Source organism: Nicotiana tomentosiformis, chromosome 8 (genome assembly GCF_000390325.3).
Source record: "Nicotiana tomentosiformis chromosome 8, ASM39032v3, whole genome shotgun sequence".
In the NCBI taxonomy this organism is placed as follows: Eukaryota; Viridiplantae; Streptophyta; class Magnoliopsida; order Solanales; family Solanaceae; genus Nicotiana; species Nicotiana tomentosiformis.
Genome location: NC_090819.1, coordinates 20,194,304 through 20,266,392, shown reverse-complemented (window position 1 = coordinate 20,266,392; position 72,089 = coordinate 20,194,304). Strand labels below are relative to the sequence as shown.

Genomic DNA, 72,089 nt, shown 5'->3' with positions numbered 1-72,089 from the left:
TAGGATAGGGTGGTTTTATACTAGGGTCTCTTGTGTGGTGATTTTTGGTTGAGGATCGTGGTATTATGGCGAGGAGAACTATCAATTTTGAAGGCAATTCAGAAAGAACTCGGAGAGTTAGGACAACTTGGTAGTAGGTTGGATCAGCACAGTAATGGATATAATCGGTTCTTTGGGTACTTATGATGTGGCTAGTCTCTATAGGTGTTTCGTGGCAATGCTCTTTGGTTTGGAGACTTGCGTGGCTGGGTTGAGTTAGAGAGATTCGGTTCTTATAGCTTGGTTATCTTCAAATGGACTTCAAAGAGTTCTCAATGATTTCTACCACGGTTCGAGGAGTATATTTCCTACTGGCGTGAGGAGCATGTGGTGTATAATGATTTTCTCCTGGATGAAATCAAATGGGAGGTCCTTGGCTAATTGAGTATGTAGTTGCTTGTGACTCGGAGTGGACTATGAAGATCTCATATTTTTCATATGATGGCATGGTATATGCGGTGTGTTGTGTGCGATTGAGATTTACATTAGGGAGATCACTGTTCAGTTTTGAAGGGAAGGTCATAAAATTCTTAGGCAGCATGGACGGTTTCAGATGACTGGGTAAATGATGTTACTATTTGGTATGGCTTGATGAGAGTACACATTTCAGAAGGGGCAATGTGTTTTGATTTATGGATACTTCACTGGTACGACGGCAATCTCCTTGTTGATCCACTGCTGATGATCAAATTTTTCTAGATGGCACAGAAGAATTTTAGAAGTATTCCTCGTGGGATGATCGTGTATGAGAGATGTGTTAGACATTGGGCGGTGGAGATAGAATCAGAAATGGTGATTCGTGTGTTTTATGGATTTGGAAACCGGGAGTTTTCAAGAGTAGCTTGTTTCGTGGTTGTGGGCTGTGAAGTTATGGCCAGAGCTAGCCAAATGATAGTAAGAGTTATGATTTAGTCATTATGGACCTTCAGGGGGTTATTTATCTATTGTGGGTGGTCAGAGTTGATTTGGGGTTCATTAATAAGCCCAATAAGTATGTGTATTCTACACCGGGTCAGACTCGTTGGCTCCATAATGCTATTGTTGAGGGATCTTCCATTCAGTTGTTGCTGATCTTATTTGTGTTATGAAATTATCTCTGAGTTACTCTTCTATGCTACGAGGAGTTATGGTTTGTTGGTTTTAGGCACACATGGTACGGTTCTATTGGGGACTTATAGCGGAATCTGAGCGAGATGAGTATTTGGGTATTGCATGATTGGTTATGTCTTTTCGATTTTTGGGTGGCATTGTGTCATTGGCTGCTCCATGGTTATGGTAATGCACTTTGGGTACTTGATGTCTAATTGCGCGTGGTTATTGATTTTGAGCATGGTGGCTGAGCTATTTCATATGGACCAGTGTTTGGATGGGGTCATACATTGCAGCAGAGTTATGTTGAGATACGATCCCTTGTGTTAGATTCGTGTGTTTTGGTTCTACGGTGTGTGATAGGTTCTTAACATCGCGTTGTGGTGGTACTTGAGGAGCTTGCGGGGCAGTTCTCTCGTCTGAGTCATTTTTCATGATTGAGTACATTTGGAATATTGCTTATTGGTGCACGGGTTGCACGAGTTGTGGCTTTAGATTGTATTGATGTGTCATGTCACTAGAGTGGTCGTGTTGGATGAGATGAGGTCATTAAACCTAGAATAGATACTATCGGAATTGATTACAGCATGGTTGGAAGGATAATATCGAAAGTCGCCTTAGAAATTTGCTATAGTTCTTGTCGAAGGAGAGGGAGCTCCACGACTGGTGGATTTGATGAATGGTTACGAGTTTCTACGTGTTTCTTTCGTCATCGGTAGTGTACGAAGGTTTTAGAATGGAGTCTTGTTTGATATGATGTTTATTATCGGCATTGGGTTGTTTTGAGCAACTACTGTGATTAGAAATCATTGCAACGGGTATCTGTGTTATGTGATATATTATGCGATTGTATCTTGGGTTATGGTTGCGGCTTGGTACAACTTGTTTAGACTTATATATGGTGTAGGTTGCGAGATTCAGATCTTATAAGAAATTCTGGATGTTAGAAATTGTATTCTAAGGCTTAAGGGCGAGGTTGAATAGAGAATTTCAGTTATGTTGTGTTATCGGACCAGTATGGGATAGGGTGATGTGGGATCACCCCCGGGTATGTGTATGGTAAGGTTACACGATGGTTTGATGACTTTGTGAACAACTCTGGACACTCTCCAGTGCTTCTCCGCAGAAGTGTGTTTTTGGTCGCAAAAGCAACGCCGCAGAAGCGGCTAATGTGCCGCAGGTGCGAAAGTGCTGGGCAGAATGATAAATACAAGGGTTCGCGATTTTGGATTCATTTTAACATTTCCAAGCTCGGATTGAGGCGACTTTTGGAGAAATTTTCATCACAAGGATTGGGGTAAGTATTCTACACTTGGTTTTGATCTTATACCATGAATCTATCTTCATTTTTGGCTATTGGTTGATGAATTTTAAAGAGAAATTGGAGGTTTTAGCCTAAAGTTTCATAATGTGAATTTTTGAGTGTTGAATATCGATTAGGAGTCGGATTTGAGTTAAACTAGTATGGTTGGACTCGTAATTGAATGGGTTGTTGGATTTTGTAAATTTTGTCGGGTTCCGATGTGCGGGTCCGGGTTGGGCATTTGGCCGATTTTTCGCTTTTGATTCAAGAATTGATCTTTTTCGATCGGGATTGGTTCCTTTAGCATTGTTTGATGTACTTGAGTTATTTTGGTTAGTTTCGAGCCATTCGGAAGTAGGAACGCACGGGATGGCATTTTTGGAGCATAGCTTGGCTTGCTCGGTATTTGGATTCGTCTTGTTCGAGGTAAGTAACACTTCTAAACTTTGTGCTGAGGGTATGAAACCCTGAATTACGTGTTATATGATTGGTGTTGAGGTGACGCACACTACTAGGTGACGGGCGTGTGGGCGTGCACCGTGTAAGTTGTAATTTCGTTATTTATGTGGTACTGTGTAGCTACTTGATCATATTTGTAACCATGAAATTTACGTACTAGAGCTATTGAGTTGTGATTCATATTAGAAACCATGTCCAGGCTACATGCTTAGTCTGTTGGGATCCATTGAGGCTGTTACTGCTGTTGAGTTATTTGCTTATATTGCAATTTCATAATCAGTCATGTTCATTCATTTCATATCATACCTAAATATTTGTTGCTACATATTGATACATCACATCATTATTTTAGGCTGATATTTCATGACATTGAGAGCCCGAGAGACTGGAGAGATCGATGACTGAGTGAGGCCGAGGGCCTAATTGTGAGATATTATATTATAGCACGTGAGTTGTCCGTGCAGATCCAGAAGTTATACTATATCACGTGAGTTGTCCCTGCAGCACGTGAGTTATCCGTGCGAATCCATATATTGATACTATAGCACATGAGTTGTCTGTGCGGATTATAGTGCTTGGGCTGTAGGAGCCCCTCCGGAGTCTGTACACACCCCTAGTGAGAGCAGGTACCTACTGAGTGCGAGTGCCGAGTGATTGGGAGGACTGAGTGACTGTGTGGGCCGAGTGATTGGGAGGACTGAGTGACTGTGTGGACTGAGTGATTGGGAGGACTAAGTGACTGGGAGGACTAAGTGAATTGGTACCCTGAGAGTATGCATACGGTCTTTATCAGTGATTTGCATCGCATTTGGCATGCGCACTTGACATATACATGCATAGAGATGCATTTTTCCTCATGCTGTATAGTATCACGTCATTTTTGACTTCTCATACATTTTTACATATGGGCATAGAGAGACATCTTATACTTGCTATCTGAAAGGAAAATAAAACATCTTATTGATTGTTGAAAGGATTTTTGGGAAAAATCACAGTTTTTAAACTTACTCATATTTTTGGAAATTTCGGTAAAAAATTTGGGTTTTCATTGAGATACTTGAAAAGCATGCCTATTTTCTGGAACTGTGAATGAGCTGAGCATTTTATTTCTGAGATACTCCTTTTATTACTTGTACTATGCTGTTATGAATTTTTGTGGGATATTGGTATTGGACCCGACCTTTGTTCTAGCTCGTCAATACTTTCAACCTAAGATTAGGTTTGTTACTTATTGAGTGTATGGGGTCAGTTGTACTCATACTAAACTTCTGCACCTTGCGTGCAGATATTGACTGCTGATATTTCTGTGATTGACGGGAGCCGGAATTGAAGATGTACCTGCGTTCTGGTTGTAGATTCCTCTTGTTCATGGTCGCCTTAGATCTATAAAACTCTATTTATGTACTCTTCAAACAAACGATGTGTTTACTTTATTTCAGATTTGTAAACTCTATTCTTAGAAGCTCATGATTTGTACTACCAGTCCTTGAAAAATGTATACGATTCAGTAACTTTTCTATTTAATTGTACTATAAACTTCTCTGGAATTGGATAATTGTTAATTGTCTTACCTAGAAAGTTGGGTTAGGTGTCATCACGACTATATGGATTTTGGGTCGTGACATATGTAGATGACATACTTATAGCTGGAAATGATCATGAGTTTATAACCGAGATAAAGTCATGGTTGTCATCTCAATTTGAGATGAAAGATATGGGTGAAACTGCATATATTCTTGGAGTTTAGATTTCAAGAGATCGTCCAAAGAAACTATTATATCTCTCACAAGAGAATGCCATTAGAAAAGTTCTTGAACGATTCAATATATAAAATAGTAGCCCAGTTGAAACTTCTATCAGTAAAGGCCATACATTGGGAAGTCAGATGTGTCCTAAGACTCCTGAAGAGACAGAAAGAATGAGCCGAGTACCTTATTGGAGTACAGTCGGAAGTCTAATGTATGCTACGGTGTGCACTAGACCTGATACCTGTTAAGCAACTGGCTTGGTAAGTAGATATCAAACCGACCCATATTTAGCACATTGGCAAGCAGTAAAGAGGATCATGAGATATATGAAGGGAACTGCTGATTAAGCCCTTTGTTACTAAGGCGCAAGGTAGTGAATGTGAAGTATATGTCTACAAAAGATATGTTAGCAGATCCATTGACCAAGACCTTGTCTAGAGATGCATTTATTAGACACACTAGGTCTCAAAACTTGCGTAGACTCTGAGATACTTTATTTTGTTATCTATTATCCCGTATTCACAAAATTGATGTTATTTGATTATCAGTTAAGTTGATTTACATACATACATATTTTTATTGTTGAGTGTTATGTGCATTCTTTATTCTTTTTGATAAGTATGTCGGGTAGACAAGAGGTTGGCCTTCTCATACAGGTAATTGCCTCCTTATCTTAGTGATGTGAGGAGATGAGACATGATTTTAAGCAAAATTATCATACGTATAGTTTGAGAGCTATTCGCTTAAAATCAGCATGTCGCTTAAAAAATGACATAAGGTCATTAGGGTGAAAAACATTCACCTCGTCTATTTTGTGAGCCAGATATGAGTCAAATATGATTTTGTAGATCAAGAAACTCAAATTTAGATACTTATGGTGTCTAAATATCATATGTACATCATTCTTTATGAGATAAAGACATACGCTCCTTGAAAAATATGAGAAAATGCTGTAGCACGTGTTTATACCATATGTGCTAATGTGTCGACCAATTATGTTTACATAAGTCCATTCTCAACTTATTGTTGTGTGAGACCCAGGGCTTTTATGATGGCTCAGGATTTTGTACCCTTAAAGACTCCGATCAGATACTTGAGACTTAGTGTGATATTAGCTATCTTAGTGTGTTTCCAAAAGACCATGTACACAGATTTGGTCTAGCGGAGCATATCTAAAAAAGAAGTCAAACTAATATTAAGGGGATCATGATAAGAGGAAGATCATTGATGCAATCTCATTTATATGTGTTCATTGGTGCACTAGTTATAACTTATGAGTTATGATTGTGAATACAAGAAATAATGATATATGAGATTTTGAGACTAAATCAACTGTGATTTATATGATCTAGGGTACTGCATAGTTTATGAATGATTGAGGAGATGATATGTCACAACCCAACTGGAGGGTCATGACTAGCACCCGGGCCATACTTGCCGAGCACCAACGTACATTTTATCTAACCTTCCTTATTATCTGTAAGGGCCGACAAGATCAATATAAATAGTAGACATGGATCATGAACATCCAACAATGAAAGATAATGTCATGAACATACATAACATGGGATGACAAGACTGTCAAGAAACTATATATAAGGTACGAGCTATCATGATGCCATGAAAGACTATACAACAAAAATCAGCCGAAAAGGCATTCTAAACCATACATAAGTCGACACCTGTCTATGAGCCTCTAAAAGAACATAAGTGCTACAACATTGCCGGAACAGGGCACCGACATACCCATAATGTCTATAACAAAAATGCATACCAAGACCACGGCAAGTCCGGAGAAGGGATCTCGCCAATAACCGCTGAACTGGACAGCCTACTGTGGTGGGGGAGCTACGTCTACCTGTCTATCAGGACCTGCAGCATGACATGCAGCGTCCACAAATAAAAAGGACGTCAGTACGAATAAAGTACTGAGTATGTGAGGCAAGAAAGCATAAGTAAGAACAGTAATGTAAACATGGATAGAGAATATACAACCTGTGACATCTGGGTACCTCTGAGGGCTACTGACATGAAATACATGATACATACATATATATACATAAACTTTTAAAACATACGCCTTTGTGGGCATCACCATCATCATATCGTACCCGGCCATAATAGGCTCGGTAAAACATACCCGGCCATCATAGGGCTCGGTAGAATCGTACCCGACCACGTGGAGCTCGGTAAAACCTAACTGATCAGTGGTTGCACAATAGGTGCCATACCCGGCCAACTATAGCGCGGCTCGGTAGAGTAAAATAGATACATATATATGATGCATGCTGGACTCATTGGAATCACATTTTGAACCTTTCGGAGTGACGTAAGGTCGGTATCCTTCGTACACGTTATTAGGATTAACTCTTCATCAAGAAACTTATAAGAATCAGGAACTACCAACAACATTGATAATATAAGAATAAGAGAAGTAACATCAATACCAATCGTTTCATAAGAAGGGCAGCAATGTAAGTACTGCTAGCTTCTAAGAGTAGAGTATCTTTGGGAGCTCATTCATTACATTATGTACAATCGGAGTCGTGCAAAAGAATGAAGGGGATAGCCTCACATACCTTGTATATACTTCCCAACCTCAAGCTATGCAAATATCACGACTCCTTAGTCTACAATAAGACAAATGACACTATCATTATCGTTTAAGCGTCGTAACTATTATGTATCGACCACAACCTATTTTACGATGAAACGGACAGCACCTCCCCTATTTATATGACTTCCCACAAGTCAATACAATCACCAAACAGCCCAAACAACATCATTAATAATCATATTGAGCCTCCAAAACAGTCCACCAACCAACAACATTACTACCAAGCCTTTCGATATATATTTCACAAGTTCTAGCTTCAACGACTTAGCTACAACTTGGATAATCTTAAATATATATAGAGTAAGAGGTTACTTACCTTTAAACAGAAAGAACAACTCCAATTTGACCTTAATTTTCCACGAAATATCCCTTCAATTCTGCCACAAGAACAAGGAAGCGAAACTAGCAATTAATTCGGGTTTTTCGGCACTAGAATTACTTTAGAAGACTTGAAATCACCTAGGGTTGATATTAAAAACTTGAAGGTGTATTTACAGGACATAAAACACTTAAAAAAACCTCCCACACGAGCTGGAACAACACAAAAATCAGCAACAACAAGAAGAACAAGAAACTTACTAGCGCCACGGGATTCCCGACATTTGATTTGTGTTGTTTGCCCTTTGTTTGGGTCTTGGATCATGAGAGAACCTTGAGAGACTGTTTTTAGGGTTATAAGGTCTGAATATACTGAAAAATAATGACTTAAAACGGGGTTGAGGTATCTTATATATGTCCATATGTCTTAAACCGCCTTTGTGGGCCCCATAGAGAGCAGCTTGGTGCACTCTCGCGAAAATGTGAATATCTCTCTATTCCGAGATCGTATCGACGAATGGTTTAATGCGTTGGAAACTAGACTCATAGATCTTCAATTTTATAGGTAGATCACCCCATAATTCCAAGCACATTGGGAGAAAAATGCAGTAACATTTGACCTAAAGTTTAAGTAAAATTATAAACCTAAGTTGCGACAACTTTTATCGACTTTTGTTTCATAACTCGCTTGACTTCAAGACTTATGATGCGGATATTATATGATTCAAATACATTAAAACAAGACCTCTTGGGACAGTTAATCACCTCTAGTGTTACCCGAAAATACGGGTTACAACATCCTTGATTCGTTTAACTTCTAATATTTTTTAACCACTCTTATACACCCTTGTATCGTTTAAGACCAATAGGATTAACTTCTTATCATCTCAAAGATAATATCTTCTTGGATTTACATCGACTAACTTACGACGTGATCTATGGTATGCGAATTTGGGTTGTAACACCCTCTCCCCCTTAGGAACATTCGTCCTCGAATGTAAGGGTTTATGGGGTGTCTAACTCATCGTGGATTCCGACGGAGATTTCCGGCTGAGTTTCCCCCATAAAATGGACACTAGCCAAACTTGCAAGCAGTTAAACCCAACCTATGGCCTTACAAGACTATACAAAGCATTATGGATATGTACATTATCTGCATATCACCATTTTGTATTAAAAAAAGAGTATTCACAAGCTATTGCTTACCTCATAGAGCCGTTTCACCTTATAATGCGTCCTTCTTTCCCCCGGCATCCTCGTTATCTTCACTCTGGAATAGGTAAGGGTATTTAGACTTCATCTCCTCTTCTGCTTCCCATGTCATTTCTTCTATATTCTTGTTCCTCCATAATACTTTCACGGAAGCTACATCCTTTGTTCTCAGCTTGCGGACTTGTCGATCTAATATAGCCACTGGCACTTCATCATATGATAGATCCTTTGTAACTTGTACATCTTTGATAGGGACGACCCGAGAAGGGTCTCCAATACATTTCCTCAACATAGATACATGGAATACCGGGTGGACAAATTCCAATTCAGATGGCAATTCTAACTCGTAAGCAACCTGTCCAATTCGTCGAAGAATTTTGTACGGCCCAATATACCGCGGACTCAACTTACCCTTCTTCCCAAAACGCATAACACCCTTCATCGGCGAGATCTTCAGGAAAACCCAATCACCAACCTCAAATTCCAGATCACGACGTCGGACGTCGGAATAAGACTTTTGCCTGCTTTGTGCCGTCCTCAGTCGCTCTTGTATCACTTTCACCTTCTCAATGGCTTGGTGAATCAAATCTGGCCCATATAATTCTGTCTCACCGACTTCGAACCATCCAACTGGTGATCTACATCTCCTCCCGTACAGTGCCTCATACGGGGCCATTTTAATACTGGAATGGTAGCTATTATTGTAGGCAAATTCTATAAGTGCCAGATGGTCATCCCAATTCCCCTTGAAATCTAGAACACATGCTCGTAGCATATCTTCAAGCGTCTGGATGGTACGTTCAGCCTGTCCGTCAGTCTGCGGATGGAATGCAGTGCTGAGATTTACTTGTGTGCCTAAACCCTTCTGAAAAGACCTCCAAAAGTTAGCCGTAAATTGAGCTCCTCGGTCTGATATAATAGATACCGGCACACCATGAAGCCTAACAATCTCCTTGATATACAACTTCGCATAATCTTCAGCCGTGTAAGTTGTCTTAACTGGCAGAAAATGGGCAGATTTTGTAAGTCGATCAACTATCACCCAGATGGAGTCAAACTTATGATAAGAGCGAGGTAATCCAATAATGAAGTCCATATTAATCACCTCCCATTTCCAGGTCGGAATCTCTATATTCTGAATCAATCCACTAGGTTTCTGATGCTCGATCTTTACTTGTTGACAATTAGGACACTGGGCTACAAATTCTGCAATAGACTTCTTCATGTTATCCCACCAATACTGCTCCTTAACGTCATGATACATCTTTGTCGAGCCAGGATGGATAGAATATCGGGACTGGTGAATCTCAATCATAATCTTCTCTCGCAACCCTGCCACACTAGGTACATATAATCGGCCCTGGTATCTCAGTGTCCCATCTCCTCCGATCTTGAAAGCTGTAATCTTACACTGCTGAATTCCCTCTCTCAATCTTACTAAGGTAGGATCTTCATATTGCCGTGCTTTTACCTCGGCTACCAAAGATGATTCTGCTGTATTCTGTACAGTAACACCTCCGTCATCAGAGTCCAACAATCTGATTCTCATATTGGCCAGCTGGTGAAGCTCTTTGGTCAACCCTTGTCTACCTGCCTCAATATGTATTAAGCTTCCCATTGACTTACGGCTGAGAGCATCTGCCACAACATTAGCTTTACCGGGATGGTACAATATCTCGACATCGTAGTCTTTCAGTAATTCAAGCCACCTACGCTGCCTCAAATTCAACTCCTTCTGCTTGAAGATGTATTGTAAACTCTTGTGATCTGTGTAGATGTCAACATGGACGCCATATAAGTAGTGCCGCCATATCTTCAAAGCATATATTACTGCAGCCAATTCCAAATCATGAGTCGGGTAATTCTTTTCATGCTTCTTCAATTGTCTTGATGCATAAGCAATCACCTTCCCACATTGCATCAATACGCACCCCAAACCTATACCTGAGGCATCACAATATACCACATAACCTTCTGTTCCTTCTGGGAGAGTGAGCACTGGCGCGGATGTCAATCGATTCTTTAGCTCCTGAAAACTATGTTCACAAGCATCAGACCACTGGAACTTGGTAGCTTTCTGTGTTAACTTAGTCAATGGTGCTGATATAGAGGAAAACCCTTCTACAAACCGCCTATAATATCCTGCTAGCCCCAGGAAGCTGCGGACTTCTGACGGTGTTGTAGGTCTCGGCCAATTCTTCACTGCATCGATCTTCTGAGTGTCGACACTAATACCCTCATCAGATATCACATGGCCAAGGAATGCTACTGAGTTCAGCCAGAATTCACATTTAGAGAGCTTAGCATATAACTTATGATCCTGAAGGGTCTGTAATACTATCCGCAAGTGGCCCGCATGTTCCGCCTTCGAACGAGAATACACCAGAATGTCATCAATGAATACGATCACAAACACATCAAGATAGGGCCTGAATACACTATTCATGAGATCCATAAAAGCTGCTGGGGCATTTGTTAGCCCGAACGACATCACCAAGAACTCAAAATGCCCATATCTTGTCCGGAAGGCTGTCTTTGGAATATCCTTCTCCTTAACCCTCACTTGATGATACCCTGAACGCAAGTCAATCTTGGAGAAATACTTGGCACCCTGGAGTTGGTCAAACAGGTCATCAATTCTTGGAAGTGGATACTTGTTCTTTATTGTAAACTTATTCAACTGTCGATAATCGATACACATCCTTAACGACCCATCTTTCTTCCGCACGAACAAGACTGGCGCACCCCAAGGTGAAGTGCTAGGCCTAATGAAACCCTTATCCAGCAAGTCCTTCAACTGTGCCTTCAACTCTCGCAACTCTGCTGGGGCCATCCTGTATGGAGGGATAGAGATCGGTTGAGTGTCAGGCAATGCATCAATGCTAAACTCAATCTCCCTTTCAGGAGGAAGGCCTGGGAGTTCATCTGGGAAAACATCTGGAAATTCATTGACCACGGGGATTAATTGTAGAGTAGGCGGCTTCGCCTCCGCATCCCTAACGCGAACAAGATGATAAATGTAACCTTTTGAGATCATCTTCCTTGCCTTAAGATAGGAAATAAACCTACCTTTCGGCGTAGCAATGTTCCCCTTCCATTCAATGGCGGGTTCACAAGGAAACTGAAACCTAACCATCTTCGTACGACAGTCAACATTTGCATAGCATGAGGCCAACCAGTCCATTCCCATTATCACATCGAAATCAACCATTTCTAACTCAAATAAATTTGTCGAGGTTTGACGACTACAAATCATCACAGTGCAACCTTTATAAACCCTTCTAGCAATCACAGAATCTCCTATCGGAGTGGATACCGCAAGTGGTTTACTTATCAATTCAGGTTCAATGCCAAACTTATTAGCCACAAAGGGTGTAACATATGATAAGGTAGATCCTGGATCAATTAGCGCATATACATCATAAGAAAACACAGACAATATACCTGTAACAACATCCGGAGATGACTCGAGATCTTGTCGACCTATTAGAGCATAGGTTCGATTTTGAGCACCACTCGAACTCGGCACTGAACCTCTACCTCTACCACGACCTGTCGACTGTTGAAAACCTTGTGCTGGAGGTCGAACTGATGAGGAAGAACCAGACACAGATCCAGTCGGTTGAGCCATACCACCACCTCCTCTGTTAGGACAATCCCGCATCATATGGCCACGCTGTCCGCAAGAATAGCACGCATCGGAACCTCGACGGCACAGTCCAAAGTGGGCCTTGCCACACTGATCACAACGAGGTGTTGGGGGTCTCGTCTGACTAGTATCTCTATGAAATTGTGAGCCTGATGCCCTCGAACTCTGACCTGAACCAGAATAGGTAAATCGATCATACCGAGGCCTCTGAAACTGTGGAGGAGCACTAGCTACAGGTGGCGCCGAACTCCTCGAAGATTGGGGCCTGATACTGCCTCTGAACTCATCAGAATACCCTGCAAATCTTGCCCTCTTATGCTGGCCCCTATCCTGCTCCCTATCTGCCCTTTGCTGGCGCTTACGATCCTCTAGGGTCTGGGCATAAGCCTGAATACGGGAAATATCCATGCCCTCTACCAAGGAGGCTGTTGTGCACTCATTTATCAGATGTGGTCCCAACCCGTTCACGAACAGATGCACCCTATCACTCATCTCTGACACCATATGGGGAGCATACCTTGCTAAAGAATCAAACTGTATATTATACTCTCGTACACTCATATTACCCTGTCGAAGGTTCAAGAACTTATCAGCTTTAGCTCGTCGTATCTCAACTGGCAAGTAGTGACGAAGAAAGGCCTCAGAAAATTCCTTCCACACGGCTGGAGGAGCGTTCGGACCCCTAGATCTCTCCCAACTATCATACCAGAAAACTGCTAAATCCCGTAACCGATAAGAAGCCAACTCTACTGCCTCCGTATCACTAGCATGCATAACCCGCAATGTACGATGAATCTGATCAATAAATATTTGTGGGTCCTCCTTGGGGTCTGATCCGGTAAACACTGGAGGGTCTAGATTAATAAAATCACGAACTCTCGCACTAACCGGTTTATCAGCAGCACCGGTATTCTGCCTCTGAGCCTGAGCAGCTACCAAGCTAGTCAACAATTGCACCGCACTGCGCATATCATGGTCTGTAGTGCCAGACGGAGGAACTGGATGTACTGGGTACCTCCTAATATCCTCGGGAGGAGACAGAGAGGTATGAGACGGCATCTCACTCTGAGCCTCACTTTGGCCTGCTCTGGCTGGAGGCACCTGAATGTTACCCTCTCCCACAGCTGTATCAAGCCGTTTACTAATCGCTTGCTTCCTAGTCGAAGGCATCGCTGAAAGAAAACAAGGTGAATATTAGATATGAACACTTACTACTCAACTCTACGCACGATCTAGATTCAGGAAGAAGGTAACAACCCTAGATGTCACGTAGCCTCCTGATTATAAATGTGGCGCGCTACACATCCATAATCAAAACTCTACTAGACACGGCTCATAGACAACCCCTAGGACAGACTTGCTCTGATACCAAGTTTGTCACGACCCAACTGGAGGGTCATGACTAGCACCCGGGCCATACTTGCCGAGCACCAACGTACATTTTATCTAACCTTCCTTATTATCTGTAAGGGCCGACAAGATCAATATAAATAGTAGACATGGATCATGAACATCCAACAATGAAAGATAATGTCATGAACATACATAACATGGGATGACAAGACTGTCAAGAAACTATATATAAGGTACGAGCTATCATGATGCTATGAAAGACTATACAACAAAAATCAGCCGAAAAGGCATTCTAAACCATACATAAGTCGACACCTGTCTATGAGCCTCTAAAAGAACATAAGTGCTACAACATTGCCGGAACAGGGCACCGACATACCCATAATGTCTATAACAAAAATGCATACCAAGACCACGGCAAGTCCGGAGAAGGGATCTCGCCAATAACCGCTGAACTGGACAGCCTACTATGGTGGGGGAGCTACGTCTACCTGTCTATCAGGACCTGCAGCATGACATGCAGCGTCCACAAATAAAAAGGACGTCAGTACGAATAAAGTACTGAGTATGTGAGGTAAGAAAGCATAAGTAAGAACAGTAATGTAAACATGGATAGAGAATATACAACCTGTGACATCTGGGTACCTCTGAGGGCTACTGACATGAAATACATGATACATACATATATATACATAAACTTTTAAAACATACGCCTTTGTGGGCATCACCATCATCATATCGTACCCGGCCATAATAGGCTCGGTAAAACATACCCGGCCATCATAGGGCTCGGTAGAATCGTACCCGGCCACGTGGAGCTCGGTAAAACCCAACTGATCAGTGGTTGCACAATAGGTGCCATACCCGGCCAACTATAGCGCGGCTCGGTAGAGTAAAATAGATACATATATATGATGCATGCTGGACTCATTGGAATCACATTTTGAACCTTTCGGAGTGACGTAAGGTCGGTATCCTTCGTACACGTTATTAGGATTAACTCTTCATCAAGAAACTTATAAGAATCAGGAACTACCAACAACATTGATAATATAAGAATAAGAGAAGTAACATCAATACCAATCGTTTCATAAGAAGGGCAGCAATGTAAGTACTGCTAGCTTCTAAGAGTAGAGTATCTTTGGGAGCTCATTCATTACATTATGTACAATCGGAGTCGTGCAAAAGAATGAAGGGGATAGCCTCACATACCTTGTATATACTTCCCAACCTCAAGCTATGCAAATATCACGACTCCTTAGTCTACAATAAGACAAATGACACTATCATTATCGTTTAAGCGTCGTAACTATTATGTATCGACCACAACCTATTTTACGATGAAACGGACAGCACCTCCCCTATTTATATGACTTCCCACAAGTCAATACAATCACCAAACAGCCCAAACAACATCATTAATAATCATATTGAGCCTCCAAAACAGTCCACCAACCAACAACATTACTACCAAGCCTTTCGATATATATTTCACAAGTTCTAGCTTCAACGACTTAGCTACAACTTGGATAATCTTAAATATATATAGAGTAAGAGGTTACTTACCTTTAAACAGAAAGAACAACTCCAATTTGACCTTAATTTTCCACGAAATATCCCTTCAATTCTGCCACAAGAACAAGGAAGCGAAACTAGCAATTAATTCGGGTTTTTCGGCACTAGAATTACTTTAGAAGACTTGAAATCACCTAGGGTTGATATTAAAAACTTGAAGGTGTATTTACAGGACATAAAACACTTAAAAAAACCTCCCACACGAGCTGGAACAACACAAAAATCAGCAACAACAAGAAGAACAAGAAACTTACTAGCGCCACGGGATTCCCGACATTTGATTTGTGTTGTTTGCCCTTTGTTTGGGTCTTGGATCATGAGAGAACCTTGAGAGACTGTTTTTAGGGTTATAAGGTCTGAATATACTGAAAAATAATGACTTAAAACGGGGTTGAGGTATCTTATATATGTCCATATGTCTTAAACCGCCTTTGTGGGCCCCATAGAGAGCAGCTTGGTGCACTCTCGCAAAAACGTGAATATCTCTCTATTCCGAGATTGTATCGATGAATGGTTTAATGCGTTGGAAACTAGACTCATAGATCTTCAATTTGATAGGTAGATCACCCCATAATTCCAAGCACATTGGGAGAAAAATGCAGTAACATTTGACCTAAAGTTTAAGTAAAATTATAAACCTAAGTTGCGACAACTTTTATCGACTTTTGTTTCATAACTCGCTTGACTTCAAGACTTATGATGCGGATATTATATGATTCAAATACATTAAAACAAGACCTCTTGGGACAATTAATCACCTCTAGTGTTACCCGAAAATACGGGTTACAACATCCTTGATTCGTTTAACTTCTAATATTTTTTAACCACTCTTATACACCCTTGTATCGTTTAAGACCAATAGGATTAACTTCTTATCATCTCAAAGATAATCTCTTCTTGGATTTACATCGACTAACTTACGACGTGATCTATGGTATGCGAATTTGGGTTGTAACATGATATGAGAGGCTATATACTCCTAATAGATGTATAACACTTAATTGTCATAGTATGCTGGTCGCACGGTCGACTTCCCTGTATGAATGATTGAGGAGATGAGATGAGAATATGTTTCTCAGACTAGATGAGCACTCCCATTATGTGTGAGTGGGAAATGTAAAAAATTTTGGATCTACCCATAAGGGGTGCTTTAAGACCCAACATGGTTATTAGTTAACCTTGGTATTTCCTGTATAAGTACACATAAATGTACAACTAAACATATAGAATATATAGTATTTTTCTACGCCTAGTCTTCTCCTAAAATCAGACTAGGGTTTGGACTGTGATGTAGGAAGTTGATCCGTCACAACGTGACAACCACTACCGACCAGTGAATCCAGCCACAGTTTGTTTCAGGCTTTCGCTTCCGCTTCACGAAAAACAAGTAAGTTCTCGTTTTACTATTTATGCGCTATCTAATGTATTTAGATTAACGCGTTCCAACAAACCCATTAGATAAAACCTTATCACTCTCATCAATCCTTTCCCACTTCCAGGAAATCTCAAGCGATAGACACTCTCAAAGACGAAAAATTTAACCTTTGCAAAACCAAAGTTGTAATTTCCAACAATTTACCGGATAACAAAATAAATCTTTGAAGAAAAGCGGATAGTTAAGCTTTCTAAGCCGTGAAAGTGTGAGGTCTACAAAAAGTAAAATTTGACGTCTAAAGATGCACTGATCTTTAAGATTTTCCAACAAAAGTTTCCAGCAAAAGTCCTTTTTTCACTGGCTAGGAGATGAGGAAAAAAGCCATATTATTCTGTTTATCTGTTTGGAATAGCCGAAAAGAGATTGGGCATGGAAGGTTATGTGAAGAAGACAAAGAAGAGGGGGCAGGGGTAACGTCTGGTGACGGGGTTAGAGCCACCGGTGGGTGGGAGACCGTGACAATTTGGGGACGAGGGATTTTTTTTGTTACTTTTTTATTCTTTTCTCAAAAGACTTTAAATGTTTTTGTCAAAGCCACGTGTTTTTTTTAATTGAAATATTTTTCCACATCATGCGTGTGTAATCCATACAATATATTCTTTTGGCTGATTAGTAGTTTTGTGTTTAATTGGCACAATTTGAAATGAATTTTAGTGTCTAATAGGAAATAGGCTAACTTTAAGTGTCCAAGTGAAAAGTGCTGCCACGTTCGGGTGCCTGTCTATGTATTTGGCCATTTGACAATGTAAAAAACTTTTATATCAATAAAAATTACATGTTTCTACATATCAACCTAATAATAAAAGACATGCAAGTACAATTGTTTAAGTTGCTTGAGTCCACATATACAAATATCATCTCCCTTCAAATATATATTACCATTCTCTTTCCAGCAAAATGGTCTAACTACAAAAGTTTGGACAATGATTTAGAAAGGAAAAAGGGAAACCAAGGACTGGGACTGTAATCATCTACCATCAAGTGAAAGCAAGGACAGTGAGGATCGGATCAGGTTTTCCCTCAAACTGGATACTGTATTTAACAATGGTTCCGTGCCATCGCTAGTATTTGGATTTGCCTCTCCAAATACTTGGTGAGATAAGCACCCACTATGTTAATTAAGCTAAGATAAGTATTTTTATGCATGAACTTGGCAACAAGAAATTCCGCTAAAATCTGCTGTCCTGATCTCACAAAACAGGGAAATACCAGTCTTGTGAAAAGATCAATATGAATATTCTCACTTTCTACAGATCCACCACATGCAATATCTGATAACTGGGAATCTTGGCACTGTCGGGAAAAGATCCAAACCATATAGCAAAGATAAGAGAATATTGTACCATATGAAGGTTTGGTGATGATAGTTTATATAACTCCAGAAGATAAAACAAGTACTAAAAACTCAAGATCCATGCTGATTTTGTTAGATATGCCTTCTTGTTTCAGCATCTGCTCAATAGTATCCAAGCACTGTAACTGGACTACTTTATATGGCAACAAGAGCATCAACTTAAGGTCTAGAAAGCAATCTACTCCAAGTGCAATCTGGCTCAGGTCATTCTCTTCATTTAGTAATACTTCGCCTGGCTTTGTCAATGATTTGTCCAACAATTTCAACATTTTGTTGTATTGAGATATTGTTAGCATTTTCCTGAAGATCTCTATCCAGCAGACATGAAGAGGATGAACTGAAAGTTCAGCATTATTCTTTGGTTCTCTTTCAACAGGTTCTTGGAAGCTTTCCCAATCATCATTACTCCAACTATTTCCACCATCAGATACCTCACTAGAATCCTTTTCAGTTTCTCCCCGAGTAAATTGCCCCTCCCATTCTCTTAACATAGCCAATAATATTTCTACATGGGATTCAGATTCAGCAAATTTAGCTACACCAAGGAAGCAAGAGACAGTAGATTCCACAGTCGAGAGATCTTCAGGTGTAATCTCTATGCTGCGCGAGATAGTGGAGACAAGATGTGTAGATTTTAGATCAATCAAAGTATTTGTGAACTTATTAGATGTATTTAGTTTATTTGAAATCCCATCAGCAACAGTGTTCTCACAGTTTCCAATTGCACTATGCAGTTTGCAGCTCCAACTTGTAAACTCAAACATGGTTGGAGAGATGAAAGCTCTCAGAAAACTCTTCCAATCTCTCCCAAACGGCCTGCCTAAAACTGCAAAATTTCCAACTCACCATCTAATTTACTCAAAGAAGATAAGTAATGGTGTAGACATTGGTGCTCACAGGAATGGTCAGTCAATTCCTGCTAGATGCTTGCATAGAAATCTCGAAGATTTTGGATGCTGACAGCTTCTTTTGGAAACTCTGTCACTGATCCAGCTTCATACACGAAGTGAGCCATGACTTCCTCATATACATCTGCAACGGCTCCAAAACCACAACCAGAGCAAACCATTGCTTTGCAAAAATTAAAGATTTCAACGGCAACATCACCAACAAGAACATAGCCAACATAAGCAATAATTGTAGCCCACCCCTGACTAGATGAAACTTTTTCTCAAGCAACTGAACGTGCAAAAACTTTAAGACATGTCATTATACATTCTAAGCAGAATCTTTCTTCCGAATTTTCAAGTAGTGCAACTCCATGCATGTCATTCATCATTCTGAGCCGAGTATCCATAAGCATGGTAAGACACACTTGCCAATCTGAGCCAAAAGGCCTCTTGACAGATATTTCAGCAGGTAGTATGACGGCCAAGAGTTATTTTAGAATGTGCAGACGAGCAGGATTTGGAATATATTTTAAGTATTTGCAGCAGACATTATAAGTCTGCTCGATATCAGCAATGAAGACTTTTAGATCTTTGAATATTGACCCAGATTTAGCTCTAGCTTCCAAGTTTGTCAACAATATTAAAACATGATGTTTATATACATACTGCCAAGACAAGAGACCATCATGCACTGGACCGTCATGAGTAGAAACAAGGTTGTTGACCATCTTTGCCAATGCCTCAATGTTGTTTCAGTGATGTAAACAGAAACTTCACTATTAAAGCAATCCAAGTTCAAATCTTGAATTCTAGCAATATTTTAGAAGTTTAGATCCCCGATCAGTGGCGGATCCAGTGTGAGAGTTACGAGTTCAATTGAACCCATAACTTTCGACACGGAGTAGAAATTTATATGTAAACATTCATTAAAATTACAAAAACAATAGATTTGAACCCATAACTTTAAATATATAATAGGTTCAATGTTAAAAATCTTAAAAATTGAACCCATAAAATTTAAATCCTGGATTCGCCTCTATCCCCGATAAAGGACACCTTGCAACATTCTTCTTCTTTTTCAGCAGTCTTGGAAAAACGAGCAATATGAATAGAATCAGAATGCACTGGATCCTTTCGTTCATATAGCTGCAAGTATCAGTCAGAGACTAGGCCATACTAGAGAAAGCCTCTTCTTATCATGTCCATCAACTGTAGGGTAGATCGATGAGGAAATAACTTTTATCGTTTCTGCAGCACAAGCTAGTATATCTTCTCTGTGATTTGACACTTCAATTTTAACATCATCGGTACTCCAGGCCTCAGAAACAAAGATAGACCTCAGGTAATGCAGCACCACCTGAATAGGAGAGGAGCGTTAGGAGAAAGAGTTAGTTTTCTAACATCTTAGAATTTGTAATTGTAATTTCATTATCTCAGTTACTCTTCTGGTTTAACAAGCATGCATACGGAAACAAAGATAGACCTCAGGTAATGCAACACCACCTGAATATGAGAGGAGCGTTAGGAGAAAGAGTTAGTTTTCTAGCATCTTAGAATTTGTAATTGTAATTTCATTATCTCAGTTACTCTTCTGGTTTAACAAACGTGCATACCTTGCTCCAATCTAAGCTATAAGTATTGGCCAACTTCAATACATCCTTCACAATGTGTTTATTCTTTGGGGTAATGGACTCGACAAATGAAAAAACAACACTCTCTCTGTAGTCCATATCCCCCGATAAGAAGCGAGTAGTTTCAACACCAGGGATTATTTGTTCTAAATGAACGCTCTGCAATGCGCTTTTGCTCTTCTAGCTTCAGTTTTCATTTCTCTCCAAAATGTGGATTGTGCTTGGTCTATTTGTTCTTTTTTGTCTATATTTAAAGATGAGATTAGAGTAGCAATAAGAAAAATGAACATGCAAAGCAAAATACAAACAGTTCTCCACCTAGGGTAAAAAACAATAAGATAGATCGTATAGGTCCAAATTAACAAAATCACCTGAGCAAATCAGTTTATGTGTCTGTTGGAATGTCATTAGGAGCATGTCCCTCCTTTGTGCAGGGTCCTTGCACTTGATTTCAAAATTGTGTAGCAAATTGTAAATCATCCCAACATTCATTATGCTGGTTATTTCATTGTATTTCTCTCTTCTTCTCAAGTTTCTTTCAATTATCTCCACCCCTGAAAATGCATCAACAAGATTTAATAAAAAGGAGCAACTATGATGTCTTCCTCCTCAGAGACAGATGGCTCCATAATGGACTTAGCAACAGAGGCAATCAAACTATCCTTAAGGGCAAAACCATTCCTTGCCAACCAGGACAAGATAGTCATCAGTACCTGTGTTCTTAGACTGACATATTGAATCCCTAAAAATGAGCTGGATATAAATTTTTTATTGCTTTCTGCTTCTTCACTCAGTTCAAGTAACCATGGAAGATATCAAGATATACAACAACAAATGATAAAAGTTTTCCATTTTCTCTCAAGATGGATGGGATGCTCCAATCACCATCCATCTGAACATCTTTGGCTACCTAAAAGAGTACATTTTTATCTGCTTAAGCTGTGTTTTCTTGTCAGAACAGTGCTAAGTCTGCTTTATCTTGATTACAAGGAAGTTGGTATGGGATAGTTGAGTCCTAAACTAAGGTATTTCCACGCTCTTTCCCAGTCAACACCATTAAAGATTCATATTGAACTTGCATATCCAGATCTTTCCATGCATATAGTAACTCGGCAATTGATTCCTCATCACAGTGACTCAAAGCAAAACCTAACAACTATTTTCTGGAAGCAATATCCATGGTCTCAAGGGCAGGACCTCTTGCCAGTACTGCACATAAGTCCCAGACTGAACCATGTCCCTTTTTGGCCAAAACAAGACATGGATCAAAACCCAGTTGGATATCTCCAATCACTGCAGCTTCCCTTGCAATAGCTTCTTGCTCAGCTGATATATTATCGTGCGAGCTCAATCCAAGAGGTTTGGCTAGTTCAATGATCTCATCAACAGAGGTAGATCCGGGATTTTAGCAGGATTTCCATTGGATCTTTAATTTGCCTGAATTGCATTGGCAACAAGGTGACACCAACGTTGGCAAGTTTAACAGTTACAATGTCAATATCAGCCTCACAATTCTGCTAGTTGAAAATATATTCAAGCATTCTATATCCTTCCAAATCTGCCAGGATGTAGCAGCTTAATTAGTAAATTGTCATATATGTCAATTTAATTGCACTACTTTCGAAGAACATGTGCAACCAATGTAAAACATTAGTTCTCAGAACATAATCTAGACACACTTTAGCCAAAAGTAGAATGCATCTTTATTTATTTATCGTTTTTCTTATAATGGTGGTTTCCAGGCAAGCTTTCCCACATCTCGACTACTCCACCGGGTACTTGCTACCTCTAATTAGCACAGCTACCGAGTAACTCTCCCACCAAGGTGTATGCAGTTGGTAAGAAACCATGTAGTATGTTTTGTCTTTGCTTGTCTGCTGGGATTTAATCATGGTCACCAAGGTTTGCACCAACTTCATTGACCACTAGGCCACATCTTTACATGTTTATTGAATAGTTGAAGGTCTAGTCTGAATGATAATTGAAGTTAACACACACTGTGGAGGAACCTTTTGAATGCTTTGCGGTGGAGGGGAGGGGGAGACTTGAGGTCTAGCAAACCAAATACATCATCCCTTCTTTCCTTTAACATGACAATACCAAGCGAGCATGTCCTTATCCGTGATTAAGGAAAAGCAGGTTTCATTAAGATAAAAAGGCAAACGTATTCATCAAACATGCCCTCAATTCCATTCAATCCAAACAAAACTTCTTAGAACATAATGCACATGCACAATATTTTCCTATTCTAGCCTCCCTAGAAATTGATTCTAAATAATTCCTTGATATTGGTCATGAAAACAAAATCTCCCCAACTACACCAAAAGCTACTGCCACATTCTTTAACAAATTTGGATTTATTCTATGTTAGAACAATATTTGTCCAGTCATTATCTGATCGGCCAGGCTATCGCCGAATAAATTTGGATAAGATGAGATGAATTATCTGCTTTACACCCTTTTCATCAGAATATATATGCCTCTCCTGAAAAAGGCTGATAGGCTTTGGTACCTGACCATTACGGAAGAATAATTGGAGACTATTATTAGCGAGGTTATGAGACAAACTTCAATGAGGGATCACTACTCAATCAATACCACAAGCTACAACATCATCCTTTCGTAAAAAGTTAAAGAAGTAGCCACAAGTCAATATCTTTATGGCACCATGACTTTCAGTCACAAGCCGTTCGTCACTGAAAATACAAAGAAACAGACACATAAAATAAGACAAACTAGTATGGGAGTAATACGAGTATGACAATCTTAAATTATAAGCTACGCCATGGATTTAATAAGAGCTTTCATCTCAATCTGAAACTATAGATGGGAAAATGACAACTTCCAGTCCTCTCCCTTAAAAGAGAGGGAGAAAAAAGAGAGGAAAATAAACTTCAAAACTTCTGTAAGTGTTGTATCAAATACATGTAAGAATTCAACTAGTTTTTGGTATTCCATTCATTTCAAGCGAGCCTTTGACATACTTTTATTTATATGCCCCAAAAGTTTTATAATCAGAAAAGCATAGATGAGAATACATCAGTACCTATTAACCAAAACTTATATTACATATGAATCAAGAATTGGTCTCAAAGAAAGCTTAGACTAAATTTCCTCAATTTTTAGCTCGACACCAGCAGGGGAGAGAAGAGAGTGCCAAGAAGAGAAGGTGGAAGAATAATAAAAACTGACACAGATTGATAAGATAGTAAATAGTAGCATAATGAAGCAGAAGTTTCTTGGTTCTCAATGTTGGGGGTAAGTTATCCATGTTTAGATTGATTGACCCCTTAACCAATATATGGATTTTGGTGATAATATGATTATAATATTTTGTCAAAGAATTACCACGGGAAAATGGAAGTTTAGACAATATGGAAGCCATCATCGGTAACAGAGCAAGTGTATATGCAGTGCTAAGCACAATCTACAACCTCAGCCTCATTCTGGAAAAAGTTATTATTCTGAAACTCTCTGCTACCCTCTTCAATTACAGCTGAGCACATCTCCAATTTATTTTCAGAGGCGATCTCTTTTAGCCATCTCACCAGTGGAAGGATGATGCTTAAAGACAAGGTTTAATGCCCCAATCTTGCCACTTTCTACAAGTGCAACTGCAGCATCTTTAATGGGCAAATTACAAAATTTCTCATACTCTAGTAAAGAAAACCTGCAAAAGGCTTAGTCATTAAGTATCAAGTCATTTGAGTACTACTGCTATGAAAATTTGTCTTGTAAAAGTAGTGAAGAAGAAAAAGATCATTAAGGCCATTATAAAATACGACCAGCTAAGAAGCAGTCCTAAATGTAATATACGGAAAGAAACAAAAGTAAATATAAGGAAAAAGCCATATCAATTTCACTGCTAGGGTCATTGAGCAACAAGCCAATTTATTCCCCTAGAAAAAGTTTATGCAACAGTTTGAAAATGAAAGTTTTCCATCTCAACCAGTAAGTCCAGTCAAATTTAGAAGTCAAAGGCAATGTGGTAAGTTTTGAAACCTCATCTCAGTTTTGAAGTTTTCAGCTTTTGTCTGACACTTCCAAAAAATCTAATTAGTTACATAGAAACTTCATAGCCAATAATACAGAATAGGATATTGCTGTTTGCTTTGTAATAACAATAAGACCATTTGTGAGCATCACGACATCCCAATTCAATGTTTAATGTAAACCTTATGAATCCAGAACTAAAAATAGAAACATTCGCCATTTAAAAAAAAGATATATATAGGGAGAAATAATATCATTACCTGCCCATGTTTATCCCAAGAAATGTCTCTAGCCGGTCTCTGTATTGGAACAATTTAGGTCTTGCCACAAGAAAATCCCAAACCTTACTATGCTCATCAACGTCGGACTCAGAAAATTTGTAACGGCCAGTTATACAGAGTCTATAATCAAGCAAAGACCTAACTGCATCTTCAGTTGGTCCAAATCGACCTACAAATTCAGAAAGTATGAAAACTTGGTCCTTGACATTCGAAAAGTAGTGTCTTTATCTCATTTACACCCCGGGAGGAGTGTAACCACTGTGACTTTAGAGCTTTGTCTTTATCTAGCCCATGGTGATCCGCAAATGTGAGAGCAGCCTGATACTCTTGTCTGGAGATTAATATCTCATACTACATTTCAGGAATGGATCGTTCAGAAAAAGAAATTAAGCTCCACCGGAAATAGCCCAAATCAAACTTATTATTCATATCACCATGATTTCATTCCAAAAGATGAAAGTTGCTTGCTCAGTTGATTCATTGTTCTGAATGTATGGATGGTTTTGTCTCTAATAGAAAAAGTTTTCCCGACAACTGTGGTACTCTTTCTAAAAGGGGCAATGAATACATAGTCTCATCCTTCTTAAATAATGTAGCACCAGTAGATATGTTAATCATAGTGATGTTACCATTCCTTTCTGCAACAACAAGTATATCATCAGACCACCAGGAAAAATCCACGACTTCATTCTCCCCCTTATCTGACTCCTTATTTCCCTGATGTAATTCCTCTCCATAATAAAATCTTGAGAGAGAACATTGTTCCTCATCAAAATTAAAGGTACTCAAAGATCCTCCCATATCAAGAGTAGCAACAAATTTTCCATGTGGTGATATTGACACCTTAGGAGAAGTTATATAACCTACATAAGTAGCATTACAAATGTCTGCTAAAACAAAATTAAGAAAATCATAAATATGTTCAGATATAGTTAGAGAGTTTGAGGTAGCATTACTAGTCAGCTGCAAGCTGCCAGCACTGCTAACTATGGCAAATAAGTTCAGTTCTGGATGGTAAAACATATTCTATGGAAACTGCTTCAGCATTAGGGATCTTGACTGATCTCAATGTCATGAATCAACCCATCTGCCATCACTATAGTAAAAAAATGTTGTCCACCCAAAATAGATGAATAAATAAGATAAAAAATCCAGTAGAAGAAATCTGTTCAAATAATTGAGCTTACAAGCAAGATTTCTTCAAATCAGCATCATCCTGCACCATCAGGCCAACTATTGGTGAACAACTTTGATGTTTTATACGTCAATACCACACAAGAGGGGGGTGATTTGTGTGGTATCCAATTTTTTGCGTACACAGATTATAGAAGGACCTGGTTCTTCTATGTGTTCCAACTACTACTGTTGCGGAATAATAAGTATAGAAAATAAATAACACATATATTTTTACGTGAAAAATACCTGACTCAAAAGGTAAAAAAACCACGACCTACTTTCCAGTAGGATTTTTCCAAAACTCTTTACTAAATTAGTGAGCCAACACAGCATTTACAAAAATTCTTTTGTAAACCTAGGATTACCTCTAATCCCTTGTAGCAAACTAGCCTCTAGCTATTTGCGACAAACTTCAAGTTAACTCTAACTTGAAAATACAAAGTACCTATTACAGACGCTTCTAGATTAAGCTGAAAAGGTACAAGTTAAAACAACCTACTACAAATAACTAGACTAAAAGACAGTAGTTGGAACTGGTTCTTCTAGCTGGTTCAAGTAGCGTCAGATTCGCACACTCAAATATCACTCGAACTGCTTGCAAAATTGCCTCGCTATTTTGCTCTCAATTCTTGCTTAACTTCTGCTTTTGTGCGTACCTGTACAATAAGAACATTGTGAAATATATAGGAGTTAGTAGATAAAGAATTAACTAGAATTCTAATGCTAGTCTTCCTTGGTGGAAGAGTTCTAGTTAAACTCAACTTCTAAATCCTTCCTTATCTTAGATACTGTTCTCACTGAATAAGGAGTCCTTGTCCTTATCGTTTTTGCAATCTTTTCGATCAGGAGATATCTTATTCTACCAGAATACACTTATCTCCTGCATGTGCACCTCATGTGCCTTGACTCTGCCGGTGTCTATGTCTGCCAGTGATGGACCTGGTTCATATCTGAGTTCCTTTATTAATCTTCAAAACTATTCTCTTTCTTGGGCCAACAAATTCCCCTTTTTGATGATGACAAACTCTCTACTTCCATAAGTTTAGGCCATATTTCAACTTAGCTCAACATCAACACAATGTTAGAAACAACCTTTTCCCCCTTTTGGCATCATCGAAAAGTTGCATAAAAAATGTGAGATAATCAGATTTTATAACTTACTCATGACCATTTGGGCTACTTCAAATGCAATCAATCATGGATTAATCATCATAGATCAAGCTAAGAATTTTAACCATCAAAGAAATATAAACAAACAGTTAGAGCAAAAACATTGAATTTCATTGATGACTGATACGATTCTTCCACAAAGCATAAAAAGAAATAAAAATACTAAAAACATGAGCAAACAAAACATCCCAAACTGGGTCATTGAAAGGTCTACACTGGGCTAGAAGTTTAAGGTTTGGAAGAACCGGGTGCTTGATTTTTGGCTTGGAGGAGTTTCAGCATATCCTGAAGAATGCCATCATTCTTCTCCTTTTCTCTTGCCAGCTCAGTTCTGAGAGCATCTCTCTCAGTCTCTACCTCTGTCAACCTCTTCTTCAACCTCTCAATCTCAGCATCCTTAGCCCCACTTTCTTGCACCAAGGCTCGCACCTTGCTATTCATGGGTACCTTCTTAGATGAACCAGGTTTTTTAGGAGTGACATGGACTTCATATTCACAAGCAGGCAATGTATTTGCCCTAAAATGATCCTTGCTTGTACCAACCTCCCTTTCTTCTTTGGATTATAACTTTTAGTCACTCTCTTCAGTAGGTCTGTGAGGGTTTCCTGTTCAGATAAAACAGGTTCATCTATATTTTCCCAAGTTGAACCAGCCCTTCAGCAGCTTCGCCAGACCCACTTCCTCCTGGTTTCTTTACACTCTCCTCTACTCCAGCAGAGTTTTCTCCCCAAACAACCATTGCACCTGTGTCTTTGGTTAAACTCACAGTAGTGGGTGAAGAATCAACCACTCTTTTACCCTTTCCCCTCACAACACTTCGAACACCCTTGCTCACTTTTTCTTTTTCTTTTTTATTTTTACCACCAATTTCTCCAGACTCTGTAGTTTCAACACCTGCTTTAGATCCTACTAGTACAAACCTATTCTCCAAATTTGTTCTCTCCCCGCAACAACCTTGTGAGAAAGCATCTTTACTCTTTTCTTAGAGGTTAGGGTGGTGGAAGAGATGATAGTGGGTGTGGAAGTCTAATCAAACTGAATTTCAGTTTTGAAAATACTTTGGACTGTATCCCTAGAATCTAGGTACTTCAATTCGGTTGGGACTCTTTTGAACAGACCTGGTTCACTTGTAACGGATAAGTCCAAAAGGAGTTTGGAATTAAGTTGGACTCTGCTCATGATCCAAATATTATTATTTCAAATTATGCAAAGTGTAAAAAACATACCATGTTATTTTGATAAACCAGGTTTTTCACTGAGAATACTCTTGTGTAAGTCTAAATTTGCCAAAATAGAGAAAAATATCATTAGAGATTAATGGGTCATTTTAACACATGACACAAGAGTATACTATTGAAAGTATGAGTCTGAGCAAAAATTAATCTAATTATATACACATTTTCAAATTTTCTAACCAAAACCAATAATTTTTTTTTAATTTGTTTTTTTTTAATTTTTTTTCGTTGTGAATTCTGAACTGATCCTTTTAGGTGATCTTAATCATCCCTAATTATAACCTGTTCCTTTCAAAGTGATCTCTACTTAGGGCTTTTGTGAAGATGTCAGCTATTTGCTTGTCAGTAGCACAAAATTCCAAAGTGATCAACCCGTTTTCATAGTTATCCCTCAAAACGTGATGCCTAACATCTATGTACTTAGTTCTCTTGTGGTGAACCGGGTTCTTGGTCATACTAATAGTACTAGTGTTATCACAAAAAATGGCAATACAACCAACATCAATTCCAAAGTCCTTTAATTGTTGTTTGATCTACAACAATTGAGCACAACATGAAGCAGCAGCAACATACTCAGCTTCAGCAGTAGATAAGGCCACTGAATTTTGCTGTTTGGTAGCCCAAGACACAAGACATGAGCCAAGAAAGTGTGCCATACCTAAGGTGCTCTTTCTATCCACAAGAAAACCTGCATAATCAGCATCAGCATATCCCACAAGATTGAAATTACTACCTTTTGGATACCAAAGACAAAGATCAGTGGTGCCTTTTAGATATCTCAAAATGCTTTTGACAGCAGTCAAGAGAGACTCCTTCGGATTTGCCTGAAATCTTGCACAAAGACCTACACTAAAAACAATGTCAGGTCTACTAGCAGTGAGATACAACAATGAGCCAATCATTCCCCTATACAACTTCTGATCAACAGATGAACCAGGTTCATCCATATCCAACTTTGTAGCTGTTGCAATAGGAGTGTCAATTTCTTTGGAATCTTCCATTTTAAACCTTTTAAGCAACTCTTTTACATACTTCTACTGATGAATCATAGTTCTATTTGAATTTTATTTAATTTGTAAGCCTAAAAAGAAATTAAGCTCACCCATCATGCTCATTTCAAATTCACTCCCCATTATTTAGCAAAATCTTTACTTAACTTATCAGTAGTTGCTCCAAAGATTATATCATCAACATATATCTGAACTACCAAGAGATCTTTACCTTTTTCTTTCAAGAACAAAGTATTGTCAATTTTACCTCTTTTGTAGTCATGTTCAAGCAAAAACTTTGATAATCTTTCATACCATGCTCTTGACGCCTACTTGAGCCCATAAAGTGCTTTGTCAAGTTTGTACACATGATCAGGACTCTCCTTGCTTTCAAACTTTGGAGGTTGCTTGACAAACACTTCTTCCTTTAGATAGCCATTGAGGAAGGCACTCTTGGCATCCATCTGGTGGAGGGTGAATTCCATATAAGCAGCAAAGGCTCTGAGGAGTCTTATTGCTTCTAACCTTGCAACTGGAGCAAAGGTTTCATCATAGTTTATGCCCTCCTCTTGGCTATATCCTTAAACCACCAATCTTGACTCATTCATTGTAACAGTTCCATCTTCATCAAGTTTGTTTCTAAAGACCCATTTTGTGCCAATTACTGATCTGTCCAAGGGTCTTGGCACCAGATGCCAAACTTGACTCCTTTCAAATTGGTTGAGTTCATCTTGCATTGCATTTACCTAGTCTGCATCCTGCAAAGCCTCAACAACATTTTTAGGTTCAATAAGAGATAAGAAAGCATCAAAAGCACAAAGATTCTTTACTAAAGATCTTGCTTTGATTCCAGAGGTTGGATCAGTAATTATGTTCTCAATGGGATGAGAACTTTGATACTTGTAAGGTCTCACAACCAACTGGTTTCCCCTTGATGTTCCTTCAATGTTTTGTTGATGTGGAACAGGTTCATGGTCAGGTTCCCTTGAGGTTTGAAAATCATTTCCTCTTTGTTCTATTCCCCCTATCAGGTTGCCCTGGGTAGAAGGACCTGTTCCATCACTTGTTCCTTCTTCCAGTGCAGCTTCAGTCTGGGATGTGGTTTCATTTAAGTTTCTTACCAGCCCAATTGCTTCATCATCATGTTCCTGTCTCTCAGAAAGAATGTTAGTTTCATCAAAAACCACATGAACACTTTCTTCAACATACATAGTTCTTTTGTTGTACACCTTATATGCTTTACTATGTGAAGATATCCCAAGAATACTCCCTCATCATTTCTGGGATCAAACTTACCTAGGGAGTCTTTACCATTGTTGTGCACAGAGCACTTGCATCCAAATACCTTAAGATGGGATATATTTAATTTTCTCCCTTTAAGTAACTCATAGTGAGTCTTCTCTACAAGAGGTCTAGTCATGCACTTATTTATGATGTAGCATGCAGTATTTACAGCTTCTGCCCAGAAGCTATGGGGCAGTTTACTTAAAAGAAGCATAGTCCTAGCCATATCTTCAAGTGTCCTATTCTTTCTTTCAACTACTCCATTTTGATGTGGAGTCCTAGGAGCAGAAAAATTATGATCTATGCCATGCTCATCACAAAATTCAGCAAATTTAGCATTTTCAAATTCAGTGCCATGATCAGTCCTAATTGATGCAAGTTGATTACCTAGTTGTTTCTGAGTTTTTCTAACAAAAGAAGTGAACATGTCAAATGCTTCATCTTTAGATGTTAAAAACAATGTCTAAGTAAACCTAGAGTAATCATCAACAAGCACCATCACGTATCTTTTACCACCTCTGCATAATGTTCTCATTGGACCACAGAGATCTATATGAACCAGTTCCATCGTCCTGGTGGTACTTACCACTTTCTTGCATTTAAAAGAGGATCTTACCTGTTCCCCCCTTGCACAAGCCTTACAAACTTTGTCTTCCTTGTACTTGATGTTAGGCAGTCCTATCACCAAGTCCTTGGAGACTAATTTGTTGAGTTGACTCAGACTTGCATGTCCAAGTCTCTTGTGCAAAAGGAGGGGATCATTGTCCAACACACTTAAGCAAGTGAGTTCATTTTCTGACAGTGTGGACAGATCTACAATATATATATTGTTCACTCTTTTTTCCTGCAAAATAATCTTGTCAGTGATAAGATTAATCACAAAGCATTTATTAGAGGTGAATGCTACCAAGTTACCTCTATCACACAATTGTGATACACTAATTAGACTGTATTTTAGGCCGTCTATCAAATAGACATTCTCAATCGAGTGAGAGTCAGTCTTACCTACGTTGCCAACCCCAATGATCTCACCTTTCTTCCCATTTCCAAAGGAGACATTACCTCATTTGAGGTCTTCAAGTGAAAGGAACTGTTACTTGATTCCTGTCATGTACTTTGAGAAGCCACTATCCATGTACCATATTTGGCTGTTCCCCTTCACTTGGACCTGCAAAAGGAAATCAGGGGTTAGTCTTAGGAACCCAAACTAGTTTGGGTTCCCTTTATATAAGCAAAAGGATGAATTGAATTCTTTTTAGCCGAACTTGGTAACCAATTCTTCCCTTGAACAAAAATTTTGTTCTTTTGACTGGCCCTTTCTTTTGCGTTACATTCACTTTTATAGTGACCAGTCTTACCACAGTGAGTACAAATCTTGTTCCTAGCAAGAGTGAGGTACTTGCTTTTAGGATCCCACTTAGGTAGCTGATTCCCAAAGCCAAGTCCTCTTCTATTGATACTGTGATGTTCCTGTAGCCATGACAAAGCATCGAAGGACCTGTTCCATTTATAAGTTCTGTATAGTTCATGCTTGACTTTGCCTAGATCTTCCTTCAAAATTCTAACCTGCTCATTCTTCTTATACAACTCATCTTTTAGTTTACCTATATTTTCTTCTAGAGTGAGTTGTGTGCAATCAGCTGTCTTCTTACTTGTTCCTAATTTCAGTTTTAGGTTTTTAGATCTAAGTTCTAGGACATTTGATTCAAATGCATGAACCTGGTTCTTTAATGCGGCATTTTCACTCATAGTCTCACTAACCCTAAGTTCCAAGTTCTTACACATTGCTTTCAAAATCACACATTCCTTAGACAGTTGTTCATTTTCATTGTTTATATCCTCAAATTCATCAATGAAATCTAGAAGTAATTCAGATAGCCTTTTTTTAGACAAAAATTTAATCTTGTCTTTGAGATGAATTATACTTACCTCAGATTCCGCATCAGATTCTCCAATGGCCATAAGTGCTTGTTCATCTCTATCTTCATCATCTGAGCTTTCTCCCCAAGCAGCAACCATAGCCTTTGTTGATCCTTTGTTCTTCTTGGGATGAACTTGTTCCTTCTTCCTGCTCCTTCGTTCAGATCTTTCCTTCTTCCATTCAATTTCCCATTGAGGGCGGTTCTTGATGTGATGACCAGTCTTCCCACACTTGTAGCAGCCCTCATTGGTCGTTTTTTCAGGAACCCTTGCTTTGTTGTAATTTTCACCTCTTGAAGAACCTTTTCCTCTCATAAGGTATTTCTTGAAGTCCTTGGTGATCATAGCCATTTCATCTTCCTCCAGATCAGCACCTTCAGTGATTCTGAGTGCCAGGTTCCTTTCTTTCTTGGGTACATCCATCTTCATGGTCTGCCTTCTAAGTTCATAGGCAGTGAGATTTCCAATCAGCTCATCCAGTTTAAGAGTTGCAATATTCTTAGATTCCTGAATTGCAGTGATTTTGCTTTCCCAAGAAACTGGTAGAACCCTAGTCAGAATCTTCTCAACTTTGTCTTCTTCAAGAAGAGTCCTTCCAAGAGACTTCAGTTCATTAGTCAGTGTGGTGAACCTTGTGTACATCTCTTGGATAGTCTCTCCTTCCTTCATAGAGAAATTCTCATATTGAGAATATAGTAAAGTACCTCTGGACCTCTTTACCTGAGCAATTCCTTCATGAGCCACTTGCAAGGTATCCCAAATTTCCTTAGCAATAATACAGCTTTGAATTCTGTTGTACTCGTCTGGACCAAGTCCACACACAAGCCATTTCTTGGCCTTAGCATTCTTCTCCCACTTTCTCAAGTCCTCAGCAGTGCAGTCAGTTCTTGTCTTTGGCACATCTACTCCTTCAGCATTCTTCTCCATGGTAGCTAAAGGACCATCAATAACAATGTCCCATAGCTCGTAGTCTTCTCCAATTATGTGGTCTTTCATTCTGTTCTTCCACCAGGAGTAGTGCTGGCCATTGAAGAGTGGAGGCCTAGCAGTTAATTGTCCTTCCCAGTTCCCAGGTGGTGCACTCATCTTGATCTTCTCCTAAGGTGTTAGCCTATTCAAGGATAACCCACTTTGATACCAATTGATATTTTATACGTCAATACCACACAAGAGGGGGGAGGGGGGGGGTTGTGTGGTGTCCAATTTTTTGCGTGCACAGATTATAGAAGGACCTGGTTCTTCTATGTGTTCCAACTACTAATGTTGCGGAATAATAAGTACAGAAAATAAAGAACATAGAGATTTTTACGTGGAAGACACCTGGCTCAAAAGGTGAAAAAACCACGACCTACTTCCCAGTAGGATTTTCCCAAAACTCTTTACTAAATCAGTGAGCCAACACAACATTTAATAAAAAATTCTTTTGTAAACCTAGGATTACCTCTAATCCCTTGTAGCAAACTAGCCTCTAGCTATTTGCGACAAACTTCAAGTTAACTCTAACTTGAAAACACAAAGTACCTATTACAGACGCTTCTAGATTAAGTTAAAAAGGTACAAGTTAAAACCACCTACTACAAATAACTAGACTAAAAGACAACAGTTGGAACTGGGTTCTTCTAGCTGGTTCAAGTAGCGTCAGATTCACACACTCAAATATCACTCGAACTGCTTGCAAAATTGCCTCGCTATTTTGCTCTCAATTCTTGCTTAACTTCTGCTTTTGTGCATACCTGTACAATAAGAACATTGTGCAATATATAGGAGTTAGTAGATAAAGAATTAACTAGAATCCTAATGCTACTCTTCCTTAGTGGAAGAGTCCTAGTTAAACTCAACTCCTAAATCCTTCCTTATCTTAGATACTGTTCTCACTGAATAAGGAGTCCTTCTCCTTATTGTTTTTGCAATCTTTTCGATCAGGAGATATCTCATTCTATCAGAATACGCTTTTCTCCTGCATGTGCACCTCACGTGCCTTGACTCTGCCGGTGTCTATGTCTGCCAGTGATGGACCTGGCTTATATCTGAGTTCCTTTGTCAATCTTCAAAACTATTCTCTTTCTTGGGCTAACAAGGTTTTTATATGACCCTTTGTATTTCTGGTAATTTCCTCACCATTAGAGATAGACTGTGTCACTATCGTCCGCAATACCAAGAACATCATGAGTAATTAATGCTTTTGCCTAGAAATACAAACGTAGTAATTAAGTAATAGATAAATATAGCAATACTTTTGCTAATCATAAAGAATCAATTGTAATTCCTTTTTTGTTTTGGGATTGTAATTCTAAAAGTAGGTAACTAGACAGTCATTCTAATCTTCCTATCCACCCTCTTGATGAATTTCTGGTTTGAATTCTCAACTGGAAAAGAGAGGAAAGTTAAACACATCAGTTCTGTGATTCTGTCTATGTCCACATAAATCAATTGGATTTTCAGAGGAAAAAACCAAAGCCAGCTGGGTACTAATACATATCAAAGGGTACAATACAATGGTTAAATAAGGTCAGAAGAGTAGGAAAAACACTGAAAAGCTGCAGGCAGGAAGGCAACAATGATACCTAAGAACAAAGATGTGATGACCCAAAATGTCATCTTTAAATTTAATAATTAATTATGTGTTCAAAGACCTTAAAAAGTACTATTTATCATTCTTCGACTTGCGTGCGCAATCCAAAAAATTTCATGGAAAGTTTTTATGTGAAAAATGGATTAAAATGTGGATTAGAGCTTTAAAACTCAATTGAGTTGACTTTGGTCAACATTTTAAGCAAAAGGATTCGGATCAGCGTTTTGATAGTTCCGATAGGTCCGTATCGTGATTTGGGACTTGGGCGTATGCCCGGAATCAAATTATGAGGTCCCTAGCCCGAGATATGGAATTTTGAAGAAAAATTAAAATGTTTAAGTTCGAATAGTGACCGAATGTCTAATTATCTGAAAACGACCCCGAAATAGAATTTTGATGATTTCAACAGCTTCGTATGGTGATTTTGGACTTAGGAGCATGTTCGAAATTTTATTTGGATGTCCGTAGTTAAATTAGGCTTGAAATGGCGAAAAAATAAGAATTTAAGTTTCGAAGTTTGACCGATTAGTTGACTTTTGATAGGTTCCGACATCGAATGTAGAAGTTGAAAACTCTTAGTTTCATTAAGCTTGAATTGGGGTATGATTCATGGTTTTAGCATTGTTTGATGTGATTTAGAGGTTCGACTAAGTTCGTATGATGTCTTAGGACTTGTTGGTATATTTGGTTGAGGTCCCGAGGGCCTCGGGTGAGTTTCGGATGGTTAACGGATCAAAAAATTGGACTTAAAAGCTGTTGCAGTGTTTCCTCTTCTATTGGATATTCTGTGTTGGTATCGAGCCAAGGGTTGACGAGGCTCAAGCTCGAGCTTGAGATCGAAGCCACGATGGAAAGTCCAGCTCGAGGAAATGATCGAAGGTAAGGCTCGAGGGCTAGGATCGAGACCCATGCTCGATGCCCTGATCGAAGGCCCATGCTCGATGCCCTGATCGAAGGCCCATGCTCGATTCCCTGATAGAAGGCACATGCTCGATGCCCTGATCGAAGGCACATGCTCGATGCCCTGATCGAAGGCCCAGCCTCAATGTCTTGATCGAAGGCAGGCCATGACCGAGGTCCAGGCTCGAGCCTGTGATCGAAGCCGCGATCGAGGACCAGTTCCGAAGGCTGCTGGGCAGTTTTATAAAAAGAGGGCATTCGTCCCATTTGCCATTTTTGACGTACTTGAGCTTGAGCAGAGACGACTTTTGGCAGATTTTCAAAGGAAAAACATTGGGGTAAGTGATTCTAACTCGGATTTGGTCTACATATACAAGTATATCATTATTTTCACCATAAATTAGTGTTTTGAGATTTAAATTTGAGAAATTTTTAGAAATCTCATAGAAACGAATTTTTGAGATTTCGGTATCGATTCGGAGTCGGATTTGAGTGAAACTGGTATCGTTGGGCTCGTAATTGAATGGGTTGTCGAATTTTATAACTTTTGCCGGATTCCGAGATGTGGGCCCCGCGGGCGAATTTTTAATTAATTTCGGATCTTTCCTTTAAAATATAGTATTTTCTTATAGAATTGATTTGCTATAATATTTAGTGATTGTATCAAATTATTTTGGCTAGATTCGAGCCAGACGGAGTTGGATAATCGTGAAAAAGGCCTTTTAGTGGATTAAATTGGAGCAAGACGAGGTAAGTCTCTTGTCTAATCTTGTGAGGGGGAAATTACCTCATAGGTGATTAAGATTAAACAATTGTTGCTAAATTGTGGGGGCTACGTACGCACGAGGTGACGAGAGTCCGTGCGTAGCTACTATTAATGCTAAAGTCCGGGTAGTTTAGGACTCAAAGCATGCCTTACTTGTGTAAATTGTATTCTTTGATTAATTAATATTAATTGATATATATGAATATATTGTGAATTGTTAGATAAAGATATTAAAGGATGAAAATCTCATATGCTTAATTTTTGTTTAAATTAATTAATTGTTAAAAGAAATTGTTCTCCTCCCAAATTTATCTTATAATAAATATACTCTCATTCCGGAGGCACATAAGAAAATGTCCTCCTTTCTTGTGGAGCGGGCCGAACGCCTCGGCAGGATAGATGCATCTATGGATCGCGCCGCACGTCCCTCGGCAGTGTACACGACACTCTGGATCGGGCCGTACGTCCTCGACAGAAATTGTGCTTAATAATAATAATTATACGATACTTTAATAATTTATTTCAGCTTGTGAAGCTAATTAATAAATTGAATAATCTTTGAAATTTAATGAATTATTATTCTTGCTTGTTTAGGAATTAATTGTTACTCTTGTAAATGAGATTTAATTGATAAATTGGAATTTGTTTGAATTGAAGGAATTTAATTAATATATTGAGAATTGTTACATTTGAAGGAATTTGATTATTTCCGTTGATTAAATAAATTATTGTAAATTCTGTAAATCATGCTGATTTAAATATCCTAGTTTTATTTCAATTATTATTGACCCACAGTGAGTGTCAAAATCGGCCATCTCGTCTCTACCACTTCGAGATTAGGCTTGATACTTACTGGGTACACGTTGTTTACGTACTCATACTACACTTGCTACACTTTTGTGTAGGATCTGAGATAGGTACTAGTGGAGGACCTATCATCACATACCCACGTCATCCCGAGGCATAGTGGTGAGCTACCTTTCAGAGCCGTTCTGCAGCTACCAGTGTCTCTTCTTATATTGATATTCTGTCTATTTCATTTCACACAGCATTTGGAGTTTTGTATAATCTACTAGATGCTCATGTACTTGTGACACCGGGTCTTGGCACACACATTAGTAGAAGTTGGTATTTTATTATTTTCTTGGAATAAAAGTTTAACCAGTGTACGATTGACTTATTAATTGGCTTGTCTAGCTGTAGTGTTGGGCGCCATCACGACCTATAGGTGAAATTGGGTCGTGAAAAAGAAGCCGTATAACATGCTAAAATGATGATCATATTCACAACATACTCGAAAGAGCGGTTACTTCCACCATAGTTTCACTTCTATTTTAAGTTTCTGAAACTTACAGATAAATATCCCACAAGGCTTTTGGTAGTCATCATCCTTCTGCAGAATTGTTATCTGATTCGCAGATGCTACAGCCACAAGATGGTAAATGTTTTGTCAACTAGTTATTTTAACTCCTTTCACCCTATTATTTCAATCTATTTTCTATAAAACTCCAATATAATAATCCATTCTTTCTTCTCATGAACCTCTGCACTCGTAAAACACAGGTTGTTTAACTTGGGACAAATTGCTTAAAATCCATGTGAATTCAGAAGTTCAAAAATAAATGATTTCTTTTTATGCAAAACAATGTGAGCCAGCTATACAAACCCTCCAAGCTAATGATAGTGAATCCAAAAAGGAAAAGAAAAAAGAAGCCCATCATTTAAGCAGCTCATAGATGATATGCACTATAACCCTAGATATATATATACGGAATCACATCCAAGTTCCAATACAACCGAATAAGAAACTCTCGAAAGTGCAATGCAGTACATTTATGTAGCACTTGTTTGGACATTTAGCTATATTCATGTTTTAGGATATTATCATGTCTTTTTTAATTGGTGATGATGAGTGACTTCAATACATATATAGTTCATAATAAAAAAAAATTGTATAATAACACCATATCTTCCTTTCATTTTCTGTACTCCAATTCCGAAAGGAAGAACAATTGAAACCTTCCTTCGTCCTCATAATCTGTATTAAGATATCTATTTCAAATTAAAACGATCTAAGTATCTAACTCGCACTCAAAAGTCTTTGCACTATATGACTATATCCAGCTATAAATATTTAAAGAAATCATGAATATATAAGCTTACATTTATTTTTTGACAATTTGTTTTAATACTATAATAAGCTTACATTTATATAATGAAAGAAACTTGCAGTATTTCAATCACATCAGGAAATAAAAAACAAAAGGAAGCGGTACTCCTCATCTATCAACTGGAAGTTTCAAAATTTCCACGGGTTACATACGAGCAGAAATAAAATAGTCTAAACACAAATCAGCCAATTTAGTTATCACTTCACCAAATACCCGAATTGAACAAAAAACTGAATGTACCTGAGGAAGAAAGCAATCTTGAAAAATAACTGCTTTTGGCGCCTTCATTTAGCTAAATCAAACACAAGCAAATAAGTAATTGAGAAAAATGCAAAGATCAATAGGAAAAAGATATATAGAATTTAAATCAGTAGAAACCTGTTTATGTTGTGGAGGATAATTGGAAATATGTTGATTCCTCCATATCTGTATGTACAAGCAAGAAATAACCTCTGTGAGTTTGTGATCTTCCAAAAGAACCGCACTGAATATTTGTATAACATCTACGGTAGGAACATTTGCACACAGAAGCGGACTCAGGATTTGAGCGCAGCGGAGCACCGCTATTGATATAAATATGTCAGTTAGAAACGACAAAATCTGACGTGCTAACTCTTAAAACTTGGTGACTTTGAGTCAGTGACCGAAAGTATTTTAAAAAAATATCAAAAACTTAGTCTAATAAGATCAAGATTAAGGTCTGTTAAGCAGTCCAAGCAGAGTTTTAGTCATTGTCACTACAACAAATTTGATTATCAATCACGAATTATTTTGTCACTTAATCTTCATATTTCGTCATAAAAAACGTTTTATGACGAAAAATAATTAGTCAATAGTTCGTCCCTAAAAGAGGGTCACTAAAAATATACAAAGACAACTTATTATTTCGTTGCTAAATAGAACTATATTAGCAACGAACTTTTTTTCGTTCCCAAATGAATAGTATTTGTGACAAGCTTGTTTGTCAGAAAAAGTAAAATAAAAATTATAGCTAATTGTTTATTTTCGTCACTAAAAAGTTATTAATACCGACAAAACGATTTTGCCACTAACTATTTAGCTTAATTATTGACGACATCAATTGTCTCTAAAATTGTGCATATTTTGTAGTAGTACAAAAGTAATTTTGTCACTAAAGATCACATTTTATATACGGAAAAAATATTTTGTCCCTAAATTATGAATTAGTGACAAATTTTCTTTTGTAAAAATGGTTTATAATTTTGTAGCTAAAAATTAATTACGTCTAAAATTTTATTTTTATCAACTAAATAAAATTATCGCTACAAATTTTTGTGATTAGTGGCAATTACACTTGTCATAAATAGAACATTACTTGGTGGTCGATAAAAGTGATTCTCAAACAAATATTATTTGTCACTAGATACATTCAATTTGGGACAAAATAATATAAATGTGATTGTCTTGAAAAGTATAATATAGTTGTTGCTGAAAAATAAGGTTTTAGAGGTATACATTTTGTCAATAGTTACAAAATTTGATGTCATTTAAATTAGATGGTGGTTCTATTTATAATTAGTATACCTAGTTTTCCATTAATTGATAATTTATCATTTTACCAATTGGAAATAACAAAATAAAACATGCATGGTAACAATAAAAAATTTCATCCATTATCATATAATTCTATACAACTAATACTATATTGAGATAATATCTCATTACAAACTCCATAAATCAAAATACATAAATAAAGTAAAATCTATCCAACATGAAAAGTCTAATCGGAATACAAGAATAATTCTAATGTAACCACTTATCTAATAAATTTACTCTTGAATAACTTCCACGTTCATGTACCTGTGAAAAAAAGTTATAATTTTAGTCGTACTTTTTTATACATGATTTAGAAAAATAAAATTAAACGTTAGTCATAAATTATGTATTAATTAGTGAAGCAAACAATAGAATAAGAAATAAGTACTGGTGAATAAAATACTTACTCGATTTAACACAACAAATATTCTCAATTCCTCTCTGGCTGCAAATAACCACAAGAATTAAGAGTAGGAAATGTCAATTTTTGAGTACTTAACCTCTCAAACATTAAAGAAACATAAATAAAATATCTTTAAATATTCTTCATAAAATTTAAAAAGACACCACTACTACATAAACCGAGTGAGATCCGGTATGAGATCTGTACCGAAGCAAAAGAGGTACGAAAAATGGCATTGGGTCTTAAAACGAAACATCATTACAGTTTTAATCTCTTGAAGTTGTTAAGTTAAAAAAAAGGCTTCGAAGAAAATCAAACACTTTGAATTGTATGTTTAAGAGCGAGAGAGAGGGAAAAAAAGAAGAGAAATGATATATCATGATAACAATAGGCAGATCTTACTGGGGTAAGAGTTAGATGGAGATGAAGATCATACAAAGAGAAACGAGGAGACGTGGAGGAGATGAAGGGGATGGAGGCGGCAATATACAAATTAAAAGGAGAGATTTGGGGAAACATAAATAAAAGGAGGCAAACTTACCGCCACTTTTTTTGTTCAACTTTGAAAAATAATGAAAACCAAAAATGTAGGTTTTTTGGGTAATTAAGTATTTTATCAGTTACAAAATATTTTTACTAACCTTAAAAAATATATTGTTGGCAATTTATTTACACTTTAACTTTATTATATTACCAAAAAATACCACAAGATTAAAACGTTTGCTAACAAGGATAACTCATGATTAAAATATTTATTATACATATCAATATTAAATCAAATTGTTAAAAAATAAAAAATTATTAATTTAAAAAGTTATTCATATTTCACTAATTAAATTTAAGAAAATCTAATAAGTTATTAGTAAATTCATAACTAGTTATACCTACAAACATTTAAACTCTAAGTATACCTTTTAAAATATAATTAAAAATTAAATTCTTTTAAATTTGATGGAAGATATCTACAATTGTAGCTTCGTTCATGGATTCAATCTCCTAGTAACGACAACCCTTGAATTGACAAAGATTTTCGTTTAAACTTTAGCCAAATGGTATCTGATAGCTTTTACTTGAAGAGAATCTAAGAGTTCAATATCTCAGCCGAAGTAGCATTAGCAAAGTAGTACTCGTCATGCCCGTTAACCTGCTCACAGGAGATAACTCACATGTGAAAATTACATGCCGACATATGCCAACGTCGCTGCACTGGGTGCAATAACTACGAAATCAGTAGATCATCCTGAGTCCGAGCTCATTCACCAGCTGCACCAGTTTGTTCACTCCACATGGACGTCAACTAAAGGTGTGACAATACATTCCAATCCAAAGTCATGTTGTATCCTTCTTCATATCAAGCAACTCCATCCTGTTGTATCCAATCTTCCTCAATATAGCAGCCAATATTCTAAATTAAGTCCGTAGACCTAGTCACTGTCCACCATGACTCCTAAATCACTCAAATTTCCCCATAAGGCGTGTGGCTATCCTACAACAGAACCCGTATGCTACCTTGCCACTCTCCCACTTTGGTCAACCATCTCCTTTAAGCAACTATTCTGCTTCTGTTTTCTTACACTTGGCCTTTTCGGAACCTAACCACCGCAAGGCACCTTTCATATGTCCTTCCTCATCCTTCGCTTCCTAGTTGTTGCCCTAACTCAAAATCCGACTCTGTAGCACTTGAACCAATAGCTCGTTACCAGCTTTAAACCTTTCTGACGATCATCCTTCTCGAGACATCAATACTAGGAACGCTGCTTCAATCTTCAATCACTGCATAAAGAGATCTCTAACGACTGCTTCCCCTATACCAATTCCTAACACCCCATCGTGAAGGCTAGTTAAAGAAAACCATAACACCGGCGAACCTTAACACATTTAATAAGGCGATGACACCACATCAAAATTGAGAACTCTACCACACTCGAACATATCAAGTTTCGTTACTCTATCAACCCCAAACCCGAACATTCATAGTACGATTACCTTTTCCTTACTGGGAATAAAACATGGAACCTCTGAATCATGTACTGGGAAAAATCTTCTTTCAAGTCGTTTACTGCCCTGACACATAGACGGGCATTTTACCATTTCATAAACACTGTGCGATGACAACGCACGAATCGTCATAACAATGAATGCCAAATCTCAAAACCTTAGGTAGTACTGATACTTAATTTGAAATGACAGAGCGGCCTTTCGCAAGGTGACGACAATAGCCCAATTAATTACATAGGGAGAAGCATCATGTAATACATCTGTAGTACCATTAAAAATTTCCTCGATCCTTAATTTATAACAAGTGCTTCACGTCGCATAAGATTGAGTAGGAAGGAAATGAAGGCATAAGCCTTAAAGGAATCAAATCGCACGATGAGTAATCAAAAAGGGAAGTATTCCTAATAGCCCTATAGCCTCTCGAAGATAAGTACAGACGTCTCCGTACCGATCCGCAAGACTCTACTAGACTTGCTCATGACTCGTGAGACCTACGTGAACCTAGTGCTCTAATACCATATTGTCACGACCCAAAATCCATAAAGGTCGTGATGGCGCCGGACACCGCTATCAGATAAGCCAACAATAAATAATAAATAAATTCTCATTTTAATATTTTTGAAGTCATAGTTGTTCCCCTCAATTAAATAGCAGAAGATGAAGTTTACAAAATACGTAATAATATCTTTAAAAATTTTCAATATAGTGCAACCTATAATCATCTCAAAACCCGGTGTCACAAGTGCATGAGCATTTACTATTGAATTAAAATTTAAAATACAACATCTGTCCAAAATATATATTAGACAGGAAATTATAATATCTCTGAAGGAGACTATGTTGGCTGCGGATCGTAATACAGAATGCAGCTCACCTATGCCCCCCGCAACTATTAACCACACATCTGCACCTACAAGGCTGCTAGACATATATGTACCTGCACAATAGAATGTGCAGCATGAGTACGGAAATAACGTGTACTCAGTAAGTATCAAGCCTAATCTCGAAGAGGTAGAGACGAGATGGCCGACTATGACACTCACTATGGGTCAATAATATTAAATAATCATGAAAATGGAAATATTTATATCAACGTGATTCACAGAGTTAACAATAATTTTATTGAACTAACAGAAGTAATTAAATTCCTTCAATTCCAATAATTCTCAATATATTAATTAAATTCCTTCAATTCAAATAATTTCTAATCTATTAATTAAATCCTTCAATTTCAATAAAAATTCCAATTTATCAAATAGCTTTACAAGCTGTAATTCAATTTCAATAAATTTTCAATCTATCAAATAGCTTTACAAGCTATAATAAACTGTCCAAGTATCGTGTAATAATTATTATTATTAAGTACGATTTCTGCCGAGGTCGTACGGCCCGATCCAGAGTTTCGTATACACTGCCGAGGGACGTGCGACACAATTCATAGATGCATCTATCCTGCCGAGGTGTTCGGCCCGCTCCACAAGAAAGAAGGACATTTTCCTATGTACCTCCTGAATGAGAGTATATTTGTTATAAGATAAATTCAGGAGGAAGAACAATTTCTCTTAACAATTAATTAATTTAAACAGAAAAATCAAGTATATGAGATTTCCATCCTTTAATATTTTTATCTTACAATTCACAATATATATGTATATATATCAAATAATATTAATTAAATAAAGAATACAATTTACACAAGTAATTCATGCTTTGAGTCCTAAACTACCCGGACTTTAGCATTAATAGTATCTACGCACGGACTCTCATCACCTCGCGCGTATGTAGTCCCCACAATTAGCAACAATTATTTAATTTTAATCACTTATGAGGTAATTTCTCCCTCACAAGATTAGATAACAGACTTACCTCGTCTTGCTCCAATTTAATCCACCAGAAGGCCTTTTCCACGATTATCCAACTCTGTCTGGGTCGAATCTAGCCAAAATAATTCGATACAATCACTAAAAATTATAGGAATCAATTCTATAAGAAAATACTACATTTTAAATAAAAATTCTGAAATTAATTAAAAGTTCGTCCATGGGGCCCACGTCTCGGAATCCGGCGAAAGTTACAAAATCCGATAACCCATTAAATTATGAGTCCAACCATATCAGTTTCACTCAAATCTGACTCTGAATCGATACCGAAATCTCAAAATTTTGTTTCTATGAGATTTCTAAAAATTTTCCAAATTTCAATCTCAAAACACTAATTAAATGATGAGAACAATGGTATATTTATGTTTATAGACCAAATTCAAGTTAGAATCACTTACCCAATGTCTTTTCCTTGAATATCTATCAAAAATCGCCTCTCCTCAAGCTGCAATTTGTTAAAAATGGCGAATGGGACGAATGCCCTCTTTTATAATTCTGCCCAGGTAGCCCTCGATTCCTGGCCTCGATCATGGCCTCGATTTTGGGAGCTCGATCTTGGGAGCTCGATTTTGGGCCTCGATTTTGGGCCAGAATTTTTAGCAGAAAGGAAAAATTGCAGCAGCTGTTTTAAGTCCAACTTTTGATCCGTTAACCATCCGAAACTCACCCGAGACTCTCGGGACCTCAACCAAATATACCAACAAGTCCTAAAATATCATACGAACTTATTTGAAACCTCAAATCACATACAACGACGCTAAAACTATGAATTATACTCCCATTCAAGCTTAATGAAACTTAAAATTTCCAACTTCTACATTCGATGTCGAAACCTATCAAATCAACTCTGATTGACCTCAAATTCCACACACAAGTCATAAATGACATAACGGAGCTATGAAAAGTTTCGTAACTGGATTCCGACTCCGGTATCAAAAAATCAACTCCTCGGTCAAACTTCCAAACTTAAATTCTTGTTTTTAGCCATTTCAAGCCTAATTTAACTACGGACTTTCAAATAAAATTGCGAACACGCTCCTAAGTCCAAAATCACCATACAGAGCTGTTGGAATCATCAAAATTATATCCGGGGTCGTTTGCATATATTTCGACATCCGGTCACTATTTGAACTTAAATTTTTAATTTTTCATCAAAATTCCATATCTCGGGCTAGGGACCTCGGAATTTGATTCCGGGCATACGCCCAAGTCCCAAATCACGATACGGACCTACCAAAACTGTGAAAATACTGATCCGAGTCCGTTTGTTCAAAATATTGACCAAAGTCAAACTTGGTCTTTTAAAGCCAACTTAAGGAACCAAGTGTTCCGATTTCAACCCAAACACTTCCAAATCCTGAACCAACCATCCCCTCAAGTCATAAATCATTAAAGCACATACAAAAAGTTTTATTTAGGGGAACGAGGTTCTAAAAGTCAAAACGACCGGTTGGGTCGTTACATTCTCTCCCACTTAAATATACGTTCATCCTCGAACGTGCTAAGGAGTGTTCCAGAGTTATCCAAAATCATTGTTTAACACCTCGTGCACCTACCCATGCTACCACACCCAATTGAGCACATTAACTCGAGCCAATCTGAAAATTCTCCCCTTTATTTAGGCAAATAAGCCTTAAAGCCCAATTCTAACATCCAGAATTCTCCACCATGCTCGTTTCCAACCTATGAATGTCGTATCAATCACTACATGATGCACCAATACATGATTGCATACCTTTGTTGAATTTAGACCATGCACCGCATCATTCACATGACTATAATAACATCCTCCGATAACAATAGCCAAAATTCCACGAATCTAATGTTCACAACACGCCTCATGATACATATAAGTCCTGTTCCAACTCTTGAAATGCTTCCATGATGGAAGAAATGTGTAGAAATTCATAACCAACTGTCGAGTCAACAATTATTGAGTTTCTCCTTCTAACAAGAACTGTTGCCTCATTATAACCAAATAATGGTATTTGCTCTTTATTATACTTCATATAACCCGATCGCACTGATCCCGGATCCAATAATTTTGTCTCCCCCAGCATGAGCTACTTAGGCAATAAGCCACCTCAGACATGGCAAAAAGTCTAATATGATGCCACAATGAGCTAATAAGCTACAGACTCGATTGCGATACATAAGAAAAACGAACTCTAGAAAGGATTACTCAACCCACGTGACTAATTAGACAACTGAAAAGGTGTCATGAACCTTCCTCAGAAAATGGGACACAAACACACAAAATAGAATATAGGGGACTGTACTCAATATCACACTGTTTCGGTGTGCAACTCGATCCACACATGGTACCATTGCGGCGTGCAACCCTATCCAAACAACATACCCGTGGCGGCGTGCCACCCAATCCGCACAAAAAGAATCTATAAGAAAATGCTTACCGAGCTAGGATGCTCATTACTACAAAATATCCGAATATCGGACACAAGCACGCTTAGTGCATAATATCATCCCTGGAAGGACCGACAACGCCATACGCTACAAAACTCAAGCACAACTAAGGTGCGATATATGATCAGAATATCGAGAGCCATCCTGCTCACATAACACCATCGCTACGCGGGACCTCAACACATAGAAATTTATCAAGCTGTTTCATAACTCACACGGCATAATATAGTATTACATGAAATAACCGACGACGAAACGACATCCAACGTCTGAATACTCCTCCATAGGGAGTTTTTATGCTCAAATGAACACATCCGGCTTGATATAGAGCCCGTATTCATATTTAAATTCATCCACAGACCTCAAGCCGATTCTGATCGCACCGTACTAGGCTAATAGCCTTTCAAGGATCCATAATAACCCCTTTTCCCCTAACACACAAGAACAACCATCATAACCTGAACAAACTTCCCCATTCCACAACCAAATGAACCGAGCACCCTTCAGGCAAAACTTCTCGAATTAGCGATTTCACCACAATCTTCATACTTGGTTGTTAAATATTTATTCAATCAAGTGACTACTTGTCATACTCATACAATTCTCCCGTGGAATACGTTCCCACGACTTTCCGTAACAGATAACAAGTCTGCACATCCATACCACCGGCAATACTAATACTGTGAGGAAAATCAAGGATCCGCAATTCAATACACAAAGCCTCTTACACATAACGTCGATCTCAAGTGACACCGAAGACAATACCAGCTTGCTTTAAACCTCTAACTCTTTTTCTGCTCATCCGAGCTTGTGACCTCCTTGTCAACACCGAACCGAAATCTTAAATCCTCAACTTTCGAATCTCATGCTACTTATGCACTTAATCACGCAAATACGTAGGAGTACAAGAATTCCATCATAACTCCTGAACCACTAATAGGGTAAACACTTTATCATATAACAACCTTCTACTTAACTCATTTCAAGTGAACCATTGCAACACTTGACTAAATTCCCATATCCGCATAAAATACCGGCCTCAAGTAGTGGCCTACACCACCATAACTCTTCTGGGATCCCTCTACACATAACATGCCGTAATACTTGAATTCCTCTAAATAAAATCAATTACGGAAGCCGTCAAACCTCGCACGTACCGCCACAAATCACATGCATAACTCAATACGATGAAGGAACTAATCATTGCCACCATTATGCCAATTCAACCATTGTTAGCCGACCCGTCTTTTCTCAATTTATTCTCAATTTGCCTTAGAAATGATAATATCTCAATTCATTACATCACGATCTCAAATCCGCACTCATCCTAGGTGACCTTATTTCACGAAACCACGTTGTTTCAAAACCCACGAATCATCTCATACCCCTCCTTCTACGCACTTTTACATCTTCAACTGGTACACCCATTCTGATACTTCTTTTATGAATCTGAAGTTATTTTCTTCCATTTCTCAAATGCTATGCCACAACCTGAAGATAACGCAGAGTACTCCAAGCCCCGTTTCATAATCTGCTGCAAAAGCTCAACACTCAACCATACTACGGGCTCGAGATCCTTAGGCACCACACTTTAAATTTTTGAACCCACCACGACCGTTATTGAGAGTCACTTGCTCTGACTTGTTCCCAAACAAGATCAACTCCAAGGCCCTGCTAGCACATGGACACTTTATCAAGGAAACACCCGACTGTCTCACTTTCCCTGTACATTACATCTACACGAAGCATAAACTTTGAGTCTTCCCAAAGCCTAAATACAAATCGATAAGGCCAAATATGGCACACATTCCTCAAATCCTTTGCTCATATTACCACCGATGTTTTATTTTCTTAGTCGTAATGATACACCAATACACCGATAACCAGAAACTGCACAAGCTGACACTACGTAATCCAATCATAGACGGTGGGGCTCTCCCACTTAGCTTGAAGCTACAATTACAAAATTCCGGAATCCACCGAGATTCTTTCTTCATCGTTGACATGATCTTACACACACAACTCGCCAAATTTTCTCGAAATCCTTCTATTAACCTTTAATAAACACTCCGAACCACTAGCCACATTTACATATTAAATCTCTTACTGGGTAGCCAGTAGAATTCATCGCAAAAGCTTCGTCAACACCACACGACCGTTAACCTGCTCATAGGAGATAAACCACATGTGAAAATTACATGCCGACATATTCCAACGTCGCTACACTAGGTGCAACTACTACGAAATCAGTAGATCATCCTAAGTCCGAGCTCATTCACCAGCTGCACCAGTCCATTCACTCCACATGGGAGTCAACTAAAGGTGCGACAATGCTCAAGCTAAGAGGATCGAGAAGCTTGAAGCCCAGCTTGACGAGGTCAAGGCCGAGGTTGAGTCGTCTAAAATCTTGGCGGATAAGTCCTCGATCATGACCTCGATTTTGGGAGTTTGATCTTGGGAGATCGATCTTGGGCCTCGATTTTGGGCCAGAATTTCCAGCATAAAGGAAAAATTGCAGCAGTTGTTTTAAGTCCAACTTTTGATCCGTTAACCATCCGAAACTCACCCGAGGCCCTCGGGACCTCAACCAAATATACCAACAAGTCCTAAAACATCATACAAACTTATTTGAAACCTCAAATCACATAAAACGACGCTAAAATCATGAATTATGCTCCCATTCAAGTTTAATGAAACTTAAAATTTCCAACTTTTACATTCGATGTCGAAACCTATCAAATCAACTCCGATTGACCTCCGGTCACTATTTGAACTTAAATTTTTAATTTTTCATCAAAATTTCATATCTCGGGCTAGGGACCTCGGAATTTGATTCCGTGCATACGCCCAAGTCCCAAATCACGATACGGACCTACTAAAACTGTCAAAATACTGATCTGAGTCCGTTTGCTCAAAATGTTGACCAAAGTCAAACTTGATCTTTTAAAGACAACTTAAGGAACCAAGTGTTCCGATTTCAACCCAGACACTTCCAAATCTCGAACCAACCATCCCCGCAAGTCATAAATTATTAAAGCACATACGGGAAGTTTTATTTAGGGGAACGAGGTTCTAAAAGTTAAAATGACCGGTTGGGTCGTTACAGTACTAGTGGTTCTTCATTATGAAAATAAATGACTAGCAACTATAGTGAGAAATAATAAAATTACTTAATTTTTACTAAGACTGTTGTAGACGGATAATTTTATAAATAGTATATTATTATAACATTACATGTTGCTGTTATAGGTTATAGAAAGGTAAAATATACTAAAATATTATTGTAGGTGATGGATGTGATAAAGAATTCTTACTATATATTTTGTGTATATATGAATTCTTGAATCCCATGGATATATCAGTATACTAATTTGTATTTTTTTAATCCTCTTGTTAAATTTTCTAACTTCATTAAACTTACGTTTTAAATTAGTTTAGTAATTTTCAATAAGGAATAAAACTATAATTCTCAAAATTCCAAAGATAAATGAAAAATAAAAATATATTAAACATAAATAAAAAGGATATCATCTTTCCAAGAAGGAATAGACTGTATTCAACTCCTAAAATCTATCTATATAGAATAAGAGAAGCAAATCAATGTGATGATGCTAAGTGTCACCATTAAAATTGAACAAGTGTCAAATTTTAGGACAAAATTAGTTAGATTAGTTAATAATTAGTTATCCTTTTTTAATTTGATTTAAAAATAATTAAATATCTATATATTATTAATAAAGCTATTATAAAAAAAATAAAAAATATATAAATAAATAACTTCAATATAGAGATATATAAAATGATAATGCTAATTTAATTTTTGAGATGAGAAAGTTTTTGAATATTAGTTATGGATAAGATCATGGAACTAAAAAATTATAATAGATAAAACTAAAGACAAAAACATAAATAATTTCAAAAAATAAATAAATTATATAAAGATATAATTTAACTTATTATGCAGTAATTTTAATAAAAAAATAAACTTTCATATTAAATACAAACGGGAAAAAGAATTCAATTTAATTTCTTATTGAAAATAATATAAAATAATAATTATTATAATTATTAGTATATTTATAACATATAATAAAAAAACTTCTCTGTTTAACCTTAAACTAATTCAACACCATCCATTTATAAAAATAATACAATAAAATTCGTATTATAGATGAACTCTAGATGAAAAAAATTATAATCTATCTATATAAAATAAGAGAAGCAAATCAATGTGATGATGCAATGTTTTACCATAAAAATTGAACAAATGTCAAATTTTAGAACAAAATTAGTTTGTTAGTTAATAATTGGTTACTCTTTTTTAATTTGAATTGAAAATAATCAAATGTCTATATATTGTTTTAGAAAATTATTTTAAAAAATAAAAACAATAACTTCAATGTAGAGATATATAAAATGATAAGCCTAATTTATTTTTTGAGATAAGAAAGTTTTTGAATAATAATTATGGATAAGATCATGGAACTAAAAATATTATAATAGATAAAACTACATACAAAAACATAAATAATTTCAAGAAATAAATAAAATACATAAAGATATAACTTAACTTGATATGTAATAATTTTAATAAGAAAATCATACTTTCATATTAAATACAAATGGGAAAAAGAATTCAATTTAATTTCTTATTAAAAATAATATAAAATAATTATTATTATAGTTATTAGTAGATTTATGACACATAATAAAAGAACTTCGTTGTTTAACTTTTAAACTAATTCAACACCATCCATTTAGAAAAATAATATAATAAAATCTGTATTATAGATGAACACTAAATGAAAAAATTAAAATATTGTAGAACAAAAACTAATATATAAAGATGAGAATAACTATAATGTGATTCTATCCATACTTTAAATTATTTGATAAAATTAAGTAAATAAATAATACTAAAAAATATTATTGATAAATTTTAATAGCGAAATAATTTGAGAAAGTCATATAGGATAAAGTCAAGTTAAATTTCAAGAGTAATACAAAATTATATTCATTGTATTATATTAAAATGGTATTTTATTGTAACGACCCGACTTGTCATTTTAAGAATTTATGCCCCGTTCAGTGACTTAAGGTCTTGAGCAGCCTTGCAATATATATTATGACCCGCGTGTGTGGTCAAGTTTGATTTACGGATGATTTGGAGTGGTTTGGGACACTTAGTCCCTAAGACGTAAGCTTAAGTCTTAGGATTTTGACCGTAGTCAGAACTGTATGAAAACAACTCCGGAATAGAGTTCTGTCGGTTCCGTTATCTCCGTTGGGTGATTTTTGACTTAGGAGCGTGTCCGGACTGTGAATATGAGGTCTGTAGTCAATTTAGGCTCGAAATGACGAAAGTCGAATTTTTAGGAAGTTTGACCGGGGGGTTGACTTTTTGGTTTCGGGGTCGGAATGCAATTCCGAAAGTTGGAACAACTCCGTTATGTTATTTGGGACTTGCCTGCAAAATTTGACGTCATTCCGAGTTGGTTTGATAGGTTTTGGCACGAGTTTTAGAAGTTGGAAGTTTTGAAAGTTCATAAGTTCGATTCGTGGTGCGATTTATATTTTCGGCGTTATTTGATGTGATTTGAAACCTCGAGTGAGTCCGTGATAGGTTATGAAACTTGTTGGTATGTTTAGACGGGGTCCCGGGTGCCTCGGGTGTATCTCAGGGTGGTTTCAGACCAAATTGGAGCTGTTTGGACTGCTGTTGATGAAGTCTGGTTTCCTTCTTCGCGAACGCGAAGGGAGTCCCGCGTTCGCGAAGAGGAATTGGAGGGTCTGTTAGTTTGTCCTTCGCTAACGCGAAGCAGGGGACGCGAACGCGAACGCGAAGAAGGAACTGGGCAAGCCTTCGCGAACGCGGCCAAGGCAATGCGAACGCGAAGAAAAAAGGAAGAGTGGGGCCTGAGGTCGTTTGGCCATCACGAACGCGAAGAGTGTAATGCGAACACGAAGGAGTTGGTCAGCTGGTCATCGCGAACGCGACAAGGAGTTCGCGAACGCGAAGAGGAAATGATGGGGCAGAAGCAATTGGCCTTCGCGAACGCGACAAGGAGGTCGCGAACGCGATGAAGGATTTGAGGCAGTTGGGTTTTGGCCTTCACGAACGCGAAGAAGGCCTATCTAGCCAGAATTAAAAGTCCCAAAAATGGGGGTTTGACTTCATAACTCAAAATCAAATTTGGAGCTCGGTAGAAGGCGATATTTGGAGAGATTCTTGCGTGGGTGTTTGGGGTAAGTGATTCTTATCCAGTTTTGATTAATTTCCATGATTATGTCTTTGAATCCATCATTTAATTCAGATTTAATGGAGGAAAAATCAAGATTTTTGTAAAATCTTCTAAAAACAAAAATTTAAGATTTGGAAGTCGAGTTGTTATTGGAATTCGATAAAATTGGTATGGTTGAACTCGTATCGGAATGAGTGTTCGAATTTCATGAAAATTATGTCGGGTTCCGAGAGGCGAGTCCCGCGTTGACTTTTTGAATAAATTTTTAAGTCAACGTATTATTATCCGGAATTGTTTTCGACGAATTTTAATGGAGTTATACAATTAATTTGGATAGATTTGAGCTGGCCGGAGGTCAATTCAAGCAAGAAGGCTATTTTGGAATATCGACCTAACTTCAAAAAGGTAAGTGTCTTTCTTAACCTCGAGTTGGGGAATTTTTCCGTAGGCATTGAGTCTTATGTGCAATTTGTGTAATTGAAAACCATGTACGCGAGGTGACAAGTACGTACTTGGGTTATATGTGCAAATTTTATTGAGTTAAAGTCTTGAGCATATGGTGTAGTAAATTGGATAATTGTCAGCATATATTTAATCATCTATTTATCGTGCCTAAATCCTTGTTGTTGACCCTGTTGTATTATGACAATTTGATGTGATTATTATTTGATAATTTATGAAATTCTGTGAATTTGCTGGTTTGATAATTATTGGAATTTAATTCCATTTTGGATGTTTTCCTCTGCAAAATTAATTAAATGAGCTTAAGAAGAGGTATTTATATAATTATCTAAAATTGGATTAATAAAGGTTTGCTTTATGCTGATTATTTTCTATCTCTGTTGATTGTCTTTGGGGTGTTATATACATTTTTATGGAGCCTTGGGCTATTTGTTGTGAAATTAATTGATTTGTTATATCTTTGAAATTTGGTTGTGGCCATTAGGCAAATTGTGATATGAGTTGATTTTATTATATTGCTGTGATAATTTTCCGTGTAAATTATTGTGTTGTGTGAATTGTTATTTTGGGGAGATAAGGGTAGAATATTGTCTGGGCGGAGCGATAAGGGTGGCTATAGGAGCGATAAGGGTGGCAATAAGAGCAATAAGAGTGGCTATTGGTATTGTCTGGGTGGAGCAATAAGGGTGGCTATAGGAGCGATAAGGGTGGCATAGGAGCGATAAGGGTGGCTATTGTCAGGGACGATATGTGATGATGTGGTGTTGACAATTTTCATATGATTTTGTGATTTTCTTGTGTTTATTTTTATACCTTATGCAACTTGTCTTGTTGTTAATAAATTAATAATAATATGATTTATGTTGAAATTGGGAGCCCATGGCTATTGCCAGACGGTTTATAAAATGAAATGTGGGCACGAGGTGCCGTGAATTTGATATGAAGTGGGGATATTGGCACGTGAATTGTTCGTGCAATTGTGATATAAAATATGGGCACGAGGTGCTATGATGAAATGATAATAATATTTGGCACGTGAATTGTCCATGCAGTTGTGATATGAAATGAGGGCACGAGGTGCTAGGAAAATATGATGATTTAATTATGGGCACGAGGTGTCGTGGAAATATAAAAATGGGCTGAGACCCGTGTTTACGAAAAATATAAAAATGGACTAAGACCCGTATTTTGATGATTATGAAATGAGGTGTCACATGGTGACTTTTTAATTGAAAAAATTATATTCAAAATATTTATTTGGAAGGATTTTACATAGAAAGTATTATATAAAAAGAATTGTATTTGAAAGATATTTATTTGAGAAAATTGTATTTGAAAGATTTATTGAAAGAATTATATTTGAAAAGTAATTATTTGAGAAAATTATATTTGAAAGAGAGTTATCTAGAAGAACTATGTGAAGGACATTTATTTGAAGGGCTTGATTTAATTGGGTGTAATTGTGTTTATTAATTGTTGAGTGATATTAATGGTATTCTTGTTGTCTGTTGTGCATATCACTGGTTGTTTTATCCTGCCCTTATTATTATTTATTTTCTATTATTTTGTATATTATACTGCACATGTTATTAGACTAGTGAGTGTCTTGACAGTACCTCGTCTCTACTCCATTGAGGTTAGTCTTAATACTTACTGGGCACCGTTGTGGTGTACTCACTCTACACTTCTGCACATTTTGTGCAGAGCCAGGTATTGGAGATATCGGACTTGAGCAGAGTTAAAGCGCGATCATAAGGATTTAAGGTAGAGTTGCTTGGTCATCGCAGTCCCTTGGAGTCTTTTCATTTCATTGTACTGTTAAATTGTAATCAAACAATATTGTATATTCGGTGTTCGTGATCATTCCATGTATTCCATTTGAGTTCGTGACTGTTACGACCCGAAATTCCCACCTTCGGACCGTGATGGCGCCTAACATTTCACTTGCTAGGCAAGCCAACGTTAGAATAATATTAACCAATTGTTAAACAATCTTTAAATTATTAATAATCAAGGAAACAAAAGCGGAAGCAAAGTTTGAAATATAGTGAAATAATCCATAAAAATAACGGTGTCTAAATACCATCCCAGAATTGGTGTCACAAGTGCACAAGCTTCTAGAATAAGTACAAATAAAGGTCTGAATAAATAAAGCTGTCTGGAAATAAACACACAGCTAAATTAAAATAGACGGGGACTTCAGAACTGCAGACGCCATGCGATTATACCTCAAGTCTCCTCTGGTAGCTGAAATCCGAGCAAGTCTATGGTACGCCGCTGGGACCCACTCCAAAATCTGCACAAGAAGTGCACAGTGTAGTATCAGTACAACCGACCCCATGTACTGGTAAGTGCTGAGCCTAACCTCGACGAAGTAGTGATGAGGCTAAGGCGGTTTACTTACATTAACCTGTACGCAATATTAATAACAACAACAAATAATAGAAATAAATCAGGTAACTCATTTATAATAATTGAAGCTAACTCAACAGTCATAATCCATTATTATTTCAACTAAATCTGTTGCAGCATGCAACCCGCTCTCACAATATATTCATATTCAATGCTGTTGCAGCGTGCAATTCGCTCTTCCAATATATTCCTTTTAATCAAGTCTGTCATGTATTTATTTCAATCAATTATATATATAGACTTTTAAATAAGTCTGTTGCGGCGTGCAATCCGATCCCCCAATATTGACTTTTTAATAAGTCTGTTGCGGCGTGCAATCCGATCCTCCAATATGGACTTTTTAATAAGTCTGTTGCGGCGTGCAACCCAATCCTCCAATATAGACTTTTTAATAAGTCTGTTGCGACGTGCAACCCGATCCTCCAATATAGACTTTTTAATAAGTCTGTTGCGGTGTGCAACCCGATCCTCCAATATATATCTATTTCAATCAATTCTGTTGCAGCGTGCAACCCGCTCCTCCAACATATTCATTTATCAATTCTTATAGAAGAAATTTCCCCCGATAATTGCAACAATTAATATAAAACCATAAGACAACAAACATACATTAATTATGATTTAATTATGAAACAAATAATGATAAATAGCAAATTATTATGGAAATCATGGAGAAAATAAGCAGTTTAATATTTAATATGCTAAATGTCAAATAACAACTAAGACACATAATTCAAATAGCGTGAAACAATTAATGCAAGAATTCAAGGATTAATGTTTGACAAAGAATAGGAGAGAAACAATTATTATAATAATTAATTCATGATTTAAAATAATTTATGATTTTTTAAGTAAGTAGGAAAACAATCAATTTGACGACATATAGACACTCGTCACCTCGCCTATACGTCATTCACATGCATTTCACATAACAAATAATTTAAGGGTTCTATTCCCTCAAGTCAAGGTTAACCCCGACACTTACCTCGCTTTGCAAATTCCAAATCAATTATTCAACCACAACTTTTTCTTTTAAATTTGCCTCTAAAGCTTCAAATCTATTCACAAACAATTCAATATATTCAATACTAATCATAGGAATTAATTCCATATGAATTTACACATTTTTCGGATAAAAATCCGAAATTCATTACAATATTCGGCAGTGGGACCCACATCTCAAATCCTTGAAAAACTCACAAAATTCGAACACCCGTTCCGATACGAGTTCAACCATATACAATCTGTCTAATTCCGATATCAAATGGACCTTCAAATCTTAATTTTTCGTTTTTGGAAACTTTTACAAAAATTCCAATTTCTTGCATCTAAATCCGAAATAAATGATAAATATAGACATGGATTAGTCAAATATGATCACTTTTGATTAAAGAACACTTACCCAACTCAAAGTCGTGCAAATCCCCTGGAAATTGCCCAAATCCGATACTTAAAACTCAAAAATGAGTAAAAATGGCAACTTCTGAATTTATGGGTTCTGCCCAGCCATTTTCGCATATGCGGACAAAAGTTCCGCATTTGCGAGACAAAGCTCGCATTTGCGATGCTAGGCTGCCAGGTGAAGTTCCGCATTTGCGGACACTCCTGTCGCACCTGCGACATCCGCTTCTGTGCAAAAAGACCGCACCTGCAAAGAACCTAGGCCGGCCCAGTCCCGCATCTGCGATGGAAGGCTCGCTTCTGCGAGCTCGCACCTGCGGTCAAAAAATCCGCAGGTACGATTACACCAGAACCCAAAATTTTAGATTTTGCTTAAGTCTAATTCTTGTTCCGATTTCGATTCGTATTACACTCGGGGTACTCGGGACCCCGTCCGAATATACCAACAAGTCCCGTAACATAATACGGACTGACTCGGAGTCTAAAATCACGTCAAACAACACTGAAATTACAATTCACACTCCGATTCGAACTTTGAGTTTTAAACTTTCAATTTGCAAATCTCGTGCCAAAACATATTAAATAAATCCGGAAAGACTTCAAATTTGGCACACAAGTCATAAATGACATAACGGAGTTGTTCAAATTTTCAGAATCGGATTCCGGCTCCGATATCAAAAAGTGAACCCCGTGGTCAAACTTGGAATCTTTAACCTTTAAATTGCTAGTTCCGTTAAATGGTCATAACTTGAGCTAGGGACCTCCAAATTAAATTCCGGACATACGCCTAAGTCTCAAATCACGATACGGAGCTACCGGAACTGTCAAAATACTGATCTGGGTCTGTTTGTTCAAAATGTTGACCAAAGTCAACTCAATTGAGTTTTAAGGCTCTATTTCACATTTTCATCGATTTTTCACACGAAAACTTTCCGAAAAATTATACGGACTGCGCACGCAAGTCGAGAAATGATAAATGGTGCTTTTTGAGGTCTTAGAACACATAATTACTTATTAAATTTAAAGATGACATTTTGGATCATCACATTCTCCACCTCTAAAACAAACGTTCGTCCTCGAACGGAGTTAGAAAAAAAAATACCTGAGCTGGAGAAAAGGTATGGATATTTACTCTGCATTTCCGACTCGGACTCCCATGTAGATGCCTATACCGGCTGACCTCTCTATTGCAACCGAACTGAAGGATAACTCTTGGACCTCAACTGTCGAACCTGCTGGGCTAGAATAGCCATCGGCTCCTCCTCGTAAGTCAAATATTTGTCCAATTGGACTGAACTGAAATCTAACACATGGGACGGATCACTATGATATTTTCGGAACATAGACACGTGGAACACCGGATGAACCGCTGATAAACTAGGTGGTAATGCAAGCCTTTAGGCTACTTCACCCACCCTTTCAAGAATTTCAAAGGGTCCGATATACCTAGGGCTCAACTTGCCCTTCTTTCCGAACCTCATTACACCTTTCATAGGTGAAACCCGAAGCAATATTATTTCTCCAACCATGAATGCAATATCATGAACTTTTCGGTCGGCATAACTCTTTTGCCTAGACTGCGTTGTACGAAGTCGATCCTGAATAATCTTGACCTTATCCAAGGCATCCTGTACCAAATCGGTACCCAACAACCGAGCCTCTCCTAGTTCAAACCAACCAACTGGCGATCGGCATCGCTTTCCGTATAATGCCTCATATGGAGCCATCTGAATGCTCGACTGGTAGCTATTATTATAAGCAAACTCTAAAAGTGACAAGAAATGATCTCAAGAACCTCCAAAGTCTATAATACAAGCGGGGAGCAAATCTTCCAATATTTGAATAATGCGCTCTCACTGTCCGTCTGTCTGTGGATGAAATGATGTACTCAACTCCACCCGTGTGCCTAACTCACGCTGTATAGCCCTCCAGAAATGTGAGGTAAACTGCGTACCTCGATCTGAAATAATAGACACGGGCACACCGTGAAGGCGGACAATCTCACGAATGTAAATTTCAGCTAACCTCTATGAAGAATAGGTAACTGCCACTGGAATGAAATGTACTGACTTGGTCAACCTGTCCATAATGACCCAAACTGCGTCAAATTTTCTCTGAGTCCGTGGGAGCCCAACAACAAAATCCATAGTGATACGCTCCCACTTCCACTCGGGAATTTCTAACTTATAAAGCAAATCACCAGATCTCTGATGCTCGTACTTAACTTGCTGACAATTCAGACACCGAGCTACATATGTAACTATATCCTTTTTCATTCTCCTCCACCAATAATGTTGCCGCAAATCTTGATACATTTTGGCGGTACCTGGATGAATAAAATACCTAGAACTGTGTGCTTCTTCAAGAATTAATTCACGAAGTCCATCCACATTAGACACACAAATACGACCCTGCATTCGCAGAACCCCATCTTCCCCCACAGCAACCTGTTTGGCATCACCGTGCCATACTGTGTCCTTAAGGACAAGTAAATGAGGATCATCATACTGCCTCTCTCTGATGCGCTCATATAAAGAAGACTGAGAGACTGTGCAAGCTAGAACCCGACTGGGTTCTGAAACATCTAACCTCACGAACTGATTAGCTAAAGTCTGAACATCTGCAGCTAATGGCCTCTCACCAACCGGAATATACGCAAGACTACCCTTACTCACAGCCTTTCTACTCAAGGCATCGGCCACCACATTGGCCTTTTCGGGGTGATACAAAATGGTGATATCATAGTCTTTCAACAACTCCAACCATCTTCTCTGCCTCAAATTAAGATCTTTTTGTTTGAACAGATACTGAAGGCTGCGATGATCAGTAAATACCTTACACGAGACACCGTAGAGGTAATGCCTCCATATCTTCAGCGCATGAACAATGGCTGCCAATTCTAAGTCATGAACATGATAATTCTTCTCGTGAGCTTTCAACTGTCGCGACGCATATGCAATTACCTTGCCATCTTGCATTAATACTGCACCAAGCCCAATGTGAGATGCGCCATAATATACCGTATGCGATCCTGAACCTGTGGGTAATACCAATACTGGCACCGTAGTCAAAGCAGTCTTGAGCTTCTGAAAGCTGAACTCACATTCGTCTGACCATCTGAATGGGACACCCTTCTAGGTTAGTCTGGTCAATGGGATTGCTATAGATGAAAACCCTTCCACGAACCAACGATAATAACCTGCTAAACCCAGGAAACTCCGGATCTCTGTAACTGAAGTAGGTCTAGGCCAATTCTGAATAGCCTCAATCTTCTTAGGATCCACCTTTATGCCTTCTGCCGATACAACATGCCCCAAAAAGGCAACTGAGTCTAACCAAAACTCGCATTTTAAAAATTTGGCATATAATTGATTATTCTTCAAGGTATGAAGCATACTTTGAAGATGCTGCTCATGCTCCTCTCGACTGCTGGAGTAAATCAAGATATCATCAATGAATACAACCACAAAAGAATCCAAATAAGGCTTGAATACCCGATTCATCAAATCCATAAATGCTGCAGGATCATTTGTCAACCCAATTGACATCACTAGGAACTCGTAATGCCCATACCTAGTCCGAAAAACTGTCTTAGGGACATCAGATGCCCTAATCTTCAACTGATGGTAACTAGATCTCAAATCAATCTTTGAAAATACCTTGGCACCCTAAAGTTGATCAAATAAGTCATCAATTCTTGACAGCGGATATTTGTTTTAGATAGTGGCCTTGTTCAACTGCTGATAATCTATACACATCCGCATCGAGCCATCTTTCTTATTTACAAATAATACTGGTGCACCCCAGGGCGAGACACTGGGTCTAATGAATCCCTGATCAAGCAAGTCTTGTAACTGCTCTTTCAATTCTTTCAACTCTGGCGGGGCCATACGGTATGGTGGAATAGAAATGGGCTGAGTGCCCGGAGCCAAATCAATACAGAAGTCAATATCTCGGTCGGGTGGCATCCCCGATAGATCTGCACGAAATACTTCTGAAAATTCACAAACAACTGGTACTGAGTCCATAGAAGGGACATCTGCATTAGGATCGCGGATATAAGCCAAATAGGCTAGACACCCTTTTTCTACCATACACCGAGCTTTTATATAAGAAATAACCCTGCTGGCAGAATGGCCAGGAGTTTCTTTGCACTCTAACCGAGGTAACCACGGCATAGCTAGGGTCACTGTCTTGGCATGACAATCCAATATAGCATGATAAGGAGACAGCCAATCCATACCTAAGATGACATCAAAATCTACCATATCAAGAAGTAAAAGATCCACACTAGTCTCAAGATTACCAATATTAACCATACACAAATGACAGACATGATCTACTACAATAGAGTCTCCCAACGGCATAGATACACACACAGAAGCACTCAGAAAATCACAAGGCACAACCAAATATGAAGCAAAATAGGAGGACACATAGGAATAAGTAGATCCTGGATCAAATAGAACTGAAGCATCTCTATGGCAAACTGGAATAATACCTGTGATCACAACATCAGATGAATCGGCCTCAGGCCTAGCTGGAAAAGCATAAAATCGGGCCCGAGCCCCACCACTCTGACCTGCATCTCCGGGACGGCCTCTAACTGGCTGGCCTTCACCTCTAACGGTCTGACCTCCACCTCTAATGGCCTGACCTCCACCTCTGGCTGGCTGAGCAGGCGGTGAAGCAACCGGTGCCGGCATGATGGCACGAGAATCCTACCGAGATCTGTTACTCACCAATCTAGGGCTGTCACGACCCAATTTCACCTATAGGTCGTGATGGCGCCCAACACTACAGCTAGGCAAGACAACTAATAAGTCAAACGTACATTGGTTAAACTTTTATTTCAAGAAAATAATAAAATACCAACTTCTACCAATGTGTGTGTGCCAAGACCCGGTGTCACAAGTGCATGAGCATCTAGTAGATTATACAAAACTCTAAATACTGTCTGAAATGAAATAGACAGAATATAAATATAAGAAGAGACATTGGTAGCTGCAGAACGGCTCAGAAAGGCAGCTCACCACTATGCCTTGGGATGACGTGGTTATGTGATGATAGGTCCTCCAATAGTACCTGTCTCAGATCCTACACAAAAAGTGCAGCAAGTGTAGTATGAGTACGTAAACAACGTGTACCCAGTAAGTATCAAGCCTAATCTCGAAGTGGTAGAGACGAGATGGCCGACTTAGACACTCACTATGGGTCAATAATAATAACTGAAATAAAACTAGGATATTTAAATCAACATGATTTACAGAATTTATAATAATTTATTTAATTAGCAGAAATAATCAAATTCCTTCAAATGTAATAATTCTCAATATATTAATTAAATTCCTTCAATTCAAATAATTTCCAATTTATCAATTAAACCTCATTTACAGGAGTAACAATTAATTCCTTAACAAGCAAGAATAATAATTCATTAAATTCCAAGGATTTTTCAATTTATTAATTAACTTCACAAGCTGAAATAAATTATTAAAGTATCGTGTAATTATTATTATTAAGCACGATTTCTGCCGAGGATGTACGGCCCGATCCAGAGTGTCGTGTACACTGCCGAGAGACGTGCGGCGTGATCCATAGATGCATCTATCCTGCCGAGGCGTTCGGCCCGCTCCACAAGAAAGGAGGACATTTTCTTATGTGCCTCCGAAAGGAGAGTATATTTATTATAAGATGAATTTGGGAGGAGAACAATTTCTTTTAATAATTAATTGATTTAAACAAAAATTAAGCATATGAGAATTTCATATTTTTCTACTTTTCATAACAATTCACAATATATACATCAATTATTTTAATTAATAAAGAATACAATTCACACAAGTAATTCATGCTTTGAGTCTTAAACTACCCGGACTTTGGCATTAATAGTAGCTACGCACGGACTCTCGTCACCTCGTGCGTACGTAGCCCCCGCAATTAGTAACAATTATTCAATTTAATCCCTATGGGGTAATTTCCCCCTCACAAGATTAGACAAGAGACTCACCTCGTCTTGCTCCAGTTAATCCACTATAAGGCCTTTTCCACGATTCTATCTGGCTCGAATCTATCCAAAATAATTCGATACAATCACTAAAAATTATAGGAATCAATTCTATAAGAAAATACTACATTTTTAATAAAAATCCCAAAATTAATTAAAATTTTGTCCGTGGGTCCCACGTCTCGGAATCCGACAAAAGTTATGAAATTCGACAACCCATTCAATTACGAGTCCAACCATACCAGTTTCACTCAAATCCGACTTCGAATCAATACCGAAATCCCAAAAATTCGTTTCTATGAGATTTCTAAAAATTTCCCAAATTTAAATCTCAAAACACTAATTTATGGTGAAAACAATGATATACTTGTATATGTAGACCAAATCCGAGTTAGAATCATTTACCCCAATGTTTTTCCCTTGAAAATCTGACAAAAGTCGCCTCTACTCAAGCTCAAGTTCGTCAAAAATAGCAAATGGGACGAATGTCCTCTGTTTTTATAACTTACAGCTCTGTCCAGTTCGATCAAGGAGCTCGATCTTGGGAGCTGGTCATGGCCTCGATCAGGCCTCGAGCCTGGGACATGGTCATGGCCTCGATCAAGTTCGATCTTGGGTCTTGATCCTGGCCCTCGAGCCTTGCCTTTGATCGTGGCTTCGATACTGAGCCTCATCCCTGACTTCGACTCAGGCCTCGATCGTGGGCTCGATATCTGGGTTCGATCTGGGGCTCGATCATAGCCCAGAATATACAGCAGAAGGGAAAATTGCAGCAGCTTTTAAAGTCCAACTTTTGATCCGTTAACCATCCGAAACTCATGAGGCCCTCAGGACCTCAATCAAATATACCAACAAGTCATAAAACATCATACGAACTTAGTCAAACCTCTAAATCACATCAAACAACGCTAAAACCATGATTCATACCCCAATTCAAGCTTAATGAAACTAAGAGTTTTCAACTTCTACATTCGATGTCGGAAACTATCAAATCAACTCCGATTGACCTCAAATTTTACACAAAAGTCATAAATTGCATAACAGAGCTATGAAAATTTTCAAAACTGGATTCCAACTCCGATATCAAAAAGTCAACTCATCGGTCAAACTTCCAAACTTAAATTCTTATTTTTAGCCATTTCAAGCCTAATTTTACTACGGACTTCCAAATAAAATTCCAAACACACTCCTAAGTCCAAAATCACCATACGGAGTAGTTGGAATCATCAAAATTCTATTCTGGGGTCGTTTTCTCAAAATGTTGATCAAAGTCAAACTTACCACTTTAAGTCCAACTTAAGGAACCAAGTGTTCCGGTTTCACCCCAAACACTTCCAAATCCCGAACTAACCATCACTGCAAGTCATAAATCATTACAAGCACCTACGGAAAGTTTTATTTTAGGGAACGGGGTTCTAAAAGTTAAAATGACCGGTTGGGTCATTACATTCTCCACCTCTTAAACAAACGTTCATCCTCGAACGGGTTTAGAATTGTACCTAGAGTGCTGAATAAGTGTGGATATCTGCTCCACATGTCTTCCTCGGCCTCCCAAGTTGCTTCCTCGACTGGTTGGCCCCTCCACTGGACTTTTACTACAGAAATCCTCTTGGACCTCAACTGGCGAACCTGTTTATCAACAATGGCAATTGGCTCCTCTTCATAACCCAAGCTATTATCTAGTTGAACTGTGCTGAAGTCTAACACATGTGATAGGTCAGCATGATACTTCCGGAGCATAGATACGTGAAAAACCGGATGAACTCCCGATAGGCTGGGAGGCAATGCAAGCTCATAAGCAACCTCCCCTACTCGTTTCAACACCTCAAATGGGCCTATACACCTTGGGCTCAACTTGCCCTTCTTCCCGAATCTCAAAATTCCCTTCATCGGCGAAACCTTCAAGAGAACTTTTTCACCTACCATAAATGATATATCACGCGCTTTCTGATCCGAGTAACTCTTTTGTCTGGACTGTGCTGTACGAAGTCGCTCTTGAATCAACTTTACCTTTTCCAAGGCATCCCTTACCAAATCAGTACCATATAACTTAGCCTCATCTGGCTCAAACCATCCGATAGGTGAACAACATCGCCGACCATATAAAGCCTCAAATGGATCCATCTCGATGATGGATTGGTAACTGTTATTATAAGCAAACTCGGCCAAAGCCAGGAAACGATCCCACTGACCTCCAAAGTCGATCACACATGCCCTTAGCATATCCTCCAAAATTTGAATTGTCCTCTCTGACTGTCCATCGGTCTGCTGATGAAAGGCTGTGCTGAGCTCTACACGGGTCCCCAACTCACTCTGTACTGCTCTCCAGAAATGTGAAGTAAACTGAGGGACTCTATCTGATATGATGGAAATTGGCACACCATGCAACCGAACTATCTCCTGAATATAAATCTGGGCCAACCTCTCTGAATAATACGTAGTCACAACAGGAATAAAATGTGCCGACTTAGTCAACCTGTCAACAATCACCCAAACTTCATCAAACTTTCTTAAGGTCCGCGGCAACCCAACTACAAAGTCCATAGTAATATGTTCCCATTTCCACTCTGGTATAGTCATCTGCTGAAATGGGCCACCTGGCCTCTGGTGCTCATATTTAACTTGCTCGCAATTTAGACACCTAGATACATACTCAACTATGTCCTTTTTCATTCGTCTCCACCAATAATGTTACCTCAAGTCACGATACATCTTAGTAGCACCTGGATGAATAGAATACCAAGAACTGTGTGCCTCTTCCGGGATCTTTTTCCTCAGTCCATCCACATTAGGAACACATAGACGATCCTGGAGTTGCAGAACACCATCCGCTCTAATAGTAACTTCCTTGGCACCACCTCGTAGTACCGTTTCACGAAGAACCATCAAGTATGGGTCATCATACTGGCGAGCCTTGATCTGCTCAAATAGTGAAGATTGGGCCACCACACATGCAAGAACTCGGCTAGGCTCTGAAATATCTAGCCTCACAAGTTTGTTAGCCAAGGATTGAATATCTGAGGCTAATGGACTTTCCTCTGCTGAAATGAAAGCCAAACTACCCATACTCTCTGCCTTCCTGCTCAAGGCATCTGCAACCACATTTGCTTTGCCCGGATGATACAAGATAGTAATATCATAATCTTTTAGTAACTCCAGCCATCTGCGCTGCCACAAATTTAGATCCCTCTGCTTGAACAAATGCTGCAAACTACGATGATCAGTGTAAACTTCACAAGACACCCCATAAAGATAATTCCTCCAAATCTTTAGAGCGTGAACAATCGCAGCTAACTCCAAATCATGTACTGGATAATTCTTCTCGTGGGGCTTCAGCTGACGTGAAGCATATGCAATAACTCGCCTTTCCTGCATCAATACACAACCCAAACCAACGCGTGACGCATCGTAATACACTGTATATATTCCCGAACCAGATGGTAACACTAACACGAGTGCTGTAGTCAGTGCTGTCTTGAGCTTCTGAAAGCTTGACTCACAATCATCGGACCATCGGAACTGAACACCCTTCTGGGTTAATTTGGTCAAAGGTGCTGCAATAGATGAAAAACCTTCCACAAACCGACGATAATAACCTGCTAAACCCAGAAAACTCCTGATCTCAGCCGTCGAAATGGGACGATGCCAATTCTGAACTGCCTCAATCTTTTTGGGATCAACTTTAATACCTTCGCCCGATACAATATGTCCAAAAAATACAACAGACTCTAGCCAAAACTCACATTTAGAGAACTTAGCATATAGCTTTTGTTCCCGCAATGTCTGAAGCACTACTCTCATATGCTGCTCATGTTCCTCCTTACTGCGCAAATAGATTAATATGTCATCAATGAAGACAATGACAAATGAATCAATATATGGCATGAATACCCTGTTCATCAGATCCATAAACACTGCCGGGGCATTAGTTAAATCGAAGGACATCACCAGAAACTCATAATGACCATATCTAGTCCGAAAAGCAGTCTTCGGAACATCCGAATCCCGAATCTTCAACTGATGGTACCCCAACCTCAAGTCGATCTTAGAGAATACCCTAGCACCCTGCAACTGGTCAAATAGATCATCAATACGCGGCAACGGGTACTTGTTCTTAATAGTGACTTTGTTCAATTGGCGATAATCAATACACATCCGCATTATTCCATCCTTCTTTTTCACAAATAATACCGGTTCACCCCAAGGCGATACACTCGGTCTGACAAACCCTTTGGCTAGTAACTCTTCAAGCTGTTCTTTCAATTCTTTCGGAGCCATGCGATATGGTGTGATAGATATAGGATGGGTATCTGAAGCCAAGTCAATACATAAATCAATATCACGATTAGGTGGCATACCTGGAAGATCTGACAGAAATACATCGGGGAACTCCTGAACTACAAGCACTGAATTAATAGCTGGAGTCTCTACAGTAGTATCCCGAACATAGGCTAGATAAGCCAAACAACCCTTCTCAACCATGTGTTGAGCCTTTATAAAAGAAATAACTCGATTAAATGAACTAACAGGCGAACCCTTTCACTCCAGCTTAGGCAATGCTGGAATAGCCAAGGTAACAGTCTTGGCATGACAATCTAGAATAGCATGATATGGAGATAACTAGTCCATGCCCAGAATAATTTCAAAATCGGTCATCTCAAGCAATAGGAGATCTGCTCTAGTTTCATAACCACAGAATGTAATAATACAGGACAGGTAGATCCGGTTCACAACAACAAAATCGCCCACAGGAGTGGACACATAAACAGGAGTACTCAAGGACTCACGAGAAACACCCAGGAATGGAGCAAATAGAGATGACACATATGAATACGTAGATCCTGGATCAAATAATACTGAGGCATCTTTGCCACAAACAGAAATAATACCTGTAATCATGGCATCTGAGGCCTCTGCATCTGGTCTAGCCGGAAAAGCATAGAACCGAGCTGGAGAGCCAACTGTCTGGCCTCCGCCTGGATGACCTCCACCTCTAGGACAGCCCCTACCTACCTGTCCTTCGCCTATCAGTGGTCAGAATACTGTGGAGCAACTGGTCCGGTAAGCATAGGCTGCTGACCCTGCTGTACTTGTCTACCTCGAAGCCTGGGGCAAAACCTCCGCATGTGACTGGGATCCCCGCATTCGTAACAACTCTTCGGTGTGATGTGCTGCTGACTAAGTGTCTGGCCCTGGGGACCTGAATACCCACGGAAAGAACCCTGAATAGCTGGTGGGCGATAAGAACTCTTTGGTATAGCACTGAAATAAGGTCGTACTGGAGCACCTCGAGGAGGTGGTGGTGCTGGATATGGGGGTCTGCTGGACTGCCCCCTCACGAACTGACCTCTGCCCCCGGACGGAGCACCTCTGAACTCTCCAGAGTACCTGAACTGCTTATCTCTGATAATCTACTCTCAGCTCCGCTGACGTACACCCTCAATTCTCCAGGCTATCTCGACAACTCGCTCATAAGAAGTACCCATCTCAACCTCTCGAGCCATAGTATGTAAACCGGCTACAAACCTTCGCACTTTCTCCGCCTCAGTAGGGAGTATCATTAGTGCATGGAGAGATAATTCAGAAAACCTCGCCTCATAATCAGTCACTTACATCTGACCCTGCTGGAGCTGCTCAAACTAAAATCGCAACTCTTCCCTCTGGGAGGGTGGAATATACCTGTCCAAGAAGATACGGGTGAACCTGTCCCAAGTCATGGGAGGAGAATCTGTTGGTCTGCCAAGAGCATAAGACTGCCATTATCTACGGGCTCTACCCTCTAGCTGAAAAGTAGCGAAATCAACCCCATGGGATTCCAATATCCTCATGTTGTATAGTCTATCCTTGCAACGATCAATGAAATCATGTGGATCCTCATGTCACTCACCCTCGAAGACAGGAGGATGTAGTCTAGTCCATCTATCCAATAGTTTCTGAGGATCGGCGGCTACAGCTGGCCTGGGCTCAGGTGTAGCTGCTGCCACTGACTGGACTCCACCCACGGGTAGTGCACCCTAGGTCTGATATACATCAGCTACCTGTCCATGAGCCTGCGCGGTAGGGGTCTGTGCTCCCCCACCCACCTGAGATATGGCTGGGTCTGCCAGAAATAAACCAGCCTGAGTCATATTGTCCATGAATCGCAGCATACGACCCATGACATCCTGAAATCCCGGTGCATATGTGAAATCCACCGGAGCTGGCTCTGCCACAGGCACCTCACCCTGCTCCTCAATAATGGGATTCTCTGTTGGATTCACTGGCGGCATAACTGGAACAGTCCTGGGACGTCCTCGCCCTCTACCACGGCTTGGAGCCCACCCTCGGCCTCTGCCTCGACCTCTAGCAACTAGGGGAGTAGCTCTTCCCTGGTTTGGAATCTCATTAGAGCGTGTTCTCATCATCTGTGAGAGAATAAGAGAAGGATATTTAGTACTACATCAATTGCACGATGGAATATGAAGAAAGGTAGTTTCCTAACACCATATAACCTCTCGAAGATAAGTACAGATGTCTCTGTACCGATCCGCAAGACTTTATTAGGTCTGCTCATAACTTGTGAGACCTACGTGAACCAAGTGCTCTGATACCATGTTGTCATGACCCAATTTCACCTATAGGTCGTGATGGGCCCCAACACTACAGCTAGGCAAGCCAACTAATAAGTCAAACGTACATTGGTTAAACTTTTATTCCAAGAAAATAATAAAATACCAACTTCTACCAATGTGTGTGTGCCAAGACCCGATGTCACAAGTGCATGAGCATCTAATAGATTATACAAAACTCTAAATACTGTCTGAAATGAAATAGACAGAATATAAATATAAGAAGAGACACTGGTAGCTGCAGAAAGGCTCAGAAAGGCAGCTCACCACTATGCTCCGGGATGATGTGGGTATGTGATGATAGGTCCTCCAATAGTACCTGTCTCAGATCCTGCACAAAAAGTGCAGCAAGTGTAGTATGAGTACGTAAACAACGTGTACCCAGTAAGTATCAAGCCTAATCTCGAAGTGGTAGAGACGAGATAGCCGACTTAGACACTCACTATGGGTCAATAATAATAACTGAAATAAAACTAGGATATTTAAATCAGCATGATTTACAGAATTTACAATAATTTATTTAATTAGCAGAAATAATCAAATTCCTTCAAATGTAACAATTCTCAATATATTAATTAAATTCCTTCAATTCAAATAATTTCCAATTTATCAATTAAACCTCATTTACAGGAGTAACAATTAATTCCTTAACAAGCAAGAATAATAATTCATTAAATTCCAAGAATTTTTCACTTTATTAATTAGCTTCACAAGCTTAAATAAATTATTAAAGTATCATGTAATTATTATTATTACGCACGATTTCTGCCGAGGACGTACAACCCAATCCAAAGTGTCGTGTACACTGCCGAGGGACGTGCGGCGCGATCCATAGATGCATCTATCCTGCCGAGGCGTTCGGCCCGCTCCACTAGAAAGGAGGGCATTTTCTTATGTGCCTCCGAAAGGAGAGTATATTTATTATAAGATGAATTTGGGAGGAGAACAATTTCTTTTAACAATTAATTGATTTAAACAAAAATTAAGCATATGAGAATTTCATATTTTTCTACTTTTCATAACAATTCACAATATGTACATCAATTATTTTAATTAATAAAGAATACAATTCACACAAGTAATTCATGCTTTGAGTCTTAAACTACCCGGACTTTGGCATTAATAGTAGCTACGCACGGACTCTCGTCACCTCGTGAGTACGTAGCCCCCGCAATTAGTAACAATTATTCAATTTAATCCCTATGGGGTAATTTCCCCCTCACAAGATTAGACAAGAGACTTACCTCGTCTTGCTCCAATTAATCTACTATAAGGCCTTTTCCACGATTATCCAACTCTGTCTGGCTCGAATCTATTCAAAATAATTCGATACAATCACTAAAAATTATAGGAATCAATTCTATAAGAAAATACAACATTTTAAATAAAAATCCCGAAATTAATTAAAATTTCGTCCATGGGGCCCATGTCTCGGAATCCGGAAAAAGTTATGAAATCCGACAACTCATTCAATTACGAGTCCAACCATACCAGTTTCACTCAAATCCGACTTCGAATCGATACCGAAATCCCAAAAATTCGTTTCTATGAGATTTCTAAAAATTT

At 38.4% G+C, this 72,089-nt stretch overlaps 1 long non-coding RNA gene and 1 pseudogene across 1 annotated transcript; both read right to left on the bottom strand.

Annotated features, from left to right (window-relative positions):
- Positions 1 to 17,764: 17,764 nt before the first annotated feature.
- LOC104104008 (MAG2-interacting protein 2-like) lies at positions 17,765 to 39,417 on the bottom strand (annotated as a pseudogene).
- Positions 39,418 to 40,732: 1,315 nt separating this feature from the next.
- On the bottom strand, positions 40,733 to 41,553 carry LOC117278672 (uncharacterized). The gene is made up of 2 exons (XR_004509024.2): positions 41,094 to 41,553; positions 40,733 to 40,950 (listed from the first exon to the last, which is right to left on the bottom strand). It is a non-coding gene; the product is annotated as an uncharacterized lncRNA (long non-coding RNA).
- Positions 41,554 to 72,089: the final 30,536 nt, after the last annotated feature.